A 72,089-nucleotide genomic window follows, 5' to 3' on the forward strand; every position below is an offset into this window, starting at 1 on the left:
GTCATGCTATTTTCTCGAGTCATAGTTACTAAAACATTTATATCTAGAGCTACAGAACTTAAAATTTAAATATCCTAATTTTTTTCTGAAACTAGACTCACATATCTTCTTACTATAAAATTTTTAGAATTTTTGAATTAGCCAGTAAGTACATTTTATTCTTTAAATTCTCCCGTGTTTTACTGTCTGACAGTTCCAACACCTCTTCACTACGAATTAATATCTCATAGTATGGGACTCGGATGATGCTCTTGTTTATTTCCCTTGAAAACAGACTCATTAAGGACTTATTCATATGAATTCTAACACATAATTATTTTTTTACAATTTTTAATGATTTTCCAAAGTAATGATAGAGGAGCCCGAAATCACTCTAACTCTGTCTCACAGAAGTTCAAATATCTCATAATATGAAAATCTTTTGCTTACACCGTTTCCTCTATTTGAAACTATAGTCAATAAGATTTAATTTCATAATTTATTCAGCCTTTAATTCAATTTCCATAGTTTTTTGTGGATTTTCAAAGTGACATGACTGCTGCTATCCAACAATGTTTTAGTGCAATATCATGATAACTATCAAGTGATACCATAATAAACATAATCATAAACATAATCATAGGCATAAACATAAGTTTATTCATCATTAAACTTTGACTTACTTATCATCCATATACCTCTTACCATATACTTAGCTGATTGCTCATAAGTTTGAGTACTTACCTCTACTATCCTTTAATACAACCACTTATTCAAACACATCAGCTATGTACATTTTAGAGATATCAATCAATAAGAATCAAAAATATTTGAAGGTACATGGATGAATTCATTATACATATACACATTCAATTTCATGTTTCTCGGGTCTTGCACATGCACAATTTTATCCTTTGAATCATTGAGTTTCCCAATGGATATTTCATCAATCCATATTCAGTAGTACCTTTTTTTTGGTACAAATCTCGAGTCACAATTCATACAATAGAATTGCCAGTCCAGGCTAATTTCTCATTATACCACGTACCATAAGGCTTTGTCGGATTGCCAGTCTAGGCGAAATCCTCAGTATAACAGAGCGTTTCCTTTAGAGTCAATCTGGTTGGTCAGTCTAGGCTAAATCTAGTCAATTAGGATTACCCATCCGGGCTAAATCCTTTCTTTACTGAAACCAATGGGTTACCCATCCGGTCTAAATACTTTACATCATATTTACTCGAGAGGGTTCAACTCAAGATTACCCGTTGGGGCTAAATCCTTTCTATACTGAGATCGATAGATTACCTGTCTGGGCTAAATCCTTTCTGCAACACATGCAGGATCTCATTTCTCATGAAACATGCCGTATCCATCGGAACTCAATATTCAACCGGATTAAAACTCCTTTCAATCAAATCAAGGTGTATGAACATTTTCACGTAACTCAATTTAGTCACGAGAACTTAATTGTAGAATTCTCGTAGGGTACATCTGTGTAGCAATTCACACATTTCATGCAAATAGTAATTTGCCATTCCTTTCTCATAACATAACATTCATCACATTTTCCACATCATATTCATCCTCCATAAATTCGTCTAATATGATAAATCATACAATTTATGTTATAATAATAAAGAATTACCATTCAAGCATGATATTGCATTATTATTACCATGCAAACTTGCCTCGGTTTCGAGTACGACTATTTATTTTGAATTAGTCCTTAACCTTGTTCAGCCTCGTTCTAAGCCCAAATCTTATTTTCTTGATCTAAAATTTCAAATATAACTTATATATTACTCATATTATTCAAATGGGTCCATAAATCATACTTTTTCAAATTTGCATTTGACCCCTAAACTTTTACATTTTAGTCATTTTTATGCATTTTCATGTAAAATCACTCAGTAAAAGTTGTTAAACATGCTTTAATCTTTCATATTCTACCATTAAACGTCAAAATACTAACTTATCATGCATGTTTCAATTTTTTAAACTTAAACCCTAGCTCAAAATAATGGTAGAAATGAGTAGATCATGTTATCGAGACTTCAAAAATGCATAGAACGTTTAAAACGGGGCTTGGGAGTACTTACTATTGAGCTTGGAAGCTTGAAAACCCTAACCATGGCTTCGCCCTTGCTACATTCGGCCAAACAAGAAGATGGACAATGGTTTTTGGCTTGATTTTTCCCTTTTTAATCTTTTAATTACAAATTGACTAAAATACCCTTTTTACTATTCTTTCAAATTTTAACATACAAGCCCATTTTTGTCCAAATTTTTAGAACTTGGTCAAATTACTCTTTAAGGACCTCTAATTAATAATTCAATTCAATTTCATGTATGAAGCTTCTAGAACTCAAGTTTTACTACTTATTCAATTTAGTCCCTAAAGTCTAATCGAGCACCTTAGGCATAAAATTTCTTCCTGAAATTTTTACTCAAGTATATAAACATGTCATAGGTCTTATAATAATCATAAAATAATTATTTCTAATTTGGATTTATTGTCTTGAAACCATTGTTCTGACTCAGCCCTAATCTGGGATGTTACAATTCTCCCCCTTTAGGGATTTTTAACCTCGAAAATCTTACCAGAAGAGTGGTTTAGTTTCTCATAACCTCTACTATCTCATAATTATTGCTAAAGAACTTTTACTTTAGCCTCCATTAAAATCCAGGGTTTTACTTAGCTTTTCCAATAACTCATGATATAGCATCCGGATCTCAATCCAACTAACCAAGACTAGCTTTCCAAGAAATTTGACAATCTCAAAGATACATGATTCCATTAACCTGTTAAGAAAAAATTTAACATATATCGAAATGATTTGCAGATTTCATCAGACGTTTAACATAAATTCACATGTCCCTTTTCTCTTTCAAAGATAAGAATAACCCTGGCAAGAAATTCATAGTAATCTCATTCTCATTCCCATCCAAATATTACTACTGATGAAAATCGTTCTGGTATTACTTGGAATTCTATTTTAACCCTGATAACATTTCATGTATTCAAACACAAAGATCATAAATTTCAAGTTCCAAACTCGATCATCAACGCATTGCTTCTGTGATTTTTTTCTTGCAAACTTTTTGTATAAGTCCAGGATTTTCATTTCAAGCACTTGTAACCACATTTTTCTCTTCTCAAAGATCAAACAATAACTAACTTAGGTCATTTACACTATCTCACACTCAGATGTTTCATGACAGTAGATATATTAACCATCACATTACCTCATTCACTTAGAACACATCACAATTCATTCAATAACACATCATTGAAAATCAAGAAGTTTTTGTCCAACGTATACCTAACTAGTTCAAAGACTTGGTCAATAATGTTCTCGTTCATTCAAAGCTTTAATAACATGTAATAGACCATTCAACTTTCACAAGATGAAAACTTTATCATTCAAAGCAGCTTTAAATCATGTCGAAGTCCTCTAAGATGTGTATATATACACTTTTCATTCAGACTACTTGTCTTTTACCCAGAAAGAAATAAAATCGTATTCCTAAACATTAATACCTCATTTACTCTTTCAAACAATAACCAATACCAATTGAACAATTGAGTTGGTCATAACCATCAATAAATGACATTTCAAGAAATCTTATTTTCCAATCGATAGAACGGTTCAGCATGTAATCATTCAAAACTCACTTATCATAATAATCAAATTCCATTTCAATTGTATTAGCTCAAGATAACAAGGATGCCTTAATTGAAGGCATTAACTTTGATTAACTTACTCAGGGAAGGAAATCCACCATACAAATTGAAATTGTAATTTTCACCATTTATGCCTTTGTTGATATCAGTTCTTTACATGAAGATTTAGAGAAATCTAGATACCAGGATCATCATGCTACTATAATCAAGCCAGAAGCACATTCATAATTGACATAGTCATCATAAGTTGAAGAATACATCTTAAATACGAGTGATAATTGATAATTTACGAAATGTAGATAACAAGAAAACCATAATAAAGAAATCCAAGATACCATATCATAATGAAAGATCCAGAGTAAAACTCACAAGAAAATGTGAAGGACCTCGATAATTTCTCAGAGAAAAGAAGTCCAGAAGAGTACATCAATCCAACCTATTGGAATTAAGTGCAACAAGAATTACCTTCTCATATATATATATCGAACAAGATATCAATTAGAAGAAACAAAATTATAACATCATGTGTATTTTTTTATAAAGTCCCAATAGATATAATGTAATAGAATGCCAGAGGAAAATAGAGCAGTACATGTTATATACCAATCGGACTAGCAATACTTCCATCCATACATCATGATTATAAAACATTATCATATAATAAGAATTTTATCAAAAGAGCAATAACCACAGAAATATTTCTGTAATAGCCTAATTTAAACCCTACTCGGAATAGTGGTTTTGGGACCATGATCTAACATTGAAAAATTTATTTTATTATTATTTTAATATTTACAGCATGATATTAGAATTTTGTGAAAATTTCGTGAAGAAACTTTATCGTTTGAATGGTAAATTCGGTAAAAAGGACTTAATCGCGTAAAGTATAAAAGTTACATGCTATTTGTTAAAGTGCTATATTGCTATGGCCTTTATAATGTAGGGTTCTTATGTTGATATTAGACCATAAAATACATGGGTGGACATATATGGACAACCATTATATTATTTTAAAGGTTATTCATTAAGGGCAAAATGGAAATTGATTAATAAAGGTTAATATAATAAAACATAACAAGAATTTGACTATATTATCATCATGATCAGCTGAATTTTAGAGAAAAACAAAAGCCATGAATGTGTATTAGGGTTCGGTCATGATAAAGCCTGATAAAAGGTTCATTTTTAATCTGTTTTCGATAATTTTTACGGTTTTGTGATCGTTGCTTAGTGTTCTATAAAGCCCATGCCTAAATTTCCAATTTTGATGATGATTTTGAAATATGCCATTGATGAAATTGTGAGCTTTATGAAGTTTGATGATGAATTATGAAAGTTTGTTGATAGATTATCAAGTTTTGTAAAGTGATTTTTAGTGAAATTGCATAAAATCGATTAATTTGTGAAAAGTGTAAATTGAGTGGTTAAAAGTGTAAATAAATGAAATATGTGAACTTATATGGACTATATGAGTATTCGACCAAGCATGGGAAATATGAAATTTTGTGTATTTTGTGATTTTTGTGAATAAGGACTAAATTGTAAAAATGTAAAATGTTAGGGGAAAAAGTGTAATTAGCTCATTTATGTGTTTTTAGATAAATTTGATTGAATATATGATTAAACAAGTTGAATTGGTATTGAATTAGATCAAGAAATTAGAAAATTGGATTTGGATCGGGGAAAGTAAAAAATTATTGAATAGTCGTTACAGTCCATTCGTGTTATTATGAGGTAAGTTCATAAGTACATAAATGTTGTTAAATTAAAATATATGTGCATTATATGTGCTGAATTGAGTTGTAAAGAAATATAATTGTGAAGTTGAAATATGTAAAATGTGAATCGAATTTGAGGCACTGAGTGTGCGATAAATGAAATAGCTACGACTATTAAAATGGCACTGAGTGTCCGAGATTATAACAGCATTGGCTGAGAAAAGGGCAGTATGTGTGCGATATCGATATAAGTTTGGTTTAATGTAATGGTTCGACTAATTAATTGGCACTAAGTGTGCAAGTTCGTTGAATGTTCAAGGACGATCGAATGGAATAGTGTTTCAAGCATTGAAGTGACAAATGCCATAGATAAGAACGTAATGGTATAGGTATGTACGAAACCTATGTGGTTGATGATGTTAAGTATGAAGTAAATGAAAGTTATGTAAACGAATGATGAAATGAGTTGGATTGGATAGCATTATTAATGCCATTTAAAAGATCAAAGATGTGGAATGGAAGGAAGATATGGCTTTGAATAAGGGTGAGTAATATGATGTGTTATATATACTCGTTATATGAAATTGTGGTATTATGTTTCATATATGAGATTTACGAAACATGAAACATGGTTTTGATGTATGATTGTTTGGTTCGAAAACTTGAATAGATAATGAAATCAAAATGGTTAAGTTGGCTATATGATTCATGTATGTGAATTTGGGTTATGTGAATAAGGAAATTATGGATGTTCGAGTTTGGAAGTGTTTATAAAGAAGTTGATATAACTTTATGTATGATTTGTAATAAATGACCATGGTTTGATCGGCGATGAAATGAATATGTGTGAGCTTGATTTATATGAATGAGCTAACGGTTGTTAGTCGAGTTTGAAAGCATGGGTACACGTTCATTACTAAATAAGTGAAGTGAATTATTTAATGTGTTACATGAATTTACGAGTACAATAAAGTTATATGTGATTGAGATTTGTCAATTTTGGTTTAGTGATATTGGTTTATAAATATCATTGAAATGATTTATTTGCTTATGGCTTACTAAGCTTTTAAAGCTTACTCTGTTATTTATTATCCTATGTCCATAGAGTTTCAGAGACTTGCTCGGATTGGAAGTTGGAGGAGACATCATCACACTATCCGGTTATCGCTTCAATAAATAAAAGCTTTATGTTTTGGTAATGTGGCATGTATAGGCTAGTTTTGAGATGGTTCATTTTGACTTGTGTATTTATATAGCCATGCAAAAATAGCTTATTCATGATGTTAATATGGCGTATATTTGGTTATGTATTGAGCTCATTTTTGGGAAGTTTGGTTCATGGCTTATATGTATGGTGTAATTGGTTATTTGACTTGGCTTGAGCATTGAGGAGAAATCTTGGATGTATTTTTGACTTATGGCTCATATTCCTGTAAGTAAAATGACGAGTGTAACATTGATGATGCATTAGTTATTTGAATACGGTTTAAAAAGGCAAATAATATGATATGTTTAAAGATATATATATGTGTGTATATGGCCAAGTGAAATGGTCATTTTGGTATGTTCATAGTTGAGAATTTTGGCAATGTTTTACATATGATTTTGGTATATTTTGATATAGAGAATGAGTATGAAATTGATTGATGATATTATGAATTGATTGATACATGTTTGGATTTGAATTTGGCTGAAAATGTTGCATATATGATGCTTGATTTAGGAACTATAGGGAGGACCTAAATGGGTGGCATGATGGCCTTGTAAATGGCCTATGTTTGCCTACACGGGTAGGAACACGGGCGTGTGTCTCCGCCGTGTTGTTCGAGGGCCAATTCAAAATGAGCCTGGGCAGACCACACAGTTGCACACACATAGGCATGTGCCAGACTGTGTGGCCAAGTTAGTTTCGATCACGGATTAAACAAACGGGCATGTCTTGTAGCCATGTGGATAAGTTAGCATGTATGCACTGTTTCGCCATGGCCTAGACACACGGGTGTGTCTAATGCCATGTGAGGCACACGGCCTGTTCACGCGGGCGTGTGACCTTTATAACTTAGAAAAATTATTAAGTTTTGGAAAAATTTTGTATGTGTTCAGTTTAATCCCGGCCTCTTCCTAATGCATGTTTATGGTCTCATTGACCTAATAAAGGGACTTAATGTTGATGTTTGATTATAATATGACGATGTATGACTTCTATTTATGAAATGGCTGTGAAATGTTTTGATATGTCTAGTAATGCCTTTTAACCCTAGTCCGACGGCGGATACAGATTAGGGGTTTTACAATTTCTTAGAACAATTAAACATACAGAGTACCTCAGAAAAGACTATCATAATCTGGTATTTTACCTTTCAACATTATTCCTTCAATTAGTTCTATCATCATAAATCTCACATTATGCTTTTCATTGAAGAAGTTCAGCTCTGAAGAAATTCCAGTTAATATGTTTCTCAACATCTTACCTTACTAGTCCTGTCTTTACTTATCAATCCAATTTAATCTCTGATCATATTCATAATCATTCTATAGCAGAACCCTTTGGTATCATACTTGCGAGCTTATTCAACTCTGATCTCATAAAAATCATTTTTAAAGCACCACTCTGGTAAGGGAGTGGGATAGTAAGGTTCCTAATTCATCTCTCTTACTCATGTACATAAAACACTATTCTATCATCATAATAACATTTTCAAAAACATATCATTCACTTTAGGCAAACTATTATTCACGTTTGTATAACACAAACTTTCCAATTATCTTATTTAAACAAGTGCATAAATTTATGCATTTTATAGATTCTGAATAACCATTCGTTCAATCAAACAAGTCATGCACATAGCATCTTATGAGGGCCGAACAAACATGGATAAGTATATTATAATGTAAACTTTCATATTATAATAATCCAAACAAGCATACATGGACATTCATTCCATCAATATGTTTAATAGGTCACTCGAACACATGCGTTCATTCAAGCAAATCAATCTTACACTTCATAGAATTGTCGATTAAACACAGATAAGTTCATTACAATATACTCATTTTTCTCATTTAAAGATATCATTGCAATCCATCAACATTCAATGTCCCATAGGGACAATGACATTTTATCCTTATCATGTTATTATGAACCTTTTTTATTCATACCTTCATGAGTTCCTATCTATCAAATTCACTTAATCGGATAAACCAAGTGCACAACATCATATGAACATCAAACAAGCATGGATACTCATCACAACATGAACTTCCATTTTACATATAATCACATACATGAACTTTTATTCATACTTTTCTGAGTTTGGGCTCATCATAATCTATAATTTACTCAAGTATCTTAGCATCACATTTAACATGGTCAGTATAGCTCGGTTGGAGAGTACCTCTATCTAAACAAGATGGTTCGCATTCGCGTCGGGAGACATCACACTATCACAAATTGGTGGCATGTATAGCTAGACTCTCATTCATGCTAGGTTAGTCCGAGAACTGACCAAACCATAGCTCTGATACCATTAAATGTAACACCCCTTACCCGTATTTGATGCCGGGACAGAGTTCGAGGCGTTACCAGACTTAAACATTCACAATCATGCAAAACCAAACTATAAACTTTTGTTCCAAATTAAAACCAATTGAATATATTCATAGTGTCCGTATTGTGGGACTACGAGGCCCATAACATGCATTTAAAATGGTCCGGGACTAAACCGAGAACTTTGGAAAGTTTTGGAAAAACGTAGAAATTTTTTTCTCATAAAACAATGTCACATGCCCGTGTGGACACAAGGGCACGCCCGTGTGTCATCAACACGCCCGTGTCCTCAGATCGTGTAACTCTCTGTTTATGATGTCAGCACACAATTTGAACCACACGGCCAGGCCACATGCCCGTGTCACTAGGCCATGTCCCACACACGGATGAGACACACGGTCATGTCTTAGCCCGTCTGGCTAACAATTAAGCCATTTTCCAAGCCTTCATGTTACCCACAATTCCTTACATCGATATACACATCATAATCACAATTCATAGCAACATTTTAATGATTAAAACAATCTTTATTAAGACACAACATGACATTTTCGAGGCATCATACATGTTTTACATATCCCCACATTATACCGATTCTAGGCATACCAACTTTCATTTATTTGACCAAGTCAAATACTCTCTTATACCATGATTATCAACTTATCCATCCAGCATTCACATTCAAGGCATTATTATCTTACTGCACCAAGGTCATGACCACTTCGAATGGTCATGAAGCGTTCATTACACATGCATGTCACAACACCAATCATGCATGGCCAACCATCATGCTCACATCATTTCATCGCACGCATTATAACATAGCATGGATAGATAGATTTACAAACCATACTTAATATGAGCCATACCCTATGGCCATATACAATTAAATCAAAATAAGCCAATACATTTGTCCAAATCATAGAAGACATATCATAAAAACTAATCCCTACACATGCCACTCACTTGAAACTTCTCAACCTATGTATCAATATCCCAATGTGATGGCTTGGTAGTGTGATGTTGCCTCTGACGTTCTCCAACCCTGAGCTAACCTGACAACACTAAAAGAAATGGAAATGAGGGAGTAAGCTCAAAGATTAGGAAGTCCATATGAAAATAATAAGCAATATGTCAACCTGTTTGTCAAGGTAATACAACCATAATCATACTTTTACTTATGTTCTGGTCATGCTTTTTTCTCAAGTCATAGTTACTAAATCATTTATATATGGAGCTATGGAACTCCAAATTTAGATCCACTAATTTTCCCTGAAACTAGACTCAAATATCTTCTTACCATAAAAAATTCAGAATTTTTTAATTATCCAATAAGTACAATTTATTCTTTAAAGTCTCCCCTATTTTTCTGTCTGATAGTTCTGACCTCTCTTCACTACGAATTAAATATCTCATAGTAAGAGATTCGGATGATGCTCTTGTGTATTTCCATTGAAAGTAGACCCATGAAGGACTTAGTCATATGAATTATAACCTTTAATTATTTTTATAAAATTTTTAATGATTTTTCAAATTTAAGACAGGAGAGTCCGAAATCACTCTGACTCTGTCTCACAAAAGCTCAAATATCTCATAATATTTAACTGTTTTGCTTACACCGTTTCCTTTATGTGAAATTAGATTCAATAAGCTTTAATTTCATATTTTATTCAGCCTTTACTTCAATTTCCACAGCTTTTTTTGATTTTCAAAGTCAGATGACTGCTGCTGTCCAACACTGTTTTAGTGCAATATCATGATAACTATCATATGATACGATAATAAACATAATCATAGGCATAAACATAAGTTTATTCATCATTCCAAACTTTGACTTACTTATCATCCATATACCTCTTACCATATACTTAGCTGATTGCTGATAAGTTTGAGTATATACCTGTACTACCCTTTAAAACAACCACTTATTCAAACACATCAGCTATGTACATTTCAGAGATATCAATCAACAAGAATCACAAATATTTCGAGGTACATGGATGAATTCATTATACATATACACATTCAATTTCATGTTTCTCAGGTATTGTACATACACAATTTTATACTTTGAATCATTGAGTTTCCCAATGGATATTTCATCAATCCATATTCAGTAGTACCCCTTTTTGGTACAAATCTCGAGTCACAATTCATACAATAGAATTGCTAGTCCAAGCTAATTTCTCATTATATCACATACCATAAGGCTTTGTCAAATTTCCAGTTCAGGCTAAATCCTCAATATAACAGAGCATTTCCTTTAGAGTCAATCTGGATGGCCAGTATAGGCTAAATCTAGTCAATTAGGATTACCCATCCGGCTAAATCCTTTTTATTCTGAAATCAATGGATTACCCATCTGGGCTAAATCTGTTCTATATTGAAATCAATGGATTACTCATCCGGGATAAATCCTTTACATCATATTTACTCGAGAGGGTTCAACTTAGGATTACTCGTCTAGGCTAAATCCTTTTTATACTGAGATTGATGGATTACCTATCTAGGCTGAATCCTTTCTGCAACACATGCAGGATCTCATTTCTCGTGAAACATGTCGTATCCATCGGTACTCAATATTCAAGCGGATTAAAACTTCTTTCAATCAAATCATGGTTTCTGAACATTTTCACGTAACTCAATTTAGTCACAAGAACTTACTCGTAGAATTCTCATAGGGTACCTCCGTGAAGCAATTCACACATTTCATGCAAATAGTAATTTTCCATTCCTTTCTCATAACATAACATTCATCACATTTTCCACATCACATTCATCCTCCATAATTTCTTCTAATATGATAAATCATACAATTTATGCTATAATAATAAAGAATTACCATTCAAGCATGATATTACATTATTATTACCATACGAACTTACCTTGGTTTTGAGTACGACTATTTATTTCGAATTAGTCCTTAACCTTGTTCAACCTCGCTCTAAGCCCGAATCTTATTTTCTTGATCTAACATTTCAAATATAACTTTTTTATTCTCACATTATTCAAATGGGTCCATAAATCATACTTTTGTAAATTTACATTTTGACCCCTAAACTTTTACATTTTAGTCCTTTTATGCATTTTCATGTAAAACCACTTAGTAAAAGTTGTTGAAAATGCTTTAATATTTCATATTCTACCATTAAACATCAAAATACTAACTTATCATGCATAGGTCAATTTTTTAAACATAAATCCTAGCTATAAAAAATGGTAGAAATGAGTAGATCATGTTACCGGGACTTCAAAAATGCATAGAACGTTAAAAACGGGGCTCGAGAGTACTTACTATTGAGCTTGGTAGCTTGAAAAGTCTAGCCATGGCTTCCCCCTTGCTACATTCGGCCAAACAAAAGATGGACAAAGGTTTTTGGCTTGACTTTTCCTTTTTTAATCTTTTAATTACAAAATGACTAAAATACCCTTTTTACTATTCTTTTTAATTTTAACATACAAGACCATTTTTGTCCAAATTTTTAGAACTTGGTCAAATTACTCTTTAAGGACCTCTAATTGATAATTCATTTCAATTTCATGCATGAAGCTTCTAGAACTCAAGTTTTACTACTTATTCAGTTTAGTCCCTAAAGTCCAATCGAGCACCTTAGGCATAAAATTTCTTCATGAAATTTTTACACAACTATATAAACATGTCATAGGTCTTATAATAATCATAAAATAATTATTTCTAATTTGGATTTGTGGTCTCAAAACCACCGTTCCGACTAGGCCCTAATTCGGGATGTTACATCGCCACAGCACCTTTACTAAAGGAATGGATTTCCTTCTTAGAACCTTAATGTCGCGATCCAGAATCTGAACTGGCTCCTCCTTGAAGGTTAGATCTAGTCAAACCTCAATTTTCTTAATAGGGACAATATGCGTGGGAACAGAGCGGTAGCGCCTCAACATCGAGACGTGGAACACATTGTGAATGTTGTCTAACTCTGGAGGTAGCTCCAACTGATAAGCAACTGATCCCACTCGTTTCAGAATTCGGTATGGCCCAATAAACCTAAGGCTCAACTTGCCCTTGCGACCGAACCTCAAAACCTTTTTCCATGGCGAGAACTTCAGAAACACGAAATCCCCTACAGAATACAATCTCACATCTCTTCAGATCAGCATAAGACTTCTGTCTATCAAGCGTTACCTTCGGACGATCCCTAATCAGTCGAACATTCTCCTCAGTCTCGGAGACTAACTCAGGACCCAAAACCCATTGTTCACCCAACTCAGTCAAACACAAGGGAGTGCGACACTTATGACCATATAGAGCCTCGTAAGGTTCCATCTGAATACTCGACTGGAAGCTGTTATTATAGGAGAACTAGGCTAGCAACAGATAGTCCTCCCAATTGCCTTGGAAATCAATCATGCAATTCCTCAACATATCCTCTAGTATCTGAATCACCCTCTTAGATTGACCATTAGTCTAAGGATGGAATGCAGTACTGAAGTCCAATCTCGAACCCAAAGCCTCATGCAACTTTCCCCAAAACCGAGACGTGAAGCGAGGATCCCTATCAGAGACAATCGAAATTGTTACCCCATGCAGTCTTACTATCTTAGAGATATAAATTTTTCCAGCTTCTGTAGTGAATAGTCAGTACGAATCGGTTGGTCAATCAATGCACGACGACCCAGACAGAATCCTTCTTAGTGCATGTCAAGGGTAACCCACTAGCGAAGTCCATTGGTACCCATTCCCACTTCCAAAGGGGAATCTTCATTAGCTACAGCAAACCCGAAGGCAACTGGTGATCAGCCTTAAGCTGCTCTTACGTCAAGTATTTAGCCACAAAATCGGTAACTTCTCATTTCAACCCTGGCCACCAATACAATTCTCAAAGATCCCAATACATCTTGTTCCCACTAGGATGCATAGCATACGGCCTACTATGCGCCTCTCTCAGTGTAGACTGCCTCAGGTCAGAATCGTTCGGCATATATATCTGGACTCAGAAACATAACCCTCAGAGTTCAACCCAAAATCTACAGTGCTACCACTCTCAATTTGTCAGAATCGAAGACCCAAAGATTCATCCTCCAACTGTTTACCCTTAATCTGCTCAATCCATGTCGGCTTAAATTGAAGCTTGGCTAATAAGCTACCATCATCAAATAAACTAAGGCGAGCAAACATCGCACTCAGACTAGTCATAGCTCTACGGCTCAGTGCATCAGCCACCACATTGGCCTTTCCAATATGGTATTCAATGGTGCAGTCATAATCCTTAAGCAGCTCGATGCATCTATGCTACCTAAGATTTAGTTCCTTCTAGGTGAGGAGGTACTTGAGTCTTTTGTGATCAATGTAGATGATACACTTCTCACCATACAGATAATGCCTCCATATTTTCAGTACAAGTACCATGGTGACCAACTCTAAATCATGCGTTGGGTAATTTTCCTCATAAGTCTTAAGCTGACGAGACGTATATGCGACCACCTTACCATCCTGCATCAACACACAACCCAAATCGACGTGTGACGCATCACTATAAATCATGAACACCTTTCCAGACTCCAACTATATCAGAATAGGGGCCTCAGTAAGTACAGTCTTGAGCTTGTCAAAGCTCTCTTGCTGCACATCAGTCCATACAAAAGAAACTCCCTTACGCAGAAGCTTTGTCAATGGAGTTGCGATCAAAGAGAACCCTTCTACAAAACACCAATAGTAACCTGCCAACCCCAGAAAGCTACGGATGTTAGACACATTCTTCAGTTGTTTCCAATCCAACACTGTCTCAATCCTATGAGGATCAACTCATATCCCCTAAGCAGAAATGACATGTCCCAAAAGTGTTACTTCCCGGAGCCAGAATTCACACTTGTTGAACTTCACATATAGCTGTTTCTCACGAAGAATCTGTAGCACCACTCTTAAATGCTCATTGTGCTCATTTTCAAACTTAGAATACACCAAGATATCATCGATGAAGACCATCACAAATCGATCCAGGTAGGGTTGGAACACTCGGTTCATCAAGTCTATAAATGCTGCTGGTGCATTAGTCAAACCAAAAGGCATCACTAGGAGCTTGTAATGTCCATATCAAGTCCTAAATGTTGTCTTATGCACATCCGCCTCCTTAACCCTCAATTGATGATACCCTGAATGTAGATCAATCTTGGAGAACACAAATGCCCCTTTGAACTGGTCGAATAAATCATCAATCTTCAGAAGTGGGTACTTATTCTTAATTGTGAGCTTGTTTAGCTGTCTATAGTTGATACACATCCTCATTGTCCCATCTTTCTTTTTCACAAACAACACAGGTGCTCCTCGCGGAGACACACTAGGACGAACGAACCCACGATCCAACAACTCCTGAATCTGAGCCTTAAGCTCCGTAAGTTCCTTCGGTGCCATTCGGTAAGGGGCATAGACACTGGAGTTGTACCCGGCAAAAGCTCAATACCAAATTCCACTTCTCGGCTTGGAGACAAACCCGATAGCTCCTCAGGAAAGACATCCAAAAAATCTCTGACAGTTTGATATCCTTAACTGAAGAGTCCCCAGAATCTGAAACAGTTACATAGGCTAGAAATGCCTAATATCCTTTTCGAGCCAACTTTTTCACCACCAATGCAGAAATCACATTAGACAGAAAATCTTGACGTTCCCCAATCATAACTACCTCGGCGTCCTCCTTGGTTCTCAAAACGACCCTCTTGGTCGCACAATCCAAACTTACTCGGTCCTTGACCAACCAGTCCATCCTAAGAATCAAGTCGAACTCCCCAGACGGAAGCTCCATCAGATTAGCCAGAAATACTGTCCCTTGAACCTCTAACGGGACGTCTCTACACAGTTTACTAACCTGGACAGATTGCCCCAAAGGACTTAATATAGTTACCTCACTATCAGTATTCTCAACAAGAATCCTTAGAGTTTTGAACAAGGTGCTAGCTACATAGGAGTGTGTAGAACCTCTATCTATCAATGCAAGATAAGGTACATTATAAATTAAAAACGTACCCGCAATGACGTCTAAAGTGTCTCGGTCCTCTCGGCGACAAGCAACATAAACAAGCCTCGCCTTAGTTTGTCCAACACCTCCACTCGGTGCTCTCTGTCCACGGCCCATACCGTTACCACCCCTAGTTTGACCACGACCCCTAGGTGGCTTGGTAAACTGTAATTTATACATATTTTTACCTCATGTTTAAAGTATTTAATGGATGATTTTCCATTAGAATTGGTGAATTCGATGCTCCTAATGCTTTAATTTCATGTTTTATACTTAGGAGAGCACAGGAGAGCGAAAGGAACGAGAAACGGGCCAAAAATGGAGAAAATGGGCCAAAAATGGAGAAAATGGGCCAAAGTACGAACTCAACATGGCCTAGACATCCTCACACGGGCATCCCACACGCCCGCGCCATTCTAACAGGCTCGAGCACGGCCTGATGTAATCGCACACGGGCGTGTCCCTGCCAAGTCCAAGTTGAGTCCAATTCGAAAAAGGCTAATTTTGAGGGCTCATATGCATTCCAAATCCTATAAATACACCCTAGAAGAGGAGAAAAGCGGACACACAGAATAGGGAGTAAGAAATTACTCCAAGGAAGCCGATTGATTCATCTCAGAAGCTGGATTCATCATCAAGACTGAAGATTTCTCCTCAATTCCCCTTCAGGAGTTTTGGGTTTTCTTTATGTTTTGTATTCTTTATGATTTTGAGATTTTTTCTTATTTAGTTACGAACTAAATCCCCTAAATACCTGAGAGGAATGAAACCTAAGATGAATCTTGTTATTATTTTCTGAATTGTATGATAAATATTTAACTTGTTCTTAATTATGTGTTCTTAATTCTTGTTTTGATATCCCAGGACATTGATTCAAGATAAGCTCTTATTTAGAGGAGGAATAGACCCTGTCTAAGAGTACATTTATCATAATTAAGCAGAGTTGATTGCGCACCTAGACATAATGTGACAAGATTTTGTCGGATTAGGGTGAAACCTAATAAGGGGATCCATAGATCGAGTTAATGCAACGCTAGAATGTTAATTAGAGAAAAGTCTTGGTTATTAAATCTAGGGATTAGATGTTATTAGTCTTGAATAGGGATAATAACATAACTTAGGGATCTCTACAGAACAAGTTAAATGAATAAATCGTCCGATTTAGAGCCAGAATAACAAGTACAGTCTAGGTGGATTTTTTCTTAAGTATTGTCTTCATTTAATCGATTTTTCCAAAAGCAATTCTCCAATTCCATTCTCAGTGCGTTCTTAGTTTAGATAAATAGTTAATTAAGACAAAAGCCTCTTTATTCTTAGGCTAGATAATAAAAAGACAATCATTACTAGTACTTTTAGTTCCTTTGGGTTCGACAATCCGATCTTGCTAAAACTATACTACTGTTCGATAGGTACACTTGCCTACATCGCGATAATAACTAGTTTCAAGAATGATTAATTGTAAATATTTAAAACCTATCACGAAATAACGTGATCAAGTTTTTGGCGCCGTTGCCAGGAAACTAAGATATTAGGAACGCTCAATTTTTATTACTTTAGCCATTTATTTTTCTTGCAATTTAATTTTATATTATAATTATTACTTATTTATTTACTTTTTCCTTCTCTTGGCAGGTTTAAATAGTTTATGACTAGAAGAAACTCGTCAAGGCCACTACTTTTTGACGAAGAAATTGATCGCACAGTTCGTAGAAACCAAAGAGAAATAAGGCGAAGCTTAAGATACACAGAGAACGAGCAAGAAGACGATACTCAACCCCCAACCGAAGAGATGTCTGAAAACCAAGGCAATCAGCAACCTCCTGCAATTGCGATTAATCAAAATCCTGCTCCACGCACTATGTATGATTATGCTAAACATTCTTTAACAGGAACTGAATCAAGCATAGTTAGACCTGCTGTAGCTACAAATACTTTTGAATTAAAACCTAACACTATTCAAATGGTACAACAATTTTATCAGTTTAATGGCTTGCAGGATGAGGATCCCAACGCTCATTTAGCCAACTTCTTAGAATAATGCGATACATTTAAAATTAATGGCATTTTTTTATGATGCCATACGTCTTCGATTGTTTCCCTTTTCATTGAGGAACAAAGCTAAACTGTGGTTGAACTCGGTACCACGAGGTTCAATTACTACTTGGGAACAAATGACCGAAAAATATTTACTAAAATATTTTCCACCGGATAAAACGGCTAAATTACGTAATGATATCTCTTCTTTTGTGTAGATGGATTTAGAAACACTCTACGATGCATGGGAGAGATAGAAAGACCTTTTAAGAAGATGCCCCCACCATGGGTCACCGCTTTGGCTCCAAGTAGAAACATTTCACAATGGTCTGAATCCTTCGACTCGGTAAATGGTTAACACAGCTGCTGGCGGAACCATCAACAATAAAACATCAGAAGATGCCTATGACTTTATTGAGGAGATGTCACTGAATAACTATCAGTGGCAAGTTATGAGGATAAAGCAAACGAAAACAGCCGGCGTTTACAACATCTATTCGGTCACCATGCTCTCTAATCAGGTAGAACTCTTAAATAAAAAGATTGGTGGTTTTCTTAATTCTTTACAGGTTCACCCAGTAATGCAGTGCGAAACAAGTGGAGGTGGAACAAACCATTCGGAATACCAACCATATGGCCACAACATGGATAACAAGCAATTAAACTACATGGGTAATAATCCTCGACCTCAAAACAATCTATATAGTAACACTTATAATGCAGGTTGGAGGAGCCACCCCAATTTCTCATGGGGCGGTCAAGGAAATCAAAGACCACAACATCCTCCGGGCTACCAACAACCACCCTACCAACAAGAAAAGAAGTCAAACCTTGAAGAGATACTCTCAAAGTTTATATCAATGTTAGAAACCCATTTTTAGAACACTGAGATAGCACTTAAAAATCAACAAAGGTCGAGCCAAGGGCTCGAAACTCAGGTAGGCCAGCTTTCCAAACTAATCTCTGAACGACCACAAGGTAGTTTGCCAAGTAATACCAAACCTAACCCAAGGGAACAACTCAATGCAATTATTATTCAAGATGACGAAGGAGTCATTGAGCCTGAACTAGAACCGAGGCAAGAAACTGTGGTAAGCAAAGGTCAAGGTGAGGTAGATCAAAATATAAACAAACCAGTGACTGCCGAATATAAACCTCGTGTGCCATACCCCAACGCGACAAGGAAAGACCGCTTAGATGAACAATTTGGTAAATTCCTTAAACTCTTAAAAATATTACATATTAACTTACCGTTTATTGAAGCTCTATCGCAGATGCCAAACGCAATGAAATTTTTAAAAGAAGTTTTAGCATATAAGCGAAAGTTGGGCGAGGCGTCGCATATGGAGCTGAACGCAGTTTGCTCGGCCATTCTCCAAAATAAACTACCTAACAAACTAAAAGACCCAGGGAGCTTTACTATTCCTTGCTTAATTGGTAGTTTAGATGTTAATCATGCATTAGCTGATCTAGGGGCTAGTATCAACGTCATGCCTTACAAAATGTTTAAGCAACTAGGTCTCGGGAAACCCAAACAAACTAGGATGAGCATTCAATTAGCAGATAAAACTATAAGATTCCCTAAAGGTAGTATTGAAGATGTGCTAGTTAAAATCGATAAATTTATATTTCCCATTGACTTTATTGTTCTAAACATAGAAGAGGATAGCATCACTCCCTTAACTCTAGGAAGGCCCTTTTTAGCAACTACTAAAACAATCATTGATGTTGGCACAGGTGAAATCACACTCCGGGTGGGAGACGAAACAATCACCCTTTAAGCGAATGAAGCTAGACACAATTGTGTGACACGACTTTGTAAATCCACAAGCCCGAGGAACACAAGCATGCACTAAATGTCAGACGCGCCCAAATTTGAAATTCACAAATCACACGGGCTAAAATTAGGGAACACGAGCATGTGCCATGGCTGTGTGGCCCAAAGTCTATAAATATCCTGCACTATTCACTTTCTTCCCCATTCAAAAACTCTAACCCCAGCCGCTGCAACTCCACACGGCCTCCTTACCACGCCCGTGCGCCGCCTCCAACTTCATTTTTAACGCTCAATCCCTCTCCCTTAGAGTTTGTTTACTCCTTTCACTTCTATTTTACTTATTACTAATGCTTATTATTAGCATAATCTTCATTGCTTTCGAACTATTTTTCAATTTGCTCATTATTTTATCATTTAGTTTGCATTCTTAGGTTAGTTATTATACATTGCGTGTTATTAGGGAAACCTCATACCCATGACTTTACCATGGTCATTCTCATGATATTTCCATGCCAATGTCTATCATTCAATTTTCATTTTTCAATCATGTTGTTAGAAAAGCTTCACTCTTTGTTCCTACACATGCTATTACTACTCCAATTTTCATACAATGATAAGGTCACGAAATTATTATGTTAGTTATGTTTGGTTGTGGCTGAAATTCTGCTTTTTATTTGAAAATTGTATTCCTTTTACTTTGACCACTCATCAAGATGACTTGATGATTCTAAACCTAGGTACCATGTCATCTTCACGTGGTAAAAAGCCACCGTACCTGCCTCGAAGAAGAGGAAGGGAGCGTCATCTTCCACGGGTCCAACCACAGAAATTTGTCACCCTATCCTACAGTTCCCCCGAGGGCCCCAAGAAGAGCTTTTCCAAATACTTCGGGCCCGACCCTTAATTGTGGGCCGTTGTATCGACTGGGTTGTCGTAGAACAAGTTTAGATGGTTGATGCAATTTGGGCCCTCCTAACCACCGACCCTTGGGACCTATTCTTTGGGATTATCGAGCTGATGTATCTCGATCTCACGATAGAACTATGCTCAATATTCCATCTTCAGACCGTAATTACAAATTACGATGATCTCGGAATGGTCCAGTTTCACCTAGGTGGGTTAGTCTGCCAGCTAAGTGTCCTAGAGTTCGATGCTGGACTAGGCTTATATACGGAGGAGTTCAAGTAGGAAAATGAACTACATGCTCTCACTCGCCACATACATTTTTCTCCCTCAAAGTGTTGGCACACTTTGGCCCCTGGCGTAGCCTTCTAAAATCCTAGCCACTCCAAGGCATCAGTTCTCCCACCATCCCTGAGGTACCTACACACTATTTTGGCTCACACGATTACAAGGAGGCGAGAGAGCATGGGCGTCGTCAACACTCACGAAGCCTACTTCTTATGGTGTATGTCACAAGGGCACGTCATTGACCTTGCCTATTTCATCACCCTTGCGATTCAGCAACAGACGGAGCGGCATCGGAAGGGGGTCATCTCCATTGGCCCCTACGTGACTCGACTGGCGCGACACTTTGGGCTCCTCAACACCGCGGTCCAAGAATCATCCCTCACCCTCATCGGTCAGATGTCTCCACAAGGCATCTCGAGCATGCTTAGCATGAGGATAATCGAGAGGCGCCGAGGAACCTACCCTCCCCAGTATCGTCTCACCCAATCTACTGAGGAGGAGGCCTACGAGGACTTTCCTGATGACGTCCCCCCACAGCACGACGACCCATCGACCCAGCCACCACCACATTCTCGTCCAGTTCATGCGACGGCTTCATATGCTGACATCTTTGAGCGCCTCAACCGATTCGAGCAATAGTGTTTTCAATGATTTGACAACATTGATGCCACTCTACAGCAGATTTGTCAACAACTCCACATCTCATTGCCAGTCCCACCTCGCGAACCATCTAGCGATGAAGATGTTTAAAAATATTTATTTTTTATTTTATGTTTTTAATTTTTATTGAAACTACTTTTTATTTTTATTAGATTTTAGAAATTTTATTTTTTAATTATTAATTTCAGTTATTTCTTTTTGAGTAATTATTCTTCCTAATATCCCCTGAAAAGTTCCTAATTTTATCACAATTATATAGAGCTCTTAAGCTCATCGCCACATAAGAACTAAAACTCTATGACATGTCCTGATCGACCATGACCATAGCTAACACTAGATATAATATTCTTTTGGTGCAGCACTTATGAACTAATGAACCTCTATGACCGTCGGAGTATCCTCCTCCACTCTCGAACCGATTACTCTCCAAAACTCTAGTTCAAGGAATTCATCATACATGAAGTTTCACTTTTCTCCCTATCTTATTTTTATATTCTATAATACCTATCTTTGTACGTTGAGGGCAATGTACATCTTAAGTGTGGGGGGCATTCATGTCATTATAAAAAAAAACCTTGAATGATTACCTTGTTTTCTTGAAAAGCTCTCATATCATATTTAGGATAAATTTTAATTGATTTGTGATTTTGATTGATATATCTTGAATTAAAACATAGGGATTTATGCATTGATTGTTTAAACTTTAAGGAATTAGAGAATCAAGCATGATAAGTTGATTTTTAAGAATTTAAAATTATAGGTTGTTTCCGTAAGTCTAGGTATTACTTTGAATTGGAAATCACGAGTCTAAACATCAAAAAGCCATAATTTTTAGTGAGATTTTTGAGCCTTCTGAGCATCTATTAATCTTTTCATGATCACTTTTATTATTGCTTTGAGTGTGTTAGTATTGAACTATTATTCTAGAACTTGCTTGATTATGCATGTCGAGACCACACCATTTGATTTGATATGTGAAAATGATTAAAGCACTTAGGATTAACCCACTCATGCCATGAAAAGCCTACCTCTACAATTAACCCCTAGTAAACCCCCTTTAGCATAACAAGCCATTCCTTGTATTAACCTCAATATTAACCCTTAACCCATTATTGTTGAAATCCCCTAAATTAATTTGATTCCTATTTTTGTCGAGATTTGAGTTGAAGAACTTGCTTAGCTATGTCTTGTTTGTAAGAAGTTCGTCTATAAATATTTAACTTGTTCTTAAAAAAAACACTATGTATACTTATCTGTAATTTCATATTTTGAAAAGAAGCTCTGTTGTACACAAGTGAATATTAACTCTTTTTCTAGTTAGGCAATTTTTCAATTCAATCTCAATTCTAACCCTTTCTTTCAGCTTGTGACCACACCCCCTAGCCAATCTTCACTACAACCTTCTAAAGACCTTTTGACTGATGTATCTTCTTAAATTATAGTGGTGGAGATTTGATTTTCATACAAGCCTATGGTAATGACTTTTCATTATTGACTATTGAGTGCTTCATTTATTGTCCTTAAACACCTCGAGTGATTTGAGTGAATCCTTAGTGAGGATGTGAAACTCTGTGATATTCTGAATCAAAGGCAATTACTCAGATGAGGAGAGACACCTATATTTGCATGATTAAATACACAACTCAGAATGTTTGAAACTTTTATGTTCTTTTAGTTGAAATTCTCAATGTATGATTACTTATGGATTAATTTAAGATATTATCGATAGAAATTATAAGTTGGGAAGAATTTATTTTGATTATGAGTTGAGAACTTTGCTTGAGGACAAGCAAATGCTTAAGTGTGGGGGTATTTGATAAACCGTAATTTATACATATTTTTACCCCATGTTTAAAGCATTTTTTGGATGATTTTCCACTAGAATTGGTGAATTAAATGCTCCTAATGCTTTAATTTCATGTTTTATACTTAGGAGAGCATAGGAGAGCGAAAGGAATGAGAAACGGGCCAAAAACAGAGAAAATGGGCCAAAGTACAAACTCAACACGGCCTAGACTTCCTCACATAGGCATCCCACATGCCCGTGCCATTCTAACAGGCTCAAGCATGACCTGAAGTAATCACACACGGGCGTGTCCCTGCCGAGCCCAAGTTGAGTTCAATTCAGAAAAGGCTAATTTTGAGGGCTCATAGGCATTCCAAAGCCTATAAATAAACCCTAGAATAGGAGAAAAGGGGGACACACAGAATAGGGAGTAAGGAATTACTCCAAGGAAGCCCATTGATTCATTTCAGAAGTTGAATTCATCATCAAGACTGAAGATTTCTCCTCAATTCCCCTTCAGGAGTTTCGGGTTTTCTTTATGTTTTGTATTCTTTATGATTCTGAGACGTTTTCGTATTTAGCTACGAACTAAATCCCCTAAATACCTGAGGGGAATGAAACCTAAGATGAGTCTTGTTATTATTTTCTGAATTGTATGATAAATATTTAACTTGTTCTTAATTATGTGTTCTTAATTCTTGTTTTGATATCCCAGGACATTGATTCAAGATAAGCTCTTATTTAGAGGAGGAATAGACCCTGTCTAAGAGTACATTTATCATAATTAAGCGGAGTTGATTGCGCGCCTAGACATAGGGTGACAAGATTTTGCCGGATTAGGGTGAAACCTAATAAGGGGATCCATAGATCGAGTTAATGCAACCCTAGAGTGTTAATTAGATAAAAGTATCGGTTATTCAATCTAAGGGTTAGATGTTATTAGTCATCAATAGGGATAATAACATAGCTTAGGGATCTCTACAGAACAAGTTAAATGAATAAATCTTCTGATTCGGAGCCAGAATAACAAGTACAGTCTAGGTGGATTTTTCCTTAGGTATTGTATTCATTCAATCGATTTTTCCAAAAGCAATTCTCCAATTCCATTCTCTGTGCATTCTTGGTTTAGATAATTAGTTAATTAAGGCAAAAACCTCTTTATTCTTAGGTTAGATAATAAGAAGATAGTCATTACTAGTACTTTTAGTTCCTTTGGGTTCGATAATCCGGTCTTGCTAAAACTATACTACTGTTCGATAAGTACACTTGCCTACATCACGATAATAGTTAGTTTCAAGAACGATTAATTATAAATATTTAAAACCTAGCACGAAATAACGTGATCTTGGCTGCTAAACTACCTTTGATGGCTGTGCAGTACCAGAACTCGAAGCTTGTATCTAATCGGCCCTCAGCGGACACTCTTGAACACGATGCTTAGTAGATCCACATCTCAAACAAGCCCTAGTTGTCCTCCAACATTCTCCCTAATGGCGTTTACCATAATGCCCAGAATGTAAGATCCTAGTAGGTGCAACAGGAGACCCAACTCTAACTGGCCCATTAGATTTGGTCTTTTTCTTAGGCCTCATCATAGAACTTGAGGGCTCCAAATCCCTCTTGTTTTTACCCCTCACTATCTCTATTTTGGCGCTCAGCGCGCTTTACCTCCTCGGTGATCTTCGCCTTCTCTACCACCATGACTCACACATAGCGGCTTAATCTCAGGAACTCGGCCTTATACTCAGTCACTAAATGATCCCCTTCCGTGAAATTTAGAAACTCACATCTCCTAGCATCTATGTAGCTTGCCCCCACATATTTACCTTGGAAGGCAGCCGTATAGAAATCCCATGTCAGTCATTCGGCCTGAGTGCCCTCCTTAACGGTCAGCCACCACTGGTATGCTTCATCGCGAAGCAAGGAAATGACCCCTTTCAATTTTTGTTCAGGGTTAAAGTCCTGATCGTCCATAATTTGTTCCGTGGCCTCTATCTAGTGCTCAGCCACATTAGGGGTGAATCCAGTGACACCCCTGAATAACTCAGCCCCATTGGACCGGAGTCATTCCGTAACCAACCCTCGGCCCTTAGATCTAGTATTAGGCCCAGCAACCCTTTCCAATATCCTGAGTATAGCCTGGGACAGTGCGTCGTCCCTAGCCATATGGTCTTGAGACAAAGTCTCAGTCGTAGGTGATACCAGTGTCTCACTCGTGTCTAAATTAGGCATGTTGTTAGATGCCAAGGACTCGGCTCGAGACCCTCTACAGCCTCTAACTCGGCCTCTCATACCCTATCCACGGATACCTCGTGCACTCATTGTAGATTCAAAGTTTATCTACATTAACAGTTATATGAATCAGTTACAGTTTCGATATTTATTAGTAGATATATTATGCAAAATAGTATCAGAAGTTTAAAGTTTGTTATCGCGAATCGCAGTCTCTATCAGTTTTCCCTATGGTCTCAGAGCATACTAACTATAATATTTCCACAGTATACTAATAATATTTTTCAGATAAGACTTATCATGGTTTCAGAACATAATTGATGTAAATCGTGATAAGTTTTATAATTTATGAATGACCGTTCTTGAAAACTAACTATTATCACGACAAAGGCAAGCACACCTATCAAACAGTAGTATAGCTTATGGCAAGACCTGAATGTCGAACCTAAAAGAACTAAAAGTACAAGTATTAACTTTCTTTTTATTATCTAGCCTAAAATTATTATCTAGCCTAAAAAATAAAGGGATTTGTTTTATCTAAACTAATTACTAAACTAAGAATGCACAAAAAGTGAATTGGGGAAATAACTTTTGGGAAAACTGAATGATTTAGACAATACCTAAGGAAAAATCCACCTAGACTTCAGTTGTTATTGACTCTGAATTAGACGATTTATTCATTTGACTTGATCCATAAAAATCCCTAATTTATATTATTATCTCTCTCGAGACTAACAACGTCTAACCCTAGGTTGATTAATTAAAATCTATTTCTAATTAAAACCCTTAGTGTTGCATTAACTCAATTTATGGATTCCCTTATTAAGTTTCACCCTAATCCGAAAAAATTATGTCACCCTATCTCTAGGCTTGCAATCAACTCTACTCAATTATGTTAGATCTACTCTTAGACATGGACTATTAATAAGCACATCAAAACTTGAATTAATATCCTGGAATATCAAAGAAAGAATTAAGAACACATAATTAAGAACAAATCAAATATTTATCATATAATTCAGATAATAATAACAAGATCCGTCTTAGGTTTCATTCCCCTTAGTTATTTAGGGGGTTTAGTTCATATTTATGAAAGAAAACATCTCAAAAGAATAATGATAACAAAACATAAAGAAAACCCAAGAACTCTTAAAGGGAATTGAAGGGAGACCTTCAGTCTTGAAGGTGAATCCAGCTTCTGAGATGGATCAATCGGCTTCCTTCGAGCAATTCCTTGCTTCCACATCCCTTTTCTGTCTTTCAGGTACCTCATCGGGTGTTTATATAGGCTTTAGAATGCTTCTAAACCCTCAAGAGTGGCCTTTTCTGAATAGGACTAGATTTGGGCTCAACAGGGACACGCCCGCGTGGGGTGGCTTAGGCCGTGCTGCAATCTATTAAATAGAAACGGGTATGTGAACTACCCATGTGAGGAAGTCCAGGCATCTTGATTTCCCACGTTGGCCCATTTTCTCCGTTTTCGGCCTGTTTGTTGCTCTTTTTACTCTCATATGCTCACCTAAGTATAAAACATGAAATTAAATGATTAGGAGCATCTAATTCACCAATTCTAAAGATAATTCATCCAAAATTATGCTAAGCATGGGAGAAAAATATGTATCGATTACGGTTTACCGAATACCCCCTCACTTAAGCGTTTTTTGTCCTCAAGCAAAATCATCAACTCACAATCAAAATAAATTCTTCTCAACTTATAATTCTCATCAATAGTATCTCAAAATATTCCATAAGTAATTATATATTGAAAATTCAACTTGAAGAACATCAAAGTTTCAAACATTCCAAGTTGAGCATTTAATCATGAAAACATAGATGTCTCCCCTCATGTAAGTAATCATCTTTAATTCAAAATATCACAGAGTTTCACATCCTCACTAAAGATTCACTCAAATCACTCGAGGTGTTTAAGGATAGGAAATTTGGCACTCAACAGCTGAAAAAGAAGGTTAGAATCGAGATTGATTGAATTGAACTTTCATAGTTTCTTCTAGTTCCCAGGCAGCATCTTCTATACCGTGAATTTTCCAGAGAACTTTCACTAAAGCTATACTTTTATTTCTCAGTTCTTTAATGTCACAAGCTAGAATTTTGATCCGTTCTTCACTGTACATCATATCAGGCTGAATCTCAACGTCAACAGGTAAAATCACATGTGAAGGATCTAATCGATATTGTCGTAACCTAGATACATGAAATACATCGTGAATATTTTCTAAGTTTGATGGCAAAGCTAATCTGTAAGCTACTAGCTCGATCCTCTCAGTGATCTTATACATCCTTACAAACCACAGACTAAGCTTTCCTTTACAACCAAATCAAAGAACTTTCTTCCAGGACGATACTTTCAAAAAAATTTGTTGCTGACTTGAAATTCAATGTCTTTTCTTTTCAAATCCACGTAAGATTTCTATCAATCTCTAGCTACTTTCAAACTGTCTCGTATCACTTTTACCTTTTTTTGGTTTCTCGTATCAAATCATTGTTGAGAAGCTTTTTCTCACTAAACTCTGTCCAGTACAATGAATTTCATTACTTTTAACCGTATAAAGCCTCATACGGTACCATTTCAATGCTCGACTGATAATTTTTGTTGTACTCAAATTCAACCAACTGTAGAAATCTCTTCCAATTTATTCACTTGAATTGATCCGTAGAAATCCATAAGTTATAATATTATCTCTCTCGAGACTAACAACATCTAACCCTAGGTTGATTAATTTAAATCTCTTTCTAATTAAAACCCCTAGTGTTCCATTAACTAGATCTATGGATTCTCTTATGAGGTTTCACTCTAATCTAGCAAAATTATGTCACCCTATCTCTAGGCATGCAATCAACTCCGCTTAATTATGTTAGATCTACTCTTAGACAGGGACTTTTGTTCTTCTGAATAAGCACATCAACACTTGAATCAATATCCTGGAATATTAAAGCAAGAATTAAGAACTCATAATTAAGAACAAGTCAAATATTTATCATATAATTCATATAATAATAACAAGATCCGTCTTAGGTTTCATCCCCTTTAGGTATTTAGGTGGTTTAGTTTATATTTATGAAAGAAAACATCTCAAAAGAATAATGATAACAAAACATAAAGAAAACCCAAGAACTCTTGAAGGAATTGAAGGGAGATCTTCAGTCTTGAAGGTGAATCTGGCTTCAGAGATGGATCAATCGGCTTTCTTCGAGTAATTCCTTGCCTCCTACTCTGTATGTCATTTTCAGGTACCTCTTGGGGTGTTTATAGAGGCTTTAGAATGCTTCTAAACCCTCAAGAGTGCCCTTTTTCGAATAGGACTAGACTTGGGCTCGACAAGGACACGCCCGTGTGTGATTGCTTCAAACCGTGTTCGAGTCTGTTGAATGGACAATGGCGTGTAAACTACCCGTGTGAGGAAGTCCAGGCTGTGTTGATTTCCCATGTTGACCCATTTTTTCCGTTTCTCGCTCTTTTTACTCTCCTATGCTCTCCTAAGTATAAAACATGAAATTAAAGGATTAGGAGCATCGAATTCACCAATTCTAAGGATAATTCATCCAAAATTATGCTAAGCATGGGATAAAAATATGTATAAATTATGGTTTATCAAATACCCCCACACTTAAGCGTTTGCTTGTCCTCAAGAAAAATCCTTAACTCACAATCAAAATAAATTCTTCTCAACTTATAATTCTCATCAATAGTATCTCAAAATAATCCATAAGTAAACATACATTGAAAATTCAACTCGAAGAATATCAAAGTTTCAAACATTCCAAGTTGAGCATTTTATCACGAAAACCTAGGTGTCTCCCCTCATCTAAGTAATCACCTTTGATTCAAAACATCATAGAGTTTCACATCCTCACTAAAGATTCACTCAAATCACTCGAGGTGTTTAAGGACAAGAAATTTAGGGGTGCTTGCGTTATACAAGAGGACAAGATCTCCAACTCTAAATTGCTTGCGTTTTCTTAAACAAGTGTCGTGGCGGTGCTTCGTTGCTTCCTTGTATAGGGGTGAATTTTCATATGCATTGGTTCACCACTCATCTAACTCGTTCAACTGCATCAACCTATTTTCACTTGCAAGTTTGGGATCAAGGTTTAGAAATTTTATAGCCCAAAATACCTTCTGTTCTAACTCAAATGGTAGATGGCAACTTTTTCCATAAACAAGTCTGTAAGGTGATGTTCCTATGGAGGTCTTAAAAGCAATTCTATAAGCCCATAAAGCATCGTCTACTTTCATCGCCCAATCCTTCCTATTCGATTCTACTATCTTTTCTAGGATACGTTTAAGCTCTTTGTTTGCCACTTTGACTTGGCCACTAGTTTGAGGGTGGTAAGGGGTAGCTGTTCTGTGGTGAATTCCATATTTCTTAAGGATCTTATCAAATTAGGCATTAAAAAAATGAGTACCCCTATCACTGATGATTGCTCTAGGTGTTCCAAATCAAGAGAAAAGTTTCTTAAGGAAAAACGTACTACTACTCTAACATCATTAGTAGGTAAAGCTTGGGCTTCAACCCATTTTTACATATAATTGACAGCTACTAAGATGTATTTATTCCCAAATGAACTAGGGAATGGAGCCATTAAGTCGATACCCCAAACGTCAAATATTTCACATGAAAGTATATATGTTTGAGGCATTTCATCACGTTTGGAGATATTACCTGTTCTTTGGCATTTGTCACAAGAAGTAACATACCTGTTGGTATCTTTGAATAGAGTGGGCCAATAAAAACTTGATTCGAGTATTTTATGTGCGGTCTTATTCCCACTGTAATGTCCTCCAGTTGGTCCTGAGTGGCAATGTTCCAAGATCTTCAATGCTTCTATCCTTGTAACGCATCTCCTAATGACTTAGTCTGCACATATACAGAAAAGGAATGGGTCTTCCCAAAAGTAGTTTTTCACATCAGTAAAGAATCACTTCTTTTGCTGATGTGTCAACCCTTTTGGGATAATGTTAGCGGCTAAAAAATTTGTAATGTCTGCAAACCAAAGTACCTCAGAATTAGATATAGCAAAAAAAATATTCTTCAGGGAATGAATCATTTATTTCAACTTCATCTAGCTCTTTGGTACTTGAATTTTCAAGCCTGAAAAGATGATCAGTTGCGAGATTTTCAATTCCTTTCTTATCCTTAAACTCCAAGTCAAATTTTTGCAATAAAAAAATCCATCAAATAAGTTGAGGTTTTCCATCAGTCTTAGTTAAAAGGTAGCGAAGAGCAGAATGGTCAGTATAAACGACAACTCTAGACAATATTAGATATGGCCTAAATTTATCAAATGCAAAAACCACAGCTAGCAGCTCTTTCTCCATGGTTGTGTAGTTTTCTTGTGCTGCTGCCAAAGTTTTGCTAGCATAATAGATAGGTTGAAAATGCTTATCTCTTCGTTGTCCCAAAACTACACCTACTGCAAAATCACTCGCATCGCACATTAGTTCGAAAGGTGAATTCCAATCAGGTGCAATTATAATTGAAGCTTTAGTCAATTTATCCTTTAAACTATTAAATGCTTCTAAACATTCCTGATTGAAATTAAAGGGCACATCTTTTTCTAGTAATTTAGTCAAAGTTTAGCTATTTTAGAAAAATCTTTAATAAATCTTCTATAAAACCCAGCATGTCCTAAAAAGCTTCTAATAGCCTTAACCGACTTAGGGGGAGGTAGTTTCTCAATGGCTTCAATTTTAGATTTATCAACCTCAATCCCTTTACTAGAAATTTTATGTCCTAGGACAATACCTTCTTGAACCATAAAGTGACATCATTCCTAGTTGAGCACAAGATTTGTTTCCTCGCATCTTATTAAGACTCGTCTTAAATTTTTAAGGCAAAGATGGAAAGAGTTACCGAAAATCGAGAAATCATCCATCAATACCTCCATGATGTCTTCTACGAGTTCGTCAAAAATGGCCATCATGCAACGCTGAAAAATAGCAGGTGCATTACATTATCCAAAAGGCCTTTTACGATAAGAAAACATACCGTATGGGCATGTAAATGTCATATTTTCTTGATCTTCAGGAGCTATTGGGATTTGAAAATAACTAGAGAGTCTGTCTAAGAATTAGTAGTACATGTGCCCTGATAATCATTCCAACATTTGGTCAATGAATGGAAGGAGGAAGTGATCTTTTCTCTTGGCATCATTCATGTTCCTATAGTCAATGCAAACTCTCCAACCTATGACTGTCCTTGTTGGGATTAGTTCATTCTTTTCATTGGTTACAACAGTCATGCCTCCTTTCTTAGGAACAACTTGCACTAGACTTACCCAAGAACTGTCAGAAATAAGATAAGTAATTCCAACATCTAGGAGTTTAATTACCTCAGCTTTAACAACTTCCTTCATGTTGGGGTTCAGTCGTCTTTGGTCTTGCACACATGACTTATATTCATCTTCCATTAAAATTTTGTGGGTGCAAAAAGAAGGGCTGATCCCTTTAATGTTAGAAATTTTCTAAGCTATGGCCCTTTTATGCTCTCTTAATACTTGGAGTAACTCCTCTTTCTCCTTGGGTTGCAAGTTAAATGCAATAATTATCGGTAATGTAGAATTATCTCCAAGGAATGCATATTCCAAGTGATTCGACAATTGTTTAAGTTCCAGTTTTGGAGGTTCTTCAATAGAGGGTTTTTGCTTAAGTTCATCGTTTACCTTAATAACCTTATATTCTGCTGGTCTTGGAGAGGTTTCATTGGAATTTATTTTGGTTACTATCTCAGAATCATCTTCCACTCCATTCCTTGGGCAAGACACAGTTCCATGGTGTCCTCATGTACGATTTCCTGAAAAGAATCTTGAGTAGCATGATCAATAGGGTCAATAAAATAACATGAGTCATCTTGTTCCCTAGAAAATCTCATGGCATCATAAATTTTAAAAATAATCTCTTCGTCACCTACTCTAAGTACCAATTTACCATCACCTACATCAATAACAACCTTAGAAGTGGCTAAAAATGGTCGACCTAAGATTAAAGGCATTTCAAGCACAACGAAATTAACAAGGAATATAAATTTATCTACTTTTACAAGTACGTACTCTATAATTCCCCTAGGATATTTAATAGATCTATCAGCTAATTGAATACTCATCCTAGTGGGTTTAGTTTCCCCAAGACCAAGTTGTTTAAACATTTTATATGGCATCAAATTAATGCTAGCGCCTAAATCAGCTAGTGCCTTATCAACATTCAAACTACCAATTAAGTAGGGAATAGTAAAACTTCCTAGATCTTTCAGTTTGGTTGGTAGTTTATTTTGGAGTATGGTTGAGCACTCCTCATTAAGTTCCACTGTAGATAGGTCTTCAAAACTTCCTTTTGATTGTTAGAGGCTCCTTTAAAAATTTTACATATGTAGGCATCTATGATATAGCTTCAACAAAAGGTAAGTTAATATGCAGTTGTTTAAAAAGTTCAAGAAATTTACCGAATTTTGCATCCATGCGGTCTTTCTTCAACTTTGCTGGATATGGGATTGGTGGTTTATATTCCTTTGGCATTGGATTGTTATTGTTTTCGGGTTTTACCTCCACTCATTTGTTTTTGTCAACTTCTTATGGTGGCTTCTTTCCAGATTCAGCTAACACTTTCCCACTCCTTAATGTATCTGCTTTTACATGCTCTTTTGGTTTGGGTTCGGTGTTACTAGGTAGACTTTCTTGTAGTCTTTCTGAAATCATCTTCACTAGCTGCCCAATTTGATTCTTGAGTCCTTGGATTGACGCTTGCTGATTTTTAAATGCAGTTTCAGTGTTTTGAAAATAGGTTTCCTCTACTGAAACAAATTTTGATATCATCTCCTCAAGGTTCGGCTTTTTCTCTTACTGGTAAGGTTGTTGTTGGAAGCCTGAAGGGGGTGGTGGTCTCTGATTCCATTGGCCTCCCCATGAGAAATTTGAGTGGTTCCTCCATCCTACATTGTAAGTGTTACTATAAGGATTTTTTGAGGTCGAGGATTATTACCCATATAATTTAGTTGCTCGTTTTCCATGTTGTGGCCATAAGGTGGATATTCTGAATTGCTCTTTCCTCCCCCACTTGCATTGTATTGCATTACTGGGTGAACCTGTGAAGAACCAAGTAAACCATCAATTTTTCTATTCAAAAGTTCTACCTAATTAGAGAGCATGGTGACCGAATCAACGTTAAAAGCTGCTTTCGTTGGCTTTGTCCTTATGACTTGCCACTGATAACTATTCAGTGACATCTCTTCTATAAATTCATAAGCCTCCTCAAGTGTCTTATTTTTAATAGTCCCATCAGCAGCTGCATCAATCATCTGTCTAGTTGAAGGATTCAGCCCATTATGAAAAGTTTGAACCTATAGCCAGAGTGGTAACCCATGGTGAGGGCACCTTCTCAGAAGATCCTTGTATCTCTCCCATGCATCATAGAGTGTTTCTAAGTCCATCTGCACAAATGAAGAGATATCATTCCTCAATTTAGCCATTTTAGCCGGTGGAAAATATTTAAGTAAAAAATTTTCAGTCATTTGTTCCCAAGTAGTGATTGACCCTCGTGGTAACGAGTTCAACCACTGTTTAGATTTATTCCTCAATGAAAAGGGCAACAACCGAAAGCGAATGGCATCATCAAAAACGCCATTGATTTTAAAAGTGTAGCAGAATTCCAGAAAATTTACCAAATGAGTGTTTGGGTCCTCGTCCTACAAAGCATCAAACTAAACAAACTGTTGTATCATTTGAATCGTGTTAGGTTTCAGTTCAAAATTATTTGCAGCAATAGCAGGTCTAACTATACTCGATTCGGCTCTTGTTAAATTAGGTTTAGCATAATCATACATAGTACGTGGAGGAGGATTCTGATTTACTAGACAGGAGCAATCGTAGAAGGTAGTGGATTTTCTTGATTTTCAGTCATTTCCTCGGTTGTGGTGGAAATATCTTCCTCTTGCTCTTCCTCTGTGAATCTTAGGCTTCGCCTTATTTCTCTTCAATTTCTGTGAGCTATGTGTTCTATCTCACTATCGAAAAGTAATGGTCCTAACAGGTTTCTTCTAGTCATAAACTATAAAAACCTTCCAGAAGAAAAAAGAAAATTTAGTAACAAAAATCAAAATCAAATTTAAATTGCAATAAAATAAGTGGCTAAAGTAGTAAAAATTAAGCGTTCCTAATATTTTAGTTCCCCGGCAACGGCGCCAAAAACTTGATTGATGTAAATTGTGATAAGTTTTATAATTTATGAATGACCGTTCTTGAATACAAACTATTATCATGACAAAGGCAAGCCCACCTATCAAACAGTAGTATAGCTTATGGCAAGACCAGAATGTCGAACCCAAAGGAAGTAAACGTACTAGTGTTAACTTTCTTTTTATTATCTAGCCTAAAAAGTAAAGGGATTTGTTTTATCTAAACTAATTACAAAACTAAGAATGCATAGAAACTGAATTGGGGAAATAACTTTTGGGAAAACTAAATGGTTTGGACAATACCTAAGGAAAAATCCACCTAGACTTCACTTGTTATTGACTCTGAATTAGATGATTTATTCATTTGACTTGATCCATAGAAATCCCTAATTTATATTGTTATCTCTCTCGAGACTAACAACGTCTAACCCTAGGTTGATTAATTGAAATCTCTTTCTAATTAAAACACCTAGTGTTGCATTAACTCAATTTATGGATTCCCTTATTAGGTTTCACCCTAATACGGCAAAATTATGTCACCCTATCTCTAGGCGTGCAATCAACTCCGCTTAATTATGTTAGGTATACTCTTAGATAGGGACTTTTTCTCCTCTGAATAAGCACATCAAAACTTTAATTAATATCCTGAAATATCAAAGCAAGAATTAAGAACACATAATTAAGAACAAATCAAATATTTATCATATAATTCAGATAATAATAACAAGATTCGTCTTAGGTTTCATTCCCCTTAGGTATTTAGGGGGTTTAGTTCATATTTATGAAAGAAAACATCTCAAAAGAATAATGATAACAAAACATAAAGAAAACCCAAGAACTCTTAAAGGGAATTGAAGGGAGATCTTCAGTCTTGAAGGTGAACCTGGCTTCTAAGATGGATCAATCGGCTTCCTTCGAGTAATTCCTTGCTTCCTCCTCCCTTTTCTGTCTTTCAGGTACCTCTTGGGGTGTTCATGCAGGCTTTAGAATGCTTTTAAACCCTCAAGAGTGGCCTTTTCTGAATAGGACTAGACATGGGCTTGACAGGGACACACCAGTGTGACACGCCCGTGTGAGGTGGCTTAGGCTGTGTTGCAATCTATTAAATAGACATGGGCGTGTGAACTACCCGTGTGAGGAAGTCCAGGCCATGTTGATTTCCCAGGTTGTCCCCTTTTCTCCGTTTTCGGCCCATTTGTCGCTCTTTTTACTCTTTTTTGCTCACCTAAGTATAAAACATGAAATTAAAGGACTAGGAGCATCGAATTCACCAAATCTAAGAAGAAATCATCCGTGCTAAGCATGGGATAAAAATATGTATAATTTATGGTTTATCAGAAAACTTACAAGATCGACGCCGAAGACTCGGTGTACCAGACATTCAGTAAAATCGTTTAAATTCATTTGTAAATTAGTTCTTTGAAACCAAACGTGCAAAACCCAAAACCCAAAATCCATAGTCATGTTTTGCAACCTGACTCTGATACCACTAAATGTAACACCCCAAACCCAGCCTAAACGATATGGCCGAATCTGGCGATGTCACATGGAATGGAATTTGAAAATAAGTTTGTCAAGTTAAAACCTTTCTAATTGATTAGCCTTTATTTAAATTTGAAGTAAAGCGCATATTCTTTGTTATGACTAAATCAAATCTTTTTAGCGGAAGCCTTTGGAAACATTTATATTTTTTTGGAAAACTGCTAGTGTTGAACGAAACCTTTGTTTTTAGCGAAATCGAGTTTTTACTATTTAGCTGTTCTAAAACTATAAACCAGTTAAAAATCCAAAGTAAAAACCCAAAGCAGTCCAAAGTCCCAAAATTTACATCAAACCCCAAATAAGTAATTAAATCTAAAAATTTATGAAAATAGCCTAAAATTTACGTGCGGCCACCGTTGAGTCCTCTGTTGCATTGATCCATCAAGTCTGGGGATTACCTGTACAAATTAAATAGAAAGGGTGAGTTTTTACAAACTCAGTGTGTAATCCCCACAGAAAACATGCATACAAAAATACAACGGAATACAGTCAAGCCCAGGCTGGCCTGAGCCCATTACAGATTTGGTTTACAGTTTTTGATATTTATACTAGGGCCTTGGCCCATCTCGGATACAATATGTAATAGCAATGAAATAGAATCCTACCCACAGCCTCTACACACCATCTCCGTCCATCCTTACACATCATGTGGGGATTAAATCCACCCATCCATCTCTACACACCATGCTGTACTGAAATGCCACACAATAATCAGAAATTTGTAGCAGAGCTGCTAGATAACAGGTTTAATAGCCTTTCAGACACTTCCTCCAAATATCATCAATAACCCACCCCGATGCAATGCAACATACAAAAGATTTCATGTTATTATACAATTACAGTACGTATAATTAGATATCATAATTCACACTCAGTATAGGAATAAGACAGACAGATCACTCGTATAAGGTCTAAGTAGGGCTTACCAACCCTGTAGTAGGTCTACAGTTGACTTGGGCGACCCGTGCAAACCTTATACTACTTTTAAGAAACATGGGCTTACATGCCCATGTGGCCTGCTAATGTGGACCCATCGCCCATGTGGCCCACACGGCGCAAATTGGCCTTGACCGTGTGGATCACACGGCCAGGACCAGAATCTCACACACTTGTGTGGTTTTACTCATGTGGGCCCACACCCTGTATGGCCTACATGGCCCAAATCAGTGTAGCCTGTGTCTCGCACACGGCCTACTTGGCCATCACACGGCCGTGTCATACGCGCACGGCCTGGCTCGTTGATCACACGCTCGTGTTCTGTCACACAGCCTACCACACGGGTGACCACACGCCCACATGGCGTCAGTAACAAACTTTTTTAGTTTTTCATCGAACCCCATTTTCTATGTTTTGGGTACACACTTGTATCGTCTATGATGCGCAAGCACTCCTAAGCCACCTGAACCTAGAAATTGACCATTGTAACACTCAATTAATCATTCAATAGTGAAATAAAATCCAAATATATATAAAATATTCATCCTTTGAGTGAAAAAACCCTTTACCTTCAATCACCACGAACAATTGACTATAGAAAAGCATGAGATGAACCTTGATTCTTGCAAAATACCGTTACCAAAAACATCTACAGAACTCTAATCAAAACTTAGCATGTACATCATGCCAAAGTACCAAGAATTCATTTACTGAACTTACCAAACCACGTAAGCAGCAACAATGTTACAAAATAAAAGATAAAGGAAAAAAATTAGGAAAAAGAAGTGAACGAGAAGAGGGGGACGTCAGAGAATTTGGAGAAGGAGAGAAAACTGAAATATTTTTTTCTATTGGGAAAAGGAGAAATGAACAGAATATTCTGATAACCCCCATCATCCCCCCAAATCTCTCCCTACTAACCCACACAAACTCTACTACTCAGAGTTTCTATTTGACCGAAACTCTCTCGGTCAAATGAGCAAAGACATACCCCCAAGCCTGCGTAGAGATTCGAACTCCAGCTCCAAAACACCAACACACATTTTAACCACTAGACTAGCGGGCCCATTCTGATATGTTTTACAACCAACCAATCAATAGCCTGTTGATTAAGGTCAAGGCTTTATTTAGAAATATACCAAAATTTTCCCAAGACAAGGCTTGAACTTGGGACCTGCCACACACACCCAGAATACATAACCAATGAAGCAAATAGATATTTGTGTCAATAATTACAGAAACAAAAATAGAAAATTTAGGGCGTTACAACACTGCCGTGTGTCCCTTGAGGTACCCTTTCGAATTAAGTTAGTATACCCTAAAGTTCTAACATGGCCTAGATACACGGGCGTGTCTACTGGCTGTGTATGGCACACGAGCTAGCACATAGGCGTGTGGATGGCTGTGTGACCCAAGTTAGTAGCCTCCCCAGTTCTCCCACGGCCATGGCACACGGGCGTGTCCTCGACCGTGTGGTGCAAGTCAGTATGTATGCCCTGTTTTCGTACGTCCTGTGACACGAGCGTGTTTGGTGACCATGTGAGGCACACAGCTTGTTTGCATGGGCGTGTGAGCCTGAAACTCAAGATAATTTTCCATGTTTCCTAAAGTTTGCAAATGTTATCGGTTTAGTCCCGAACCTCTTTTAAGCTTGTTTTAAGGTCTCATAGGACCTTATAAGGGACAATGTGATTGATATGAATGGATTGTGAGTATTAATGTATAAATGTTTCTGAATGAAATGTATTATCTAGTAATGCCTCGTAACCCTATTCTGTTTGATGATGGGAGTCTATTAGCTGAGTTATAAGTTAAGCCGACTTAGATTGATCATATTCGGGACAAACAGTTAGGGGATGATTCCTGGTTCTATGATTCTACCAGGTCGAGGAAGGAAGTACTATTGATTTTTGGCTGAATGGTGATGGGGTTCTATGTTTCTGAGGACGGGCTTGTGTACCTAATGATTCTAATTTGAGACAGACCATTCTGAGGGAAACACATAGTAGCCCTTATGCTATGCATCCCAGTGGAAATAAAATGTATTGAGATCTTTGTGAATTGTACTTGTGGCCTAGTTTGAAACGAGATGTGACAGATTTTGTTTCTTAGAGTTTGATGTGTTAGCAAGTTAAGGATGAACACCAATTGCTTTCGAGTTTACTTCAACCCGTTAAGATTTTCTTATAGAAATGCGAATATGTGACTATAGACTTCGTTAGCGGCTTGACCTTAACACCTACTAATAAGGATTCTGTGTAGGTTATCGTAGACCGATTGACCAAGTCTGCCCACTTCATTCCTGTTCAGACAGATTACTTCCTTCAGAATCGGCGAAGTTATATGTTTTAGAGATCATGAGACTTCATGCGGTTCCAAACTCGATTATTTCTGATAGACATCCTCGCTTCACTTTTAAGTTTTGGAGTAAGCTTCATGTAGCTTTGGGTTCGAGGTTGGACTTCAGTATTGCATTCTATCCTCAGGCTAATGGTCGATCTGAGAGGGTGATTCAGATACTGAAGGATATGCTTTGGAGTAGTGTGATCAATTTTTGAGGTAGTTGGGAGGATTCTCTTCTATTAGCCGAGTTTTCTTAGAATAACAACTTCCAATCTAGTATTTAGATGGCACCTTACGAGGCTTTCTATGGTCGCAGGTGTCATCCTCTGTTATGTTGGACTGAGTTGGGTGAGCAATGGTTTTTAGGTCCTGAGTTGGTTTCTGAGACTGAGGATAAAGTTAGATTGATTTGGGATCATTTTAAGGCATCTTCTAACAGATAAAAGTCTTATGCAAATCTTAAAAGGAGTGACATTGAGTACTCTGTCGGTGATTATGAGTTCCTTAAGGTGTCTCCATGGAAGAAAGTTCTACAGTTTGGATGTAAGGGCAAATTGAGCATTAGGTTCATTAGGCCGTATCGGATTCTGAAATGTGTGGGATTGATTTCTTATCCATTGGAGCTACTTCTAGAGTTGGATCATGTTCATGATGTGTTCCAAGTCTCCATGTTGAGGCAGTACCGGTCTGACCTATCTCATATTGTTTTTGTTAAGGAGATTGAGGTTAGACCGGATTGGACATTTGAGGAGGAGCCGATTTGAATTCTGGATTGAGACGTTAAGCTCATGAGGAGGAATTATATTCCATTAGTTAAGGTTCTGTGGTAGAATCATGGAATAGATGAAGCCACATGGGAATTTGAAGACTAAATTTGACAACAATATCTGTATTTATTTGAGTCAGGTAAATTTTGGGGTTGAAATTTATTTTAGGAGTAGAGTTCTAACATCCCAAAAATATGAATTTTGAGTTGTTAAATTTTGTCATAAAATAAGAATCTACTTCAATGGCCCAATGCTTTGAGTGTGTCTTGGAGGTCTTGGGGTCAAATTGCATTTACGAGCAAGTGGGAATATTATATGTTTTGTCAAATTAAGGATGAGTTTAAATTGAAATTAAATTCTTTAGTTAATATCTGATTAGTTGTGGGTATAGATGGCTGACTTTTTTTAGGAATGTATCTTCGTTGTTATTTTTTTATTTCAAAAGAAACTAATATTTTGATTTAATATTTGTTTTTTACCAACGCTCCATTTCTTTTTCTTTTTTCTTTTTTTTTTGATTTGGTTCCTTCATTCCTTCAATTGCACCGTCTTTCTACCCTGATATTGATTTCAATTTGGCTTTTGCCTTGCTTTTCTTCTATTGTTCCTACTCTTTAGTTTTCCCATCATCATTGGGCTGCCATTTAATTTTATTCTTAATTTTGATTTATTCCCTTACTGTGATTCTGCTTTTCACCCTCTTACTGGTCGTTCGTCAGGTAATTTGGTGTTCTATCTTTAACAGGTTTGAGTTTTGTATGTTGCATTAAAATTGCAATGTGCAATTGGCTTTTAGAATTGATTATAATTGTGTGCTCTTCTTTTATGGATGGTAAGTGTAGAGTCGTGAGACGATTGGTGTTCTTCCGATAGATTAATTTTCACCGTGTTGATTGTTAAGTGGTAAGGTGTTATTACATTCTTGAATTTTAAGTGGTTTGTTTGGTATTGTTTTTAAGATGTAATTGAGGGTTTATATATATTTTAACTTTCACGGGTATGTTGCTGATTTGGGTTCTAATGGATGTGTATTGGCTCGGAAAGTCTTGTGGGTGTTTTCGCATCAAAATCAGTCAAGGTGTGTAACAAGAAACCTAAAAAGTAGCAAACAATAAAAGCCAAAATTTGGCACTGTTGATGCTAGTGACACACGGTCATGTAACAGACTATTTGCTAGGCCGTGTGCGACACACGGTCTGGGCTATTTTGGGTCGTGTGGGCCCAAAATTTAGGATTTTTCTGTAGGGCTGTACAAATTATACCAAATGATCGTGGGCCTTCCGTAGGGCCACTATGAGACTAAATACATTATAAGACATGAAATCTGGACTTTTGTTGATACAAATTTTGCTATCTGTAGGAGTAATGGAAATAATCTTGGTTTTCCAAAATATAATGATCTGAGAATCTCCAATGCAAAGTATTCCATTTATTTAGAAAATGTAAACGAACAACATTGTTAATTAAATAATTATGTCAAACATGTTTTCAAACAAATTGGGCTTTTAAGTAACAAAAGATCACGATGTTTCCTTTTATAAATGAAAGCTGAATTTACAACTATTTTACGTAGCATCTCCATATCTAGCCATAATGTCCAGTCCGGGTTTGGGGTGTTACAGATTAAATAACATTTTAATGTTGTGTTGATCTATATGTTAATATGTTATTTACCATGTATCCAGACAATGTAAATCTAGTGATGTCACTATGATTATCGAGCCCCGTTTGAACCTTTGGAATTCGTAGGATACAAATGACATGTCATTAGGGTTTTCATGTTTCGAGTGCTGGTCTTGAATGTCCTACCGATGGCTGAGGGCTTGCATTTGTTATGGATACTCCACAGCTCGTGTGAGCAGCATCGTGTGGCTTACATTCAACCCATAGCTTGTGTGACCAGGCCTATTTCATAGCTCGTGTGAGCAACAATGTAATGGAAAAGGAAAGGTTATATGTTTAACTAAGGTTTTTTTGCTCCATTAACATTGTAACAACCTATTTTTTGTCAAATTGAAATAGTGGTTTTGGGAGAAATCTGAAGTCAAAATATTTATTTTACTATTATTTTAATGTTTACAGTATGATAGAATAATTGTGTGAAAATTTCGTTAAGAAATTTTATCATTTGATTGGTCAATTTAATAAAAAGGACTAAATCGTGTAAAATATAAAAGTGTTGTCCTATAAGTTATAAGGGTTTAGTAGCTATGAAACTAAAATTTTTAAGGGTTTATGTTGTAATTGTATGATTTTTAAATTAAATGGAACAAATATGGACAAGAGATTAAATGTTTTTAGTATTAATATTCAAGGTTAAATAAGTAAGTTAGTAATAAATTAATAATAAGTAACATCAAAGTTAAAATTTTGTTCATCTTTCTTTATTATTGCCGAAATTGAAGGGAGAAAAAACCATTTAAGGGTTTGAAGCAATCGTTCACTTTAGAGCTCAATTATCAGGAAAAGCGAAATTCAGATCTAGATCGGGGGAAAACTAAAGTTATCGACTAAATGACTTATTTTGTCGTTTCCACATTTAAGGTAAGTTCGTATGTTATATATTTCAATATAAATGTATTTCATTTACTTTGATATTGTATAAATTGTGAATACGAGACTATGGCCATGAACGATACTGATTCGATGATGATTCGACATTCGAAATCCCAGTTGAACCTTTAGAATAGTTTAGGATGCTAGTGACATATCATTAGGTGATACATTGAGTTGGCTTGGGGCCATGATATAGCACATCGGGTACGAGTTATACTGATTTGGCTTCAGGCCTTGCATATCAACTGACTTAGCTTCGAGCCATGATATCAGTACTTCAGATATAAGTTACCTTAATTTGGCTTCGGGCCATGGTATAGGTACTTATCATGTGAAAACCTTTAGTGTCTGACTTCTACTCCAAATGGTTCAACGGGTATACAAAATAGGTGGATAACTATGAGTTTGATGTTATATGATACAAGAACATACATGAACGATAAGTTTCAAATCAAAGAAACTTGTGAAGGTAGTGTAAGATCTCACAATTGAGAATTGGAAAGGTTTGATATCTAATGTAAGCTACATGTTGGTGTATTCAAATTATTGTATTATATTTATATGATTGCATTAAGTTTATTTCATACGAGCATACTAAGCTATAAAGCTTACTTTGTGTATTTTTCTGTGTTTTATAGTTTTCAAAGCTAGCTTAGACTCGGGGATTGTCAGAGATCGCATCACACTATCCACTTATCTTTTGGCACCTATGAACTTTGGTATTTTTAGTATATGGCATGTGTAGGAACTTGGTCTTTTTGGTATATGCGTTGTTAGGAATTTGGCCATTTGTGTTGGCTTATAAAAGTTGTGTTTATAATGTTGTAAATGGCTAAGTAAGTTGATTTAATTGGCTTGGTTGGTGATGTATGTGTATAGTTGTGCTAATGCCTCTTAGTGATGTGGTTCATGTTTGATTTTGGAATGGTATGTTGAATGCAACTTTCATGGTAGCTAATGGCTGAAAAATTGAGAATGTTTGTGCTTGTGATTTTAGGCTAAGAAATGCTTAGTTTATATGGTATATATATATGAATGTTTTTGGAAATGTGAATTGGCATGATTTGAGTAGGCAAAGTATGATGTTATAAGTATGTTAGTTGTTGATATTGTAACGGTACATTTTTGTCTTGGTTGTGGTTGATTTGGATATCTACATGTGTTATGAATCTTTACCAATTGGATTATGTAGGTGTGTGCAATTTGGGGTGGCAAATTGGCTTGGTAAATAGGCTATTTTTGTCCACATGGGCAGAGACACGGGCAAGTGTCTCAGCCATGTGTGACATACCGTTATGTTACACGGCTGTGTCTCCCCTGGTGTTGAATTTGAAATCAAGTAAGTATGCTCCACACAGTCTTACAGATGAGCGTGTGCCTTAGCCATGTGGCAAGAGGCCTCACTATACCCTACAGGTTTGGCACGGCCTAGCACACGGCCTGGCACATGGGTGTGTATGGCCATTTTTAGGGTAGACGGGCTAGCCACATGGTAGTGTATGTTTATAACACCCCAAACCTTGCCTAGAAGTTACACCTGAATCTGACGTGTCACATTGAAGTGTTTTTCGAAAACCATGTTTCCATTGAAAACTCTTCTTATTTGAAAACTTGCGTAAAATACCAGTTGTGTTAGTTTATTTTACAAAGCGATACATTGAAAAGTTATTAATTCTATTGTTAAATTTTCTTTTAAGTTGCGGAAGATAATTTTAAAAGTAACTGATTTACGAAAACGTGATGTTAAAAACTAAGTTGCGAAATCATTTTGAGAATGTTGCAGAAGCGTAATGTTTTTTAAAAATAATTATAAATCGAAGTAAATAAAACCCAAAGTTAAAATCCAGAAACTTTAAGAGGCCTCACTATAGAAGGTGAAAACCCAAAATGGAATCTAAAACATAAATAAAGTCTAACGGCAGTCGTGTGGCCATCTCCGAGTCTCTCGCAACACTGATTCTCCTAATGTTGGGGATTACCTGTACAGTTAATTAACGTGGTGAGTTTATGAAAACTCAGTGTGTAATCCCCTTCCTAGAGTAGCAGTCAATATACAAAAATAGAAATAGTCTGGGCCAAAGCCCTTTTAACAGTAACAGTACAGTCCAGTTCAGAGTATACGTGAGCCGAATCCCACTACAAAATCACTTGGGTGATAGCCCATAACAGAATCAATTGGGCCTAGCCCAAACCAATACCGGAACAAGTGGCCTAAGTCCAATACAGTGACAGATCTCATAAACAGATATGCAAGCATGACGATGCATCCTACCTCGATCTAGCCAAAACACCACCCGTACTAACCCTACACTTATGTGGGGATAAAATCGACCCACCCATCCCTACACTCCAGAATTAGCACTGGTTGCGGCACTAACCAAAATCACAACAAAGCTGCTAGTATATATGCGGCTCTAAGCCTTCAGTAGCGGTATTATAATTGGCACAAAGCCATCCGCAACTGTATTGTGTTTGGCACTTAGCCATCAACGACGGTAATATAATCAGCATACAACCTTGGGCAAATATGATCGACACAGAGTCATCAATAAGTATGTTAGGTACATAGCCATGACTAAATACATTTGGCACAAAGCCATAGTCAAGATGGCACAGAGCCACTTTTAGGTTGGCACAGAGCCATAATCAGATTAAGCGGCACTAAGTTGTCTATCGGTCTACAATCGTCTCGTGCGACCCGTGCAATCTTAACAAATCAATACTGGATCCACAGTCATCTCGTGCGACCCTTGCGATCCTATCAGAACTTCCTCCATATCAATGTCCCAACCCTATGCAATATGAAGAATATGTCATGCTCAATCATCGCACATGTATGCAAAATGGCCATGCTCAATAACAATCATTTAAACATATATTAAAAGTATATCAGTCGTATAACCACCGTCAAGTCAATTAAAACACAGTCATATGATCACAGTCAAATCGGTCAAATTCATAGTCTAAGTCGGTCATTTACCTACAAGGGCATAACAATCATTTTACCCTAGAGGGGTATTCGGTAATTTTACTTACAAGGGTATTTCGGTAATTTTACAAATCGAGGGTATTTTGAAAATTTTACAAACTGGGGTCTTAACGACCCAACTGAAGGTCCACCATCGCCTCGAGCGACTCAAGTAACCTAAACAGACATAATGGTGCACGTGGGCCTAAGGCCCACTACTCGGCCCAAGTAGGCCCACATGCTCTTGTGGTCCATTTAGCCCAAATTTAGATACAACTATGTATACACCATAGCCCGATTTATTCATAGTCACTTACCACAGATTTTATTCGTGTGGGCCCACATGGCCCATCCATGCGGAAAATAACCTAAGTCATGTGCGTGACATGACAAGTCTATCTACTTCCCGCCTAACAGCGAAATTTACCCAGGTAGGCCCATGGGCCCATTGGGCCCATACAACCCATTTAACCTAGAACTATTTATGGCTATACAAAGGACGTAGCCTAGTCCAAAACTTACCACATAACATACATTTTCTCCGTGTGGGCCTACAAGCCCATTTGGCCCACACGGCCCAGTCTGGCACAACGTGGCCCAGAACAGCCTATGTCATGTACGTGACATGACAAGCCCAACCATAGTCCACCTAGTAGTTGATTTGACACAAGTGGGCCCACGGGCCTATTGGGCCTATTCGACCCATTTCATCGCCCACTACGGCCTAAGCCCATGAATTCGCTCATGGTGGCCTTCCCCGTTATACGCCCACACGCGCGATCGCACGGTTCACCACACGCGCGATCGCACGGTTGTGTGGCATAATATGCCATATTTTCAGCTTTTTGGCATTTTGTAGATCGACAGTCATAGCAGATTAAACAACACACACATTTTCGGCTTTTCAGCCGATTATCAAAACAAGGCATACGGTTACACACCTGATCACGTAGAGTACTAAGAATTCTCAAGCCTCGAAGCCTATTAAAAAATAACAACGGTTAATCACTTATCAACACAGTTAAAAGAATATTAACAAAACCACTAGTCGAAGGATCGACTACCACTTGCCTTGACTCGATCGGTCAATTGTGATTTGCCTACTTAATCCAAAGTTTGGTGCAGTCACCCTTCTGTAACCTGGAAAAAACTCCCGAACCGTCGATACCCTACGTCGCTTAAACTTGGGGGCAGAGGCTACGCATCCACTCCCAGTCGGCGCCACTGTCATCACTTTATTCCTAGAACCCCCTTTGCTCATCGCGAGTTCTATTAACAGAGATTACTGGCCAAATCGAGAATAGAAATGGAGAGTGAGGTTCGGCTATAAGAGAACACAAGGTGAAAAGGGCAGTCGGCTTTAGAAAAGTGTAAGAAGGAATAGACTTAAATATATTGCAAGAATAGAGAAAACAAGTAGTAACCAAGTAACTCACCAATTGTTAAAGAACCACTACTAAACCGTAAATAGAACAAAGAGGGGGAGAAGAATCCAGAAATCAGTCACAAGGATTAAGAACTAAAAGCTAAAAGGAAATGGAGAAAATAAAGAAGAGAAAGTTGACTAGGAGAAGAAAAACCAAAAAGGAAATGGAGAAGGAGTAAAGAAATATGTATTCGGCTAGGTTGAGAGAAGGAGAGGAGAGCAGAGAATTGGGCAATCAAAAATATGAAGGGATTGAGGAGGAGAAAGGAGGGTATTCCATCCACGAGGAAACTCTTGAGAGAGGGAAGAAAAGGTGACAAGCCAACACAAACAAAATACCCGAATGGTAACAATTCGACTACTTTAAAAATAAAATTTAATAAAATACAAGAAACCCGAAAGTCCCCTAGTAAGAATCAGCTAAGAAGTGCAACAGAGAACTCCCAAAATGCTCATAATCCCAAAAAAATGGGAAACTACTCCTTCAAAGCCAAATTAGTGATCACAAATGACACTAGGTTTTCCCCCTCATTCCAAACCCCTTGATTTTCTCCCCAATCTCCTCCTAAAACTCCTCCTTTATCTCCTCTACCGAATTTTCTCCTTGATTTACTCTAACTCCCCATTCAAATTCAATTTAAATTCTTATGAGTAATTCAACCACAGAGTTCCAGTCCAATTCAAACACTTCTCCAGCACAAGCAGCAAAATAAACATACAATTGCGTACGCCATGCCTCGAACCTCAGTCTCTTTGCCATACATGTAGTGACACCTTGTCGCTAGATCCCTTCTTTCTTTGTGACATAAAACAAACACTAATTATTATAAGTCCTATAAGCTAACATCCAGGTTCACCTAATAGCACAAAACTTAGAATTTTACAAACACCCAGACTTGAACCCAGGCTTCTCAAGCACTTCCAAATATGCCCAAATGCTTAACCACTAAAGCTACACCTAATTTGTGATATTTCTCGCACACCTAAACTTTTATGTATTCCCACACTCAAGGTCTATTCCTTCTAGGCCCAAATCTGGGGCGTTACAGTGTTGGCCGTGTAACCCAAGTTAGAAAGTTACACGAGGTCAAACACGAGCTGGGACAATGCCATGTGCTCCTATTTTGAATGTCCATACGGCCTATGACACGGACGTGTCTGGTGGCCGAGTGAGATACACGGTTGTGCCACACGGGCATGTGTCCCCTATTTTGAGAAAAATTTTCTAAGTTTCGTAAAAATTTCTCAAGCTATCAGCTTAGTCCCAAACCACTCCCAATGTATGTGCAGGGCTTAGTAGGCTCGTTTTAGGGACAAATTAATTGAGATTGAATGATTATTATATGCATTGATCAAATGTATGGGAAAAGTATGTTTAAATGTGTTGTAAGTCCAGTAATACTCCGTAACCCTATTCTGGCATTGAATACGGGTGAAGGGTGTTACATTTTTAGTATCAGAGCTATAGTTTAGTCGATTTTATGACTAATGTAGCGTATATGAGAGTCTAGTTATACATGCCATATGTAAACTGTGATAGTGCGATGACTCCTGACATTTTAAAATGTTTTTTCATATTGTAAATGGATCCCAATCGAGCTATAACTGATGAGGTTGAACATAATCTACCAGCTCCCCCTCAAGAGACAAAGCTTTCTAATTGTAGACCCGTATCGAGTAGCCAATGAGGAGAGGCTAGAGAAGCCTTCTTCCAAGTGATGAACAAGTGGTTCACACAGTATATACGGTCAAATTCGGCTGCTCAGCAACCTTCACCCTTTCCTAATCCTCAACTGGCTCCTGTAGCTTCTCAAGGAGTCGAGCTTTTAACATTAAATAAGCCTCTAGGTGATAGATCCATCAACATGGGGATGAGGAGTTCAGAGTTAATATTGATGATGATCCTGAGAGAGCCGAGTTTTGGCTTGAAAATACTATCTGAGTATTTGACAAACTTTCTTGCACACCGATTGAGTGTTTAAAATGTGCTATATCACTTCTGAGGGACACCGTATACTAGTGGTGGAATACATTAGTATCAATGGTGCTGAGAGAGAGAGTCACCTGGCAGTTCTTTCTGACCGAGTTCCAGAACAAATACATAAGTCAACAATTTTTAATTCAAAAACACAAAAAGTTTTTCTAATTTAAACAGGGTCGGATGACCGTAACTGAGCACGATAGAGAATTTGTGTGGTTGAGTAAATATACTCGAGAGTATGTTTCTACCGAAGAGACCATGTGCAAGCGGTTTGTTGACGGGTTAACTGAAGACTTTAAACTTTTGGTCAGGATTTTAGATTTAAAAGAATTTGTGGCGTTAGTTGACCGGGCTTGTAAAGCTGAATACTTTAGCCGAGAGAAGAGGAAAGGTAATTTAGAAGCTAAAGATTCGAGGAAAAGAGCGATGAATAAACCTTATCATTCTTCATCAAAGAAATTCTAAGATTTGTTTAGCCTATTGAATGCATTAGTGGGATACCATAATAGAGAACGTGGAAATCAACATTGAGTTCTAAAGCTCAAGTAACTTCTGTCTCGAGTGTTGGTAGTGTGAAAAACAACAAACCCAAGTGTCAGCAATATGGAAGAAGACATTTTGGAGACTACTGGAATAAGAGTAGTAAAACTTGTTTTAAATGTTGTTCGCCAGATCATTTTATTCGAGATTGCCCAGAGTTATCTGAGAAAGATAAATTTTAGAACACAAGAGCAAGCAGTACAGCTGCGAGGACCACCGAGAAATACGGAGAATGTATCTATTGGCAGATGTGTGACTAGGGACTCAACTGTGAGATCTAAGGCCAGAACACCTGCTAGAGCCTATGCTATTCGCGCTCGCGAATAGCCTACGTCTCTAGATGTTATTCCCGGTACATTTTCTCTTTACAACACTAATGTGATTGCTTTAATTGATCCTGGATCGACACATTCGTATGTTTGTGAGAATTTAGTGTGTAGTAAGAAATTGCCTGTTAAGTCTACAGAATTTGTAATTAAAGTATCAAACCCCTTAGGCAAGTATGTTCTAGTTGACAAAGTATGCAAGAACTATCCTTTAATGACCCGGGGTTACTATTTTCTGGGTAACTTGATGCTTTTACCATTTGATGAGTTTGATGTGATTTTGGGTATGGAATTGTTGACGTTGCAAGAAGCTATTGTGAACTGTAGAAGAAAGATTATAGAATTGAAATGTCAGAATAATGAAATTCTTTGGATTGAATCTGATAAGTCAGATGGTTGCCAATAGTGATTTCGTCAATGTCGGCTCAGAGATATGTGAGAAAAGGTTAAGATGCGTACCTAGCATATGTTTTAGATACCAAAGTGTCTGAAAAGAAGATTGAATCGATGCCTGTAATTTGTGAATATCTTGATGTACTTCCAGAAGAATTGCCTAGGTTGCCACCAGTTAGAGCGGTTAAGTTTGCTATTGAGTTAGTATCGGGAACTTTACCAATATCTATAGCTCCGTATAGAATGGCTCTAATAGAGTTGAAAGAGTTGAAAGCTCAGTTGCAAGAGTTAACAGATAGAGGTTTTGCATGACAGAGTTTTTCGCCCTGGGGTACACCTGTATTGTTTGTAAAGAAGAAAGATGGGTCAATGAGAATATGTATTGATTATTGTCAGCTTAACAAGGTTACGGTAAATAATAAATATCTGCTACCGAGAATAAACGATTTGCTTGATCAGTTGAAAGGTTCAACAGTTTTTACAAAGAGTGATTTGAGATTTGGCTATTATCAGTTGCGAGTTAAAGACCAGATGTGCCAAAAACTGCATTTAGAATGAGGTACGAACATTATGAATTCCTTGTTATGACTTTTGGATTAACTAATGCTCCTTCTGTTTTTATGAATTTGATGAATCAGATTTTAGACTGTATTTAGACAAATTATTTGTTGTGTTTATTGAAGACATTCTGATCTATTCATGATATGAGTCTGAGCATGCTGAGCACTTGAGGATTGTGTTGCAAACCTTGAGAGATAAGCAATTGTATGTTAAATTTAGTAAGTGTGAGTTTTGGCTTCGGGAAGTTGGATTTTTGGGGCACATTGTTTCAACGAAAGGTATAAGAGTTGATTCGAATAAGATTTTGGCAATTTTTTATTGGAAACCACCGAGAAATCTATTCAAAGTTAAAAGTTTTTTGGGTTTAGCCAGTTACTATCGACATTTTGTAAAAGGTTTTTCAATGATTGCTACACTGGTGACTAGACTGTTGTAGAAAGATGTGAAGTTTGAGTGGCCTGCAAAATGCCAACAGAGTTTTGAGTAGTTGAAAGCATTACTAATCGAAGCACCAGTTTTGGTTCGACCTGAGTCGGGTAAAGAATTCATGGTTTACAGCGATGAGTTATTGGATGGTTTGGGTTGTGTTTTGATGCGAGAAGGAAAAGTTATAGCTTATGCCTTGAGATAGTTGCAGCCCCATGAAAAGAACTATCCGACACACGATCTAGAGTTGGCCACTATAGTTATTTCATTGAAAATTTGGTGTCATCATTTGTACGGTGAAAAATGCCACATCTTTATTGATCATAAAAGCATAAAGTATATTATGACTCAGAAAGATTTGAATTTACGATAACAAAGATGGCTCGAGTTATTGAAAGATTACAAGTTAGTGATTGGTTATCACCTGAGAAAAGCAACTGTAGTCACAGATACTTTAAGTAGAATATCATTGTTTACCTTGAGATCAATGAATACATAGTTGACTATGTCTGATGATGGTTCGATATTAGCTGAGTTGAAAGCTAAACCAATTTTTCTTCAGCAAATTTGTGAAGTTCAAAAGTGTGATATTGAGTTGCAAGCTAAAAGAGTGCAATGTGAGTCATCTAGTGATTTAGAATACTAAATTGGATCCGATGATTGTTTGATGTTCCAAAATAGAATCTTCATACCGAAAAATCCAAAGTTGATTAAGAAAATTTTGCACAAAGCGCATAGTAGTAGTTTATCTATTCACCCGGGGAGTACCAAAATGTACAATGATTTGAATAAGTCATATTGGTGGTCAGGTATGAAACGAAACATTTGGATCAAAGTGTTTGATTTGTCAGCAATTGAAAGCCGAGCATCAAGTCCCTTTTGGTTTGCTTCCAGTATGATGATACCGGACTGGAAATAGGATAGAGTGACTATGGATTTCGTATCAACTTACCCCTGTCTCTAAAAAAGAAAGATGCAATTTGGGTTGTCATTGATAAATTAACAAAATTAGCACATTTCATCCCAGTACGTACTGAATATTCACTAGATAGATTAGCTGAATTGTACATTGCTGAGATCGTTAGATTGCACGGCGTGCCAATTTCAATTATTTTGGATAGAGATCCGAGGTTCAGATCGTGATTTTGGAAGAAATTGCAAGAAGCTTTGGGTACGAAGTTGAATTTTAGTATAACTTTTCATCCACAAATAGACGGTCAATCTGAGAGAGTAATTCAGGTTCTTGAAGATATGCTCCGATGTTGTCTTCTAGAGTTCGAAGGAAATTGAGAGAAGTATCTACCGTTGGTTGAATTGGCATACAAAAATAGCTTTCAATCGAGTATAAAGATGGCACCATATGAAGCTTTATATGGCCGCAAATGTTGAACTCCATTGCATTAGACCGAGTTGAGTGAGAAAAAGATTCACAAGGTTGATTTGATCTGAGAAATTCAAGAAAAAGTGAAAGTAATTCATGATTTTTTGAAAATAGCTTTAGATCGACAGAAATCGTACACAAATTTGAAACAAAAAGATATTGAATTTCAGATCGGTGAAAGTGTTTCTGAAAGTATCTCCGTGGAAAAAAATCTTAGATTTGGACGCAAAGGCAAGTTGAGTCCGCGTTTCATTGGGCCGTACAAGATCATGAAAGGAATAGACCAGTAGCGTATCGACTAGCTTTACCATCAGAGTTAGAAAATATCCATAATTTGTTTCATGTATATCCATAATTTGTTTCATGTATCGATGTTTCGTCAATGAAGATCTGATCCATCTCATGTGATTTCTATGTCAGAGATTGAAATTCAACCTGATATGACGTACAGTGAAGAACCGATCAGAATTTTGGCTCGAGAGGTGAAATAGTTGAGAAATAAAAGCATGACTTTCGTGAAAAGTAATTTGGCAAAGAAACAGAGTCAAGGGCTAAGTGGGAGCCTAAGGGAGCTATGAGAAAATAGTACCCGGACCGATTTACTGGTAATAATTTTGGGGACGAAAATCCCTAATGGGGAAGAGTTGTAAGAGCCCATTTTTAGTCAAATCAGAATAGTGGTTTTGGGACCACAAATCCAAAGTCAAAATATTTATTTTATTATTATTTTAATGTTTACAATATGGTAGAATAATTGTGTGAAAATTACGTTAAGAAATTTTATCGTTTGATTGGTCAATTTGATAAAAAGGACTAAATCGCATAAAATAAAAAAGTGCTATTCTATAAGTTAAAAGGCTTTAATAGCTAAGTAACTAAAATTTTTAAGGTTTTATTTTGTAATTGTACCATTGTTAAATTAAATGGACAAAGATGGACAAGAGATTAAGTATTTTTAGTATTAATAGTCAAGGTTAAATAAGTAATTTAGTAATAAATTAATAATAAGTAAAACCAAAGTTAAAATTTTGTTCATCTTTCTTTATTATTTCCGAAATTGAAAGGAGAATAAACCATTTCAGTGTTTGAAGCAATCAGTCACTTTGGAGCTCAATTATCAAGAAAAGTGGAATTTGGATCTAGATCAGGGGAAAACAAAAGTTATTGACTAAACGACTTATTTCATCGTTTCCACATTTGAGGTAAGTTTGTATGTGATAAATTTCATTATAAATGTATTTCATTTACTTTGATATTGCATAAATTGTGAATACGAGATTATGGATATGAACGATAGTGATTCGGCGATGATTCGACATTCGAAATCCCGGTTGAACCTTAGGAATAGTTTAGGATGCTAGTGACATGTCATTAGGTGCTATATTGAGTTGGCTTGGGGCTATGATATATCATTTTAGGTGAGAGTTATACCGATTTGGCTTCGGGCTATTCATATCGGCTGAATTGGCTTCGGGCCATGATATCAATACTTCGGAGATAAGTTACCTTGATTTCGATTCGAGCCATGGTATAGGTACTTATCATGTGAAAACCTTCAGTATCCGACTTCTATTTCGAATGGTGGATAAGTATACGAAAGAGGTGGATAAGTATGAGTTTGATGTTAAATGATACAGGTATGTACATGAATGATAAGTTTCAAATCGAAGAAACTTGTGAAGGTAAAATCTCACAATTGAGAATTGGAAAGGTTTGTTATCTAATGTAAGCTACATGTTGGTGTATTCAAATTATTGAATTATATTTATATGATTGCATTAAGTTTATTTCATACGAGCATACCAAGCTAGTTTCTTACTTTGTGTTTTTCTTTGTGTTTTATAGTTTTCAAAGCTAGCTCAGACTCGGGCATTGTCGAATATCGCATCACACTATCCATTTATCTTTTGGTACCTATGAACTTTGGTATTTTTAGTATATGGCATGTGTAGGAACTTGGTCATTTTGGTATATGTGTTGTTATGAATTTGGCCGTTTGTGTTGGCTTATAAAAGTTGTGTTTATAATGTTGTAAATGGCTAAGTAAGTTGATTTAATTAGCTTGGTTGGTGATGTATGTGTATAGTTGTGCTAATGCCTCTTAGTGATATGGTTCATGTTTGATTTGGGAATGGTATGTTGAATGCAACTTTCATGGTATCTAATGGTTGAAAAATTGAGAATGTTTGTGCTTGTGATTTTAGGCTAAGAAATGCTTAGTTGATATTGTATATATATGAATGTTTTTAGAAATGTGAATTGGCATGATTTGAGTAGGCAAAGTATGGTGTTAAAAGTATGTTAGTTGTTGATATTGTAATGGTACATTTTAGTCTTGGCTGTGGTTGATTTGGATATCTATATATGCTATGAATGTGTACCAATTGGATTGTGTAGGTGTGTTCAATTTGGGGTGGAAAATTGGCTTGGTAAATAGCCTATTTTTGTCCACATGGGAAGAGACATGGGCATGTGTCTCGGCTGTGTGCGACACACAAGAGTGTTACACAGCCGTGTGTCCCCTAGTGTTGAGTTTGAAATCAAGTCAGTATGCTCCACACGGCCTCAGACACGGGCTTGTGCCTTGGCCGTGTGGCATAAGCCAGTATACCCTACAAGTTTGGCAAGACCTAGCACACGGCCTGGTACACGGGTGTGTATGGCCATTTTTAGGGTACACGAGCTAGCCACATGGGAGTGTGTGTTGGCTGTGTGGCCCAAGTCAGAGAGTTACACGATGTTGGACACGGGCTGGTACATGGCCATGTGCTCCCATTTTGAATGTCCATACAGCCTTTGACACAGACATTTCTGGTGGCTGTGTGAGACACACGAGCGTGTGTCCCCTGTTTTGAGGAAAATTTTTAAAGTTTCGTAAAAAATTTTCAAGCTATCGGTTTAGTCCTGACCACTCCCGATGTATGTATAAGGCCTAGTAGAATCGTTTTAGGGACAAATTGATTGAGATTGAGTGATGATTATATGTATTGATCAAATGTATGGGAAAAGTATGTTTAAATGTGTTGTAAGTCCAGTAATACTCCATAACCCTATTTCAGCGTTGAATACGAGTGAGGGGTGTTACAAACATGACCAATGTGATCTTCGAGATTTGTCTATAACGTTTAGGCCGGGTTTAGGGGGTTACACATATATAGTAAATCACCTTTTCCTTTAAATTACACATTTTATCATAATTCATATCATTACTCAAAAATCAGAATTAATTTAATGTAATACATACCCTTTAAAGCTTTATTTACCCGTTAAACCAAATGAAACAACCTTGAATATTTAGAAAATCCTCATATAAACATTTAATTCTCTAAACACACCAAAAACATATCTAGATAACATATTTATAGACATATGAATCATATAATTACACCAAGACATTAATATTGATGCGAACCCGATCGCATCATGTTATGACACAACTCGACGTCATCGAGAGTTGCCTAAGCTCAAGCGGCCTAAGTGCAAAGTGAAGCTTAATTACAAGCTCGTTCAGCTCACTAAGCATGCATGGAAATTTTACACATGCTGATCAGCTCAATTCTAGCTTATTGAGCTTGATTCAACTTGAATTCTAGCTCATCGAGCTTAATTCAGCTCAACTTAGCTCAATTGAGCTCATTTCTATTTTTCTTTAATGCTTGCGGTTTTAGTTTGCTAGAATAAAATAAGTATGTTAGCTAAATTAGTTAAGTTCAGCTCAAATAAATTAAATTCCGTTTTAATGTGTCAAATTCTGGACATGTTAATTGAGTTTATATGTGTCTTAGTTCATACATAATTATTAGCTAATTTTAATGGGTTAAGTTTAGAACAAATTTATTAGCTGTTGTTATTTAATATGTCTAGTCGAATCTAGTCATTAAATTTTTCTTTGCTGTAGCTGATTTTATGATGTCTTAAGTCGAATTAATGTGTCCTAAAAGGGAATTAATTTGCTGAATTTATTTGGTACAGGTACATGCTTGGAACGACATTAAAGAAAGGAGAATGAACTTGGTTAGGTGCAAGAAGCAGAATTAAAGACTAGCAGCTGTTTTGAGATTTTCCAAGTGGCTGTTCATGGAGTTGAATGGCCAAGATGCTATTCTCATTAAGACCCATCAGCTCACAATGTTTTCACATCTTTATGGCTGCCCAAATCTATCCTTTCACACCATAAGGCCGTTTGGATCCAAGAGTTCACACACAAGGCTGTTCGTCCGCCTAAATGCACATTAAGTTTTACGGAGCTCATTCGACTACCCAAGGCTGAATTAATGAAGTGAATCAAAGTTCTTTAGCTGCTCAATCATTGAACACTTCAAGCTCAATTCATCAGCTCATTTATTAAGCTGATTTGGAAGACTAAATGGACTATCTATTACCGTCTCCTAGGCGTAGAATTCACCAAAGTACTTGTAAACATTAAGTAACTTAGTTCAGCTCATTAGTAGCTAAATTAAGCTTATTGAAGGCTTTAGAATCTGCCCATTGGCGTCTCCCATGCTAGGAAGCTTCAAGGAACCTTCAAGGGACGTTCTAGGAAGGTTCCAAGAAGTTTCAGCTCATTAAGTTGTTGCATGCTGTCCATTAGGCTACCCAAAGTGCCTATTCGGCTAGCCTAGTTTTCTGACTATAAATACTTTGCTATTTCTATGTAATTTAGAATTTTTTCTCATTGTTGAATGTTTATAACATTTGTGAGTTTTTTAATTCTCTTATTACAACACCCTACACCTGTACCCTATGCCAGGATGGAATACGAGGCGTTACCTAACTTGAACACATACATTCATACGTTATCCAAGTCACCAAGAATTGGTCAAATTTAAAAATTTTCCCAACATTACCATAAACTCCTTAATATGGGCCTACAAGGCGCAAAACATTCATTTGAAACCATTCAGGACCGATTCGGGTCATTTTAAGAACTTTGAAAAATAACATGTGACACAGGGGCACAGGCCCGTGTGAGAAGGGCAACACGCCCGTATGACCATATCAACATGGTCGTGCTGATGGCTCGTGTGGTTCACATGGCCTAAGCATTTAGGGACACATCTGTATCCTTTACCTGTGTGGAATTAATTTCCAATTCGAACCTACACGGATTTTCACACGCCTGATACATGCCCGTGTCCATGGCCCGTGTCCCTCACACGACCATGACACTCCTGTGTCCTAGCCCATGTGCATAAATCTGGACATTCTGTTTCTAACGTTAGCAATTCTCAAGGGCCACACACCCAAGGCACACGCCCCTGTGCTAGGCCATGACCTTCACACAGCTGAGACACACGGCCGTGTCTCTGCTTGTGTGTCTAGTATTATGCATACTGACTTGCAAATTTTACGTGCAGAGGACACACGGCCGAACAGCACGCCTATGAGGCTGGTCGTGTGTTACACACGACCTTGACACATGCTCGTGTGTCAACCCGTGTGGACAATATAGGGCTATCTACCAAGCCCTTGCCACCCTGAAACATAATATAACATGTGACAGCCCAAAATTGACCCTAGTCGGGAAGTGGTTTCGGGACCGCTAAACCGAGTCACCGAAATGTTTGAATGTGATATTTATTGTCTAGAATATGTATATATGCATGTGTGAAAATTTCATGGTTGAATTTTGTAAATTGTAAGTGAAATTTTATTAAATAGGACTTATGTGAGAAAATTTAGAAATGTGCTAGGCTAATGTAAGGTGGCCCATTTATGCATGTTGCAAATAGTTGTACTTGCATGTCAAATACCCCTTTTATTTTAAGTGGTGGCCGGCCATGATGGTCATATATATATAATATGTATTAAATCTTAATTAAATGGCCATTATTTTATGCAAAAGAAAGGAAATAAATTAAGGAAAGAATAAAAAGAAAAGTAATGAAGACAAAGCTTCATCTTTGTCTTCTTGGCCGAATTGAAAGAAAGAATTGGGGCAAAAACATTCGGTCACTTGAAGCTTGAGAAGCTCAAGAGCCAAGAGAGTCAAAATCTGATAAAGGAAAAGAAAAAGCGATCGAGTAGTCTATCCACAACTATTCAAAATATCCGAGGTAAGTCTTCGAGTAATGACCCTACTTGAATTATATTGAAATGATTAGTCATACTATGATGGATAGCCGAATGTGCATAGAGACTATGTTATAAAGCCAAATGAAATCATGCTCTTTGTGTGTGGCTATTGAGCCGAAATTGGAAAGGTTTAATAAATGTTTTGTGTTTGAGCCTTAGTAACGAAAATGAAATATGGATGTGCTAAGACTGTTGATTTATGTGTGCATGAGCATTTGAATATATCCGGGCTAAGACCCGAAGGCATTTGTGCGAGTTGATATATCCGGGCTAAGACCCGAAGGCATTTGTGCGAGTTGATATATCCGGGCTAAGACCCGAAGGCATTTGTGCGAGTTGATATATCCGGGCTAAGACCCGAAGGCATTTGTGCGAGTTGATATATCCGGGCTAAGACCCGAAGGCATTTGTGCGAGTTGATATATCCGAGCTAAGACCCGAAGGCATTTGTGCGAATTGATATATCCGGGCTAAGACCCGAAGGCATTTGTGCGAGTTGATATATCCGGGCTAAGGCCCGAAGGCATTCGTGCGAGTTGCTATGCCCGGGTTAAGACCCGAAGGCAATTGTGCTTGTGGTAATATCCGGCTAAATTCCGAAGAAACTTGGGTATGAATGTGAGCGTTTTGTGCTGTAATAAATTCAATTAATACGCTCAACAAACCCAAACGATAAGGTATGTTTGCATGTGCTTCGGAAAAGTCGATTCGTTTTAAGTAGTATTCGTTCAATCGACTAACGAACTTTTGGGCTTTTAGATGGGTTGATACCTTGTGTGTGTATATATGTTGATGAAGTGTGAAGTAAGCATGATTATGAGAATGTGTATTAATAAAGTGATTCATTTAGCTATGTGAATGTAATACTTTAGTCAAAGCCGATTTCATTACTTGAAACTTACTAAGCTTTAAAATGCTTACCCCGTTGCTTTGGCTCTCTGTTTTATAGATTTTGTTCGTTAGCTATCGGATTCGGGATCATCGAAGTCGAAGTCATCCACACTATCAAAGCCCTTTTTGGTACTCTTTTAGTTGAACTCTGGATATGGCATGTATAGGACTACCCATTGTTGTTGTTCAAGTACTTTTTTGATGTATGTGTGTACAGCCATGCGAAAATGGCTTGTAGAAGTGGAGTATGGCATTAGACCATTTGTGTTTATGTATGTATATATGGTTTCATGATGTGATTATGGTTTGGAATGGAAGTGTTGAGCAAATGATCAGCCATTGGAATGGCTAAATATGATCATATGCGGACCTATGTATGACAAAACCCTAGTTGGTCCATGGTAGCCACGAAATAGGTAAAGTTTACCTTGAAAACAGATGCTGACAGCAGCAGTGGTGTGGATTTGAAAAATCACAAAACTTTGTAGAAATGGAATTAAATAGTGAATAAATTATGTAATCGAACCTTGATGAATCTATTTTCATATGAAAGTAACGAAACAATCATATGAACAGTATATTAAGAGATATTAAAGTTCTCGTGAAACAGGGGCAGAACGGTTTCTGGATCTCCTGTTTCGACTTTGATAATTCACCATAAATTATCCAGAGATAGTTGGAAGTCATACTTTATATGTATGGGTTCCACTCTGAGTCTAGTTTCTATAGAAACAAACGGCATCAGTATTGGAGCTCTGTACAGGGAGATATCCAGATCGTAATGCGCAAAGGTCAGTGTAGTCGACCCCAGTAACATGGGAGACTTTGACTAATAAACTGTACTAATTGGCCCAACCAAAAATTCTAGAAAAAAATATGTAGAGGGGTATATGAGTCTAGCTTCAGGGAAAATTCGCGGAACTGGATTTCGAGTTCCAGAGCTCAAGATATGATTTTTAAAGTGACTAATACGCAGATTGGCAGCTTGTCTGCAAAAATTTTAATAAGTGGTTTGAAGTCTGTTAACACCTCGTGTTCGACTCCGGCGACGGTCTCGGGTTCGGGGTGTTACATTTGATTGGTATCAGAGCCAGGTTTAGTCGATTCTAGGACTACCGTAATGCGTTGGGTCTAGCTATACATGCCATTTTATGTGATTACTTGATAGTGTGGTGATTTCTGACAATTGTAAATGTGTTTATTTATAGTAATGGATCCCGATCCCGACCGAGAAGTAGCTGATGATCTTGAGAGTGTAGCGCCTGCTCCCGCACAAGGGACAGCGCTGGCGGACTCTCAACCTAATGCTAGTAACCCGAATGATGAAGCTAGACAAGCTTTCTATAGCGTGATGAATGATTGGTTCAACCAATACATTCGAACTAATACGGCTGTCCCACAACCTCCATTCCCAACTAATACCACCCCCGCACCTACAATACCTCCGGTAACTGACCAAATAAGGTCAAATAAGCCCTCAGTTGACAGAATCCGAAAACATGGGGCTACTGAATTTAAGGCTACGGATAGCGACGATGCCGAGCAAGCTGAATTTTGGTTGGACAACACTATCCGGGTACTCGATGAGCTATCTTGTACACCCGATGAATGCCTAAAGTGTACTATCTCCTTGCTATGCGATTCTGACTACTATTGGTGGAGTACTCTGACTTCTGTTGTGCCCCGAGAGCAAGTAACTTGGGAGTTTTTCCAAACTAAGTTTCGGAAAAAGTATATCAGTCAGAGATTTGTTGATCAAAAACGGAAGGAATTTCTTGAGCTTAAGCAAGGTTCCATGTCAGTTACTGATTACGAGCGAAAATTTGTTAGACTTAGTAGATACGCTCGAGAATGTGTTTCGTCCGAGGTTATCATTTGTAAACGCTTCGAGGATGGGCTGAATGAAGATATAAAAATGTTCGTTGGCGTTCTTGAAATACGAGAGTTCGTAGTACTGGTCGAGCAAGCTTGTAAAGCCGAAGAGCTTAGAAAAGAAAAACAAAAAGTTGATGTGGAAACTGGAGAGTTTCATAAAAGATCTTCGGGAAAGTCTCTTCAATAGGCATCGAAGAAATTTCGAGATGATGTGGGCCGATCCAGAGGCACTTCGAGCCTTTTTAGACGAGATCGTGATCGACCCCCTGTGGGTACACGAGGCACTTTGGTTGCCAGTGTTGGGAATGAACGTTGAGACGGAACGGAATGCCGATATTGCGGTAAATGGCATTCGGGGAGTTGTAGATCCCATGACCGCTCCTGTTACAAGTGTGGATCAGTTGACCACTTCATTAAAGATTGCCCGTGGTTGTCTGAACAGAATGTAAATCAGAGTGGGAAACCGGGTGCTACCACTGCTCGAGGTAGACCATCTAGAAATACGGGCAATGCTAGTGGTGGTCAGAGAGGATCTAGAGATGCTACGACCAGATCCGAGGCTCGTGCGCCTGCTAGAGCTTATGCTATACATGCCCGCGAGGATGCTTCTTCGCCTGATGTTATTACCGGTACTTTCACTCTCTTTGATACTAATGTAATTGCTTTGATTGACCCCGATTCTACTCATTCTTACATATGTGAAACCTTAGCATCCAGTAAGACTTTACCTATTGAGTCTACTGAGTTCGTAATTCGGGTGTCAAATCCCTTGGGTCGTTACGTGCTGGTCGACAAAGTGTGTAAGAAATGTCCCCTAGAAATTCGAGGTTCCTGTTTTCCGGCGGACTTGATGCTTTTGCCATTTGATGAATTTGATGTTATTCTTGGTTTTGATTGGTTGACCGCGCATGATGCGGTTGTGAATTGCAAAAGCAAGACTATTGATTTGAGGTGCGCAAATAACGAAGTAATCCGAGTTGAGTCTACGGACTTGGAGGAGATGCCAGCTGTAATATCAGCAATGTTGGCCCAGAAATATGTAAGAAAAGGGTGCGAAGCATACCTTGCGTATGTACTGGATGACAAAGAATTAGACAAGAAACCCGAATCTGTGCCGGTGGTTTGTGAATACCCGGATGTTTTTCCTGAAGAATTGCCTGGTTTACCACCTGTTCGGGAGGTAGAGTTTGGTATTGAGCTTGTACCTGGGACTACGCCGATTTCGATAGCTCCGTATCGTATGGCACCAACCGAGTTAAAAGAGTTGAAAGCTCAGTTGCAAGAATTGACAAATAGAGGTTTTGCTCGACCAAGTTTCTCACCTTGGGGTGCACCAGTATTGTTCGTGAAAAAGAAGGACGGAACCATGAGGTTGTGCATTGACTATCGTCAACTGAATAAAGTGACGATAAAGAATAAATATCCGTTACCGCGTATTGATGATTTGTTTGATCAACTAAAGGGAGCCTCAGTGTTCTCAAAAATAGATTTGAGATCGGGTTATTATCAGTTGCGGGTTCGAGATTCGGACGTACCCAAAACTGCTTTCAGAACGAGGTACGGTCACTACGAATTCTTAGTGATGCCGTTTGGGCTCACTAATGCCCCTGCGGTATTTATGGATTTGATGAATCGGATCTTCAGACCATATTTGGATCGGTTCGTAGTTGTGTTCATTGATGACATCTTGGTCTATTCAAGAGATGAGACCGAACATGCTGAGCACCTGAGACTAGTGTTGCAAATGTTGCGGGATAAGCAGTTATATGCTAAGTTCAGTAAGTGTGAGTTCTGGTTAAGAGAGGTTAGCTTCTTGGGTCATGTGGTATCCGCATCGGGTATTCGAGTTGACCCGAGCAAAATTTCAGCCATACTTAACTGGAAGCCTCCAAGAAATATTACTGAGGTTCGGAGCTTTTTGGGACTCGCCGGTTATTACTGATGATTTGTCAAAGGTTTCTCGATGATAGCCACACCAATGACGAAGCTACTTCAAAAGGATGTTAAGTTCGAATGGACGGAGAAATGTCAGAAAAGTTTTGATCAACTAAAAACTTATTTGACTGAAGCTCCAATTTTAGTGCAACCCGAATCAGGCAAAGAGTTTGTCATTTATAGTGACGCATCCTTACTAGGGTTGGGTTGCGTATTGATGCAAGAAGGTCGAGTGGTGGCCTATGCATCGAGACAATTAAAGCCACATGAGAAAAATTATCCGACCCATGATCTCAAACTAGCTGCCATCGTATTCGCTTTAAAAATATGGCGACATTACTTATTTGGTGAAAAGTGCCATGTATTTTCGGATCACAAAAGTCTCAAATATTTGATGACTCAAAGAGACTTAAATCTGCGACAAAGACGTTGGCTTGAGTTGTTGAAAGATTACGAGCTTGTCATTGATTACCACCCGGGAAAGGCTAATGTGGTTGCGGACGCCTTAAGCCGGAAATCACTGTTTGCTTTACGAGCGATGAATGTGCACTTGTCTGTTCTACCCGACAATGTGTTAGAAGCTGAATTAAAGGCCAAACCATTATTGATTCGTCAAATTCGTGAAGCTCAGAAAGTCGACGATGAATTGGTTGCAAAACGGGCTGAATGTGTTCCGAATATGGAATCCGAATTTCAAATTGATGAAGACGATTGTTTGAGGTTCAGAAGTCGGTTGTGTGTTCCAAGAAATTCAGAACTCATTTCGATGATTCTGAACGAAGCCCATTGTAGCCGAATGTCAATTCACCCGGGGAGTACGAAAATGTACAACGATTTGAAACGTCAGTTTTGGTGGCATGGTATGAAACGAGACATCTCCGACTTTGTTTCAAGATGTTTAATATGTCAACAAGTGAAAGCGGAACATCAAGTGCCTTCAGGATTACTTCAGCCGATCATGATACCCGAGTGGAAATGGGATCGAGTCACAATAGACTTTGTGTCCGGACTGCCATTGTCAGCAAGTAAGAAGGATGCGATTTGGGTTGTTGTCGATGGACTGACTAAGTCGGCTCACTTTATCCCCGTGCGTACGGATTTTTCATTGGATAAACTAGCCGAATTGTATGTTTCTCAGATTGTGAGATTACACGGGGTGTTACAACCTATCTCTATTGTATCGGATAGAGATCCGAGATTCACCTCGCGATTTTGGAAGAAATTACAAGAAGCTTTGGGTACCAAGCTGCATTTTAGCACCGCTTTTCATCCATAAACCGATGGTCAATCCGAGCGAATAATTCAGATACTTAAGGATATGTTGAGATGTTGCATCCTCGAGTTTAGTGGTTCATGGGAACGGTATTTACCTTTGATTGAATTCACTTACAACAATAGTTTTCAATCAAGTATTAAGATGGCACCTTACGAGGCTTTGTACGGTCGTAAATGCCGTACACCATTGTTTTGGACCGAGCTCGGTGAAAGTAAAATTTTCAGAGTTGATTTGAATAAAGATGCCGAACAGAAAGTAAAGGTAATCCGTGAAAGTCTGAAGGCAGCCACAGATCGTCAGAAGTCGTACGCGGATTTGAAACGAAAAGACATTGAGTATCAGGTGGGAGATAAAGTGTTTCTTAAAGTTTCACCTTGGAAAAAGATACTCAGATTTGGCCGTAAGGGCAAATTGAGTCCGAGGTTCATTGGGCCGTACGAAATATCCGAAAGAATTGGTCCAGTGGCATATAGATTGATTTTACCCCCTGAACTTGAAAGGATTCACAACATTTTTCATGTTTCGATGCTTCGACGTTATAGATCTGACCCCTCCCACATAATCAGCCCATCGGAGGTTGAAATTCAAGCAGATATGAGTTATGAAGAAGAGCCGATGCATATCCTAGCTCGTGAAGTGAAGGAGTTGCGAAACAAAAGGGTTCCGTTAGTAAAGGTGTTATGGCTCAAACACGGGATCGAGGAAGCTACTTAGGAAACCGAGAGCTCGATGAAAGAACGATACCCAAACCTATTTACAGGTAAGATTTTCGGGGACGAAAATTTCTTAAGTGGGGAGAGTTGTGACAGCCCAAAATTGACCCTAGTCAGGAAGTGGTTTCGGGACCGCTAAACCGAGTCACCGAAATGTTTGAATGTGATATTTATTGTCTAGAATATGTATATATGCATGTGTGAAAATTTCATGGTTGAATTTTGTAAATTGTAAGTGAAATTTTATTAAATAGGACTTATGTGAGAAAATTTAGAAATGTGCTAGGCTAATGTAAGGTGGCCCATTTATGCATGTTGCAAATAGTTGTACTTGCATGTCAAATACCCCTTTTATTTTAAGTGGTGGCCGGCCATGATGGTCATATATATATAATATGTATTAAATCTTAATTAAATGGCCATTATTTTATGCAAAAGAAAGGAAATAAATTAAGGAAAGAATAAAAAGAAAAGTAATGAAGACAAAGCTTCATCTTTGTCTTCTTGGCCGAATTGAAAGAAAGAATTGGGGCAAAAACATTCGGTCACTTGAAGCTTGAGAAGCTCAAGAGCCAAGAGGGTCAAAATCTGATAAAGGAAAAGAAAAAGCGATCGAGTAGTCTATCCACAACTATTCAAAATATCCGAGGTAAGTCTTCGAGTAATGACCCTACTTGAATTATATTGAAATGATTAGTCATACTATGATGGATAGCCGAATGTGCATAGAGACTATGTTATAAAGCCAAATGAAATCATGCTCTTTGTGTGTGGCTATTGAGCCGAAATTGGAAAGGTTTAATAAATGTTTTGTGTTTGAGCCTTAGTAACGAAAATGAAATATGGATGTGCTAAGACTGTTGATTTATGTGTGCATGAGCATTTGAATATATCCGGGCTAAGACCCGAAGGCATTTGTGCGAGTTGATATATCCGGGCTAAGACCCGAAGGCATTTGTGAGAGTTGATATATCCGGGCTAAGACCCGAAGGCATTTGTGCGAGTTGATATATCCGGGCTAAGACCCGAAGGCATTTGTGCGAGTTGATATATCCGGGCTAAGACCCGAAGGCATTTGTGCGAGTTGATATATCCGGGCTAAGACCCGAAGGCATTTGTGCGAGTTGATATATCCGGGCTAAGACCCGAAGGCATTTGTGCGAATTGATATATCCGGGCTAAGACCCGAAGGCATTTGTGCGAGTTGATATATCCGGGCTAAGGCCCGAAGGCATTCGTGCGAGTTGCTATGCCCGGGTTAAGACCCGAAGGCAATTGTGCTTGTGGTAATATCCGGCTAAATTCCGAAGAAACTTGGGTATGAATGTGAGCGTTTTGTGCTGTAATAAATTCAATTAATAAGCTCAACAAACCCAAACGATAAGGTATGTTTGCATGTGCTTCGGAAAAGTCGATTCGTTTTAAGTAGTATTCGTTCAATCGACTAACGAACTTTTGGGCTTTTAGATGGGTTGATACCTTGTTTGTGTATATATGTTGATGAAGTGTGAAGTAAGCATGATTATGAGAATGTGTATTAATAAAGTGATTCATTTAGCTATGTGAATGTAATACTTTAGTCAAAGCCGATTTCATTACTTGAAACTTACTAAGCTTTAAAATGCTTACCCCGTTGCTTTGGCTCTCTGTTTTATAGATTTTGTTCGTTAGCTATCGGATTCGGGATCATCGAAGTCGAAGTCATCCACACTATCAAAGCCCTTTTTGGTACTCTTTTAGTTGAACTCTGGATATGGCATGTATAGGACTACCCCTTTGTTGTTGTTCAAGTACTTTTTGTGATGTATGTGTGTACAGCCATGCGAAAATGGCTTGTAGAAGTGGAGTATGGCATTAGACCATTTGTGTTTATGTATGTATATATGGTTTCATGATGTGATTATGGTTTGGAATGGAAGTGTTGAGCAAATGATCAGCCATTGGAATGGCTAAATATGATCATATGCGGACCTATGTATGACAAAACCCTAGTTGGTCCATGGTAACCACGAAATAGGTAAAGTTTACCTTGAAAACAGATGCTGACAGCAGCAGTGGTGTGGATTTGAAAAATCACAAAAATTTGTAGGAATGGAATTAAATAGTGAATAAATTATGTAATCGAACCTTGACAAATCTATTTTCATATAAAAGTAACGAAACAATCATATGAACAGTATATTAAGAGATATTAAAGTTCTCATGAAACAGGGGCAGAACGGTTTCTGGATCTCCTGTTTTGACTTTGATAATTCACCATAAATTATCCAGAGATAGTTAGAAGTCATACCTTATATGTATGGATTCCACTCTGAGTCTAGTTTCTATAGAAAGAAACGGCATCAGTATTGGAGCTCTGTACAGGGAGATATCCAGATCGTAATACACAAAGGTCAGTGTAGTCGACCCCAGTAACATGGGAGACTTTGACTAATAAACTGTATTAATTGGCCCGACCAAAAATTCTAGAAAAAAATATGTAGAGGGGTATATGAGTCTAGCTTCAGGGAAAATTTGCGGAACTGGATTTCGAGTTCCAGAGCTCAAGATATGATTTTTAAAGTGACTAATATGCAGATTGGCAGCTTGTCTGCAAAAATTTTAATAAGTGGTTTGAAGTCTGTTAACACCTCGTGTTCGACTCCGGCGACGGTCTCGGGTTCGGGGTGTTACATAACAACATCCATTCAAAAATACAAGGTATAATTAGCCACACATGGCATTATCTCATTCATGAAAATATCATCATTGCATATATTAATAATGAACATTAGCCACTATTCCAAAGCTTAATACAAATTGAAGGGATTCATCCTAAGCCAACACATTTCGCCAATTTAACATGACACAAACATCAAAATTCTAAGCCCTATACATGCCATATTTCAAATAGTAAAACCAACTATACCAAGTGCTTCGGTTGATAATGTGATTGAAGCTTCCGAGGCCTGATGATCCTCGACCTATTTAGGGGGCACTATAAGAAAATGGAAAGAAGAGGGAGTAAGCATAAAGCTTAGTAAGTTGCATGCAAATAAACATAACAACAATTATACCATTCGTCAACATGCTCATAATACAAAAGAAGCTATAAGCACAAGTTAGTCATCACTATCCAATACAAATCACATAACATATATTGAGCTCATATCTCTTACATTTCAAACAGGTACCTATACCACTCCCAACATGGTTATACTTTTCTCGTTTAACTTAAATTATAACTCTCACCATTTAACCATTTGGAATATTATCAGATATTCACTAAGCCTCAAACATAGGGTATAATTCCGATGCCATGTCCCAAACATGGTCTTACACTGGCTCTTGTCTCAAGTCAATGCCATGTCCCAGACATGGTCTTACACTAACTATCGTCATCGAGGCCAACGCCATGTCCCAGACATGGTCTTACACTAGCTCTCGTATATCCGTACCGATGCCATGTCCCAGACATTGTCTTACACTGACAACTCTAGACATGCCGATGCCATGTCCCAGACATGGTCTTACACTGGCTTACTTAACGAGGTCGATGCATGTCCCAGACATGTCTTACACTAGCTCTCGTCTCAACGCCGATGTCATGTCCCAGACATTGTCTTCCACTGGCTCTCATAATGTGGACGATGCATGTCCTAGACATGTCTTACACTAGCTCACAATAACCCATACGTCATGGCATGAATATCCGATTTATTCCCTATAGTTCAAATGGGAATTCTACTATCTCAATTATCATCATGCATTCTCTTTTCCACAATTAAGCACTTCATGTTATATCAATTCAGCACATATAATAACAAAGTTGTATTATTTACATACAACTTACCTCGGGTTACAAAATATGACGAATCTTCGGTCTAATCTACTCGCTTGGCCTTCCCCCTGTCTATGTTTGAATTTTGAATTTCTTGATCTATAATAACAAAGTTCACTCGTTTTATCAGCATATTAATCTAGACACCCGAAAAATTATAATTAGGCAAATTGACCATTGTAACCCTATGCTCGAAAATCGATTTTTATCAAATTTCTTCATATCCTAAGCCTAGCCAAACCCTTTTTACTCTTATAGCAACCCAAAAATTTCTATTATTTTACACATTTATCACTTATTTTACAACTTATGCAAAATGGTCTTTTTTAGGGTTTCCATGAGAAATCTCTTCACAAGAGTTGTTTATTTCACCACTATGATTCATTTTCTTACATAAAATTTTAGAAAACAACATGAACACACTCATGGTAAAACCCTAGACTTTCAACTATTTTGCAAAATAGGACCCTTATTTGAAAATTCATGTTATAAGGGTTCTAAAAGTAAAAAAATCATCAAGAAAAATCATCAAAATCACTTACTTGTGGAGAGACTAAATGGCTGAAAATTCAAGCTTCAAAAACCCCTCTAATGGCTAATATTTTCGGTCAAGAAGAAAGAATGGAGGAAAAAGATGATGACTAGGCTTTTAGGGTATTATTTTATTGCATATTATGTCATCACATACTTAATACCTTGACCATTAGATTTCCTTTGTCATATGGCCGGCCAAGCTATAGTCTGAGGGTCTATTTGTCCTTTAAAGACCCCTAATTTAAGTTTCATGGCAATTTAACTCCCTTAGCTATCAAAATAGAACTTTTACACTTTATGCAATTTAGTCCTTTTTCGTAATTAAGCTCACAAACGCTAAAATTAATCCACCAAAATTTTAATACACATAAAATAATATCAAAAATAATTTCTCCGACGTTGGGTTAGTGGTCCCGAAACCATTGTTCTAACTAAGCCCAAATTGGGCTGTTACAATTCTCCTCCTTAGGGATTTTCGTCCCCGAAAATTTTACCGGTGAATAGATTAAGGTATTGGTCTCTCATGGTTTCCTCGGGTTTTCATGTGGCTTCCTCAACTCCATGTCTATGCCATAAGACTTTCACAAGTGGTATACTCTTATTCCTCAACTGTTTGACTTCCGAAGCCAAAATCCTGACCTGCTCTTCGCTAGTAGTCATGTCTGGATGAATCTCAACCTCTGATGGCGTAATCACATGCAAAGAGTCTGATCTATATCGACGCAGCATGGACACATGAAACACATCGTGAATCTTTTCCAATTCAGATGGCAAAGCCAATCAATTGGCCACAGGCCCTACTCTCTTGGTAACCTAATAAGGTCTTATGAAACGAGGACTCAATTTGCCTCTTCTACCAAATCTAAGGACTTTCCTCCACGGGATGCTTTAAAAAACACTCGATCAACTACTTGAAATTCAATCTCTTTCCATTTCAAATCTGCATAGGATTTCTGTCTATCCGATGTGGCCTTTATGCAATAATAAATCACTTTAACCTTTTCTTCAGTCTCCCAGACTAAGTCGACCCCGTGAATCTGATTCTTTCTCATCTCAGTCCAATATAAAGGCATTCGGTACTTACACTCATAGGGTGCCATCTTTACACTTGATTGATAACTATTGTTGTAGGCAAATTCAACCAAAGGTAAGTACCTTTCCCAACTACCTTGAAACTCGAGAACACAACACCATAGCATGTCTTCTAAAATCTAAATCACTCTTTCTAACTGACCATTGGTTTACGGGTGAAATGCCGTACTAAAATTTAGTTTAGTTTCCAATGCCTCTTATAACTTCTTTCAAAACCTCAAGGTAAACCTCAGGTCTCTATCTGAAATAATCGACAGAGGCACTCCATGAAGCCTCACAGTCTCGAAAACATACAAGTCAGCCAGTTTCTCAAGGGAGTAGTCAGTATGCACTAGTATAAAATGTGCCGACTTTGTTAGGCTATCCACAACAACCCAAACAACATCCTTTTTCTTCGGGGTTATTGGCAAACCCGTCACAAAATCTATAGTTATTTGATCCCACTTCCACTCAGGGACTGTGATAGGCTGAAGTAGACCCGACGGTACTTGGTGTTCAGCCTTCACTTGCTGACACGTAAGACACTTGGAAACGAACTCTGAGATGTCTCTTTTTATTCCCGACCACCAATACATTTTCTTCAAGTCATTGTAAATTTTTACACTACCCGGGTGGATAGACAAACAACCATTATGTGTCTCTCATAAAATCTTCTGAATAACCTCACAGTCCTTGGGTACACAAACTCTATCTTTGAACATTATACACCTATCGGTACCAATCCAAAAGTCTGATTCAACCTCTGAATCACACTGAGTTCTCATTGCTTGCAAGTCCTTATCATCTTTCTGAGCTTCATGGATCTTTTGTAGAAACACCAGCCTAGCTCTCAATTCTGCTAGAACCAAACTGTCATCTAACAAGGTCAATTGGGTATTCATTATTCTCAACGCATATAATGATTTTCTACTCAATGCATCGGCAACAACGTTCGCCTTTCCCGAATGGTAGT

The 72,089-nt window shown here is 37.3% G+C and overlaps 2 non-coding genes across 2 annotated transcripts; one reads left to right on the top strand and one right to left on the bottom strand.

Annotated features, from left to right (window-relative positions):
* Nucleotides 1-18,134: 18,134 nt before the first annotated feature.
* LOC121208772 (small nucleolar RNA R71) lies at nt 18,135-18,241 on the bottom strand. Its single transcript, XR_005903897.1, has one exon. It is a non-coding gene; the product is annotated as a small nucleolar RNA R71 (small nucleolar RNA).
* Nucleotides 18,242-33,962: 15,721 nt separating this feature from the next.
* LOC121208920 (small nucleolar RNA R71) lies at nt 33,963-34,069 on the top strand. The gene has a single exon (XR_005904041.1). It is a non-coding gene; the product is annotated as a small nucleolar RNA R71 (small nucleolar RNA).
* The last annotated feature ends 38,020 nt before the right edge of the window (nt 34,070-72,089 follow it).

This window comes from Gossypium hirsutum, chromosome A10, assembly GCF_007990345.1.
Source record: "Gossypium hirsutum isolate 1008001.06 chromosome A10, Gossypium_hirsutum_v2.1, whole genome shotgun sequence".
Classification (NCBI taxonomy): domain Eukaryota; kingdom Viridiplantae; phylum Streptophyta; class Magnoliopsida; order Malvales; family Malvaceae; genus Gossypium; species Gossypium hirsutum.